At 35.0% G+C, this 71,301-nt stretch overlaps 7 protein-coding genes, 1 long non-coding RNA gene and 1 pseudogene across 15 annotated transcripts; 5 read left to right on the forward strand and 4 right to left on the reverse strand.

Moving 5' to 3' along the window:
• Positions 1-3,472: 3,472 nt before the first annotated feature.
• LOC118058344 (cytochrome P450 89A2) lies at positions 3,473-5,284 on the reverse strand. Its single transcript, XM_035071058.2, has one exon. It carries the CDS (start codon positions 5,231-5,233, stop codon positions 3,695-3,697), a length of 1,539 nt encoding a protein of 512 aa, XP_034926949.1. The 5' UTR covers positions 5,234-5,284; the 3' UTR covers positions 3,473-3,694.
• Positions 5,285-8,581: 3,297 nt separating this feature from the next.
• On the reverse strand, positions 8,582-10,230 carry LOC118058346 (fasciclin-like arabinogalactan protein 21). Its single transcript, XM_035071060.2, has one exon. The coding sequence runs from the start codon at positions 10,228-10,230 to the stop codon at positions 8,914-8,916; it is 1,317 nt and encodes a 438-aa protein (XP_034926951.1). The 3' UTR covers positions 8,582-8,913.
• A 3,694-nt stretch (positions 10,231-13,924) lies between these two features.
• LOC118058350 (L-ascorbate oxidase) lies at positions 13,925-16,213 on the reverse strand. Its single transcript, XM_035071063.2, has 4 exons — positions 15,750-16,213; positions 15,444-15,656; positions 15,153-15,338; positions 13,925-15,056 (listed from the first exon to the last, which is right to left on the reverse strand). Exons 1-4 carry the CDS (start codon positions 16,140-16,142, stop codon positions 14,100-14,102), a joined length of 1,749 nt encoding a protein of 582 aa, XP_034926954.1. The 5' UTR covers positions 16,143-16,213; the 3' UTR covers positions 13,925-14,099.
• Positions 16,214-21,119: 4,906 nt separating this feature from the next.
• On the forward strand, positions 21,120-27,541 carry LOC118058335 (uncharacterized). 7 transcript variants are annotated; one of them, XR_004689161.2, is made up of 4 exons: positions 21,120-22,316; positions 22,822-22,856; positions 24,973-25,040; positions 25,332-25,772. XR_004689161.2 is itself a non-coding variant. In XM_035071044.2 (3 exons), exon 1 carries the CDS (start codon positions 21,222-21,224, stop codon positions 22,311-22,313), a length of 1,092 nt encoding a protein of 363 aa, XP_034926935.1. In that variant the 5' UTR covers positions 21,120-21,221; the 3' UTR covers positions 22,314-22,316; positions 22,822-22,856; positions 24,973-25,330. The 7 variants fall into 7 exon arrangements, 1 of the variants encoding a protein (XP_034926935.1); XR_004689162.2 differs by having other exon boundaries at positions 25,428-25,772; XR_012171252.1 differs by lacking the exons at positions 22,822-22,856; positions 25,332-25,772 and adding an exon at positions 27,526-27,541.
• On the forward strand, positions 27,222-30,582 carry LOC118058337 (bifunctional aspartate aminotransferase and glutamate/aspartate-prephenate aminotransferase-like). The gene is given in 11 exon segments (XM_073412250.1): positions 27,222-27,267; positions 27,526-27,763; positions 27,878-27,971; positions 28,074-28,177; positions 28,762-29,010; positions 29,092-29,205; positions 29,375-29,419; positions 29,421-29,459; positions 30,345-30,396; positions 30,399-30,514; positions 30,547-30,582. Coding segments are annotated over 10 exon segments (1,011 nt in total). The 5' UTR covers positions 27,222-27,267; positions 27,526-27,601.
• Positions 30,583-30,605: 23 nt separating this feature from the next.
• LOC140954212 (uncharacterized) lies at positions 30,606-31,325 on the forward strand. The gene is made up of 2 exons (XR_012171253.1): positions 30,606-30,717; positions 30,925-31,325. It is a non-coding gene; the product is annotated as an uncharacterized lncRNA (long non-coding RNA).
• A 36-nt stretch (positions 31,326-31,361) lies between these two features.
• LOC118058330 (protein NEN4-like) lies at positions 31,362-33,621 on the forward strand (annotated as a pseudogene).
• An 8,010-nt stretch (positions 33,622-41,631) lies between these two features.
• LOC118058353 (sulfate transporter 2.1) lies at positions 41,632-50,048 on the reverse strand. Of its 2 annotated transcripts, XM_073412495.1 has the most exons (14): positions 49,619-50,048; positions 47,933-49,281; positions 45,702-46,090; positions 45,554-45,602; positions 45,242-45,449; positions 44,988-45,162; positions 44,804-44,869; positions 44,055-44,285; positions 43,829-43,955; positions 43,449-43,735; positions 42,657-42,850; positions 42,485-42,567; positions 42,087-42,163; positions 41,632-41,974 (listed from the first exon to the last, which is right to left on the reverse strand). In XM_073412495.1, exons 3-14 carry the CDS (start codon positions 46,023-46,025, stop codon positions 41,834-41,836), a joined length of 1,962 nt encoding a protein of 653 aa, XP_073268596.1. In that variant the 5' UTR covers positions 46,026-46,090; positions 47,933-49,281; positions 49,619-50,048; the 3' UTR covers positions 41,632-41,833. The 2 variants fall into 2 exon arrangements, with proteins under 2 accessions (XP_073268596.1, XP_034926956.1); XM_035071065.2 differs by lacking the exons at positions 47,933-49,281; positions 49,619-50,048 and having other exon boundaries at positions 45,702-46,242.
• A 16,747-nt stretch (positions 50,049-66,795) lies between these two features.
• Positions 66,796-70,115, forward strand: LOC118058354 (inositol-3-phosphate synthase 1). Its single transcript, XM_035071067.2, has 10 exons — positions 66,796-67,126; positions 67,267-67,335; positions 67,512-67,647; positions 67,803-68,050; positions 68,168-68,394; positions 68,501-68,616; positions 68,721-68,897; positions 69,012-69,200; positions 69,299-69,361; positions 69,672-70,115. Exons 1-10 carry the CDS (start codon positions 66,939-66,941, stop codon positions 69,789-69,791), a joined length of 1,533 nt encoding a protein of 510 aa, XP_034926958.1. The 5' UTR covers positions 66,796-66,938; the 3' UTR covers positions 69,792-70,115.
• The last annotated feature ends 1,186 nt before the right edge of the window (positions 70,116-71,301 follow it).

Genomic DNA, 71,301 nt, shown 5'->3' on the forward strand with positions numbered 1-71,301 from the left:
TTTTGTCTTTTTCTTAATAACTAATTGAAAGGTTATACGAGGCTGACCCTCTGAAATTTACATCAAATCTGGACCTTGAGTCATTTGAAAAGACTCTTTTGGATACCATGGCACGTCTTCAAGACAGAATGCTAGTGCTTTTTTTCTCTTGAAATTACATGATTGATTGAGTGTTATGTTCCAAAATGCCATGTACTAGTATGATAATTATATATCCATTTTGACTCGAATCTTTGCTGCGGAAATACATCTCGAGTAATCCAGTATCTACTTATGACCCGTCAAATGTGCAGGTAATCAATTGTACTTCGGTGGATAATTGGCATCAATCTTGAATTACTTGAATAACTAATTAATTAATTAATTAGGACCAAGAAAATGAAGCTCTTGCCACTTCATCTCTTATTAATTTGCTGGTGTTCTTAGATGCAGAAGTGGGGATGCCAGACTTTGGAAATGAGATTGCGAGTCTCATCAGTAGCATAAATATACAGAGACATTTTTGTGCCTGAAAATGGAAACCACCTCAGTTCTGTTCGTGTAGGATCTGATCAATCTTCTCGTGTTCCTGTGAGGTGAATAAAGGCTGAAAGTTTTGTACGAGGATGATGGGAAATCTGTGTATATTTATGCTACTGATGAAACTGGTTTTTGTTTTTCTCAGCAACCAATCCTCCACAGCAAATTTTGAGGCATTGTCTCATGGGACTAATAACGTAAACGCAAATCCTTGCAACAACATGGAAGGAAACAATATGAACAACTCGGACAGTGAGGTCTTCCCAACTTGGTATCAAGCTTTCTCATCATTGTCATCTACTGATCTCCTCTCTGCCTTCAGCCTCTAGCCTCATTCCCAGCAGGATGCAGTAAAGGTTCTCCCTCTCTTTAGGCATCTTTGAAATTCTATGTGATACTGCTAAAAATGTATTGCTAAATTTAAGACCTATTTTTAGTGGCTATTTCATAACAAGAACATATAAACTTCTCTTGTCAGCAAGAAAATGTTGCTGGTCCAGGCTTTACTTCAATGTTGCAACAGCCACGGGCAGAGACCACATCAAACTGCCATCAAATGCATTCTAGTACTGCTGACCAATGTTCAGAATATGAGAATAATGATATAACACAACCTCAGAATATGAGAATAATTTTTCTTCTTCCTGTTTCTTCATGTAGGAAAGGAATATTAATGATGTGTGTATATTATGAGCTCATGGATTTGTATGATAAAGAAGGTAAAAAAAACAAGGATTTTTTCTATATCATATGCCCTAGTTAGACGTCGGCAAAAGAAGAAGAAGAAGAAGAAGATAAAAACTTGTTACAGATCGAGGATAATTACTCGTAGAAATCTGCTTGAAGTGGATCATGAAGAGGGTCTGCGTGTTTCAATTATTTTCTGGACAGTATTTTTTAAAGGGTCAACCATGTAAAGAATTTTTAGGCCAACATCATTAGACATCCCGCCAAAACTCTGTGACACAGCACCATCTCACGCCTCTGTTTTTATGTCCGGCGATCTGTCATTGCTGGTGTTCACTTAGGAAGATGAAGGAGATGACTAAAGCAACTGGACAACTTGAAACAGTTTTATATATCCAAATAACTTTTGAAAAGACTCACTTTTATTATGATTATTATCAATAACAAATAAACTAAAACACTTGAGAAAAATATTGTTAATATATTGCTTATCGCATTGTTCATGGAACTTTATTTATTTTTAATTATATCCTCATAATTTATGTTGACATGGTTCTTTTTGTTGTTTTCTACTTTGATTTGTATCCGACGAATCTTTGAATATTCCGATGTTGAATCAGAGACCACTTTTACGAAACTTAATTTCATGTTGTTTTTAAACTAAAATTAGAAGATTAATAATTAAAATTAAAATTTTAAAAAAATACCTAGTAACTTATAATTTAGTTAAAATTATATGTTTTTATCGAGTTTTAAAAAATAATAGTTTATATTCTAAATTTTAACAAGTGCATAACAATTTATATATTGTACATGGCGCGTCCAAAAAAATAAAAATTATTTGATTATTTAGATGTTTGCTATTATTTTTTATTTAATTAATAAATAAAAATACTTTAGTTAAAATATCTAAAACACTTCTGCCCCATACATCACCTCCATCCCAAGACTACGTTCTCCATCCGTCTAGATTCACAATTAACACATCACAATATTTGAATTTTTAAAAAGAAATAAACAAGAAAATATCATCATCCTCGCTCTCTTTCTCACACACAGTTCAAGCTCCTGATTTTGTTCTTCTCTCACACACAGTAGAGCTACACATTCTCGAGAAGATAAGATTTTTGTGAAAACCCAATTTGCTCTTGAAGCCTAGGAAGATGATAATAACAATAACAGTAGAAAGGGAAGAGGATTCCTCGTTTTGATACTGCAGATATGGATTCGACACAAACATGAAAATAACTCCTTTTAACACAAACCCAACCAAAACCCTAGAATTAGCATAAAAAATTCAATAATCCATTTTTTAACACTTCACAACGCTTTGTCATCCATTTTCAAAGTCAAGGTTTGAGTTTTTTTTTCCTCGAATAAATAACCTGCTATATGCTGTTTTGAGGAAGTGAGGAATTTCATCACCCAGTACAAACAACCATGTTCAAACATGAATTCGTGCAAGAAATTGATTCGAGTAGTGATTTTGTCGTCGTTTGATCATTCGGGAGAAACCACAAGTTCTTTATTGTTTGTCAATTAAATAGAAAGGGGGAGAGATGATATGTCATTTGGTGTCATTGATTGTTATAATATATATATTTGGGGTCTCGTGCTTACTTTGTAGAGATGATGAAAGCTAATGAATAAATAACGAAGCTTTTATTAAATATGCTATTATAAAGTCATATTCTATTTGTAATCAAAATCAAGTTATACTAGTGTTCTTTTTTTTATTCAACAAGAGGCCAATATATGGAACTTGCCACAGGGTAGGGACGACTGTCATCCAATTCTTAAATCCACATCTCTGTTCTTTTTGGATGGCATCTTTTCAAACCCTCACTGTCACGGGTTCAGTTTTTCGCACAGATCTTCAACCTGTGCTTTTGTTGGCGTGACAGCGTTTCTGAACTCTAACACTCACTTAGTATGATCCGAATCAAGTTACACAAGTCTTTTTAAGAAATTCAACAAGAGGCCATTTTATGGACCTTGCGGCAGGTTAGGGATGACCCTCTTCCAATTCTTAGATCCCCATCTTTGTTTTTTCATGGATGTAATCTCTTAATTCCTTATCTAATATGATCCCTCGGTTTTGAATTCAATATATTCTAGAGAAATCTTATTGGAAGTTAGATGTCTTCTGTTTTTTCCCCTTTTTTCTTGGGAAAAAGACGCTTAAAAGCCCCCCAAAAAAACCCGCAGCAACCCGGCCCGAATAAACATGCATCCAGACACACAGCAAGCATAACACGAACAAAAAAGCATTAAGGTAATTAATTAATTAATAGGATAGAGACACTATTGGTCAAATAAAACTTAAACAATAGGAAGATCATCCCTCAACGGAGGGGCATTTGACTTGGAGCCATGCTTAGCAATTCCTTATCTCTAGGGAAGTTACATGCAATATTATTGTCCAAGCAAATAAAATCAACCTTAACGTTTTTATCAAAAAGATGGAGAAAGAAATCAAGCTGATAATTTACTTCAACCTTGGGCATATTTGGGCCTGCAATGGATTCTTCATCACTACCGTGAATTCCTCCTTCTCAGACAGATCAACATCATCTCCATCCACAGCCTTCCACTCAAATTTCCAAATCAAATTAGCTACAAAATACTCCAAATGAAGCATAGCTAAACCATAACCAGGACAGATTCTCCTCCCAGCCCCAAACGGCATCATCTTGATCTCTCTACTTCCTGTTATATCAAACGTTTCCCCTCCTCCATTAAGAAACCTTTCGGGCTTGAATGCCATAGGATCTTCCCACACCTTTGGATCCCGTCCCATTTCAGCCACCATGAAATTTATAGTTCCTTCTTTTGGTATCACATATTGATCCAACACTACATCTTCAGTCACCGCATGTGGCAACACAAAATGGCCGGGCGGGTGCCTCCTCAGCCCTTCTAGAATTACTGCTTTTAGATATGGCATCTTTTGCAATTCATCTTCTTCTATATTCTCCTCCCCATCTCGTACAACCCCTTTAATCTCCATGAATAGCTTCTCTTGAATCTGTGGGCACTTAACCAGATTTGCCATGATCCATTGCAGTGCTGTTGAAGTAGTATCTGTTCCTCCGTTAAGAAACTCCGAGCACAAACTGACCATTTCCCCTTCCTCGAGCTTTCTTTTCTCTTCCGGAAGTTCCAAAGACAATAAGGTGTCAACATAGGACAGAACATACTCATCTTCATGCCCCTTCTTGTTCTCTTTACCTCTTCTTATCCTCTCTTCCTTTGCCTTCTTTCTCGCTCTTATCAATGGAATCAAAACATCTTCTTGCCATTTTCGGAGGCGAAACAACTCATTCCAACGCTTGCGCAACACAATCTTCGTCACTCTTGGCCAGAAATTGAGTATATTGAACTTACCGAAATTCACAAGCACATGTCGCAGTACTTCCTCGATCCTTTCTATCTGGCTTTCATCAAGCTTGTCACCAAAACACATCAGTACTAACAGGCAAAACATGGCATATTGAAAATGCTCCATCACACGAACAGGACGACCGGATTTCGCTTCGGACTCGAAGCGATTCTGGAGGATTTGCAGCACCCAGTTGCGTGCATGAGAGTATGATTTCACGCGCGAAGGGTGGAGGATTTCGGCCATGAGGTTACGCCGCAGGAGTCGCCAAGTTGGGCCATAAGAGGAAGAACTGATATTAAGCTGATTACCAGTTGTAATCTTGGCAGTAGCAAGAGCTGGTGGACGGTCCGCGTAAACTGCACCATTATGTATCAAAGCCCTATGAGCAAGGGCGCGATCCGCAATGAAGATAACAGGGCGAGTGCCAATACGGAGGGTAACCATTGGGCCAAACTTGGCATGCAGGGACCGGAGGATGGGCTCCAGGTTGTGGAAGGACAAGCGGAGCCATAGTAAGTTGCCGATGATAGGAAATGTTACAGGACCTGGAGGGAGTTTCTTGGCTGTTAGGAAATTGTTGAAGATAAATTTCAAGAAGAGAGAGATGGAGATGGAGACAAGGATAAGGCACCAAGTTTCCATGCTGAAAATGAAAGAGATAAGTCTCAGCTTGTTAGCGGTGAATAAGCGTCTATATAAGGCGAAACGCCCCTTTGTTAGAGGATGCTGAAGTCAGTCGAGTTTTTTTTTTTTTAAAAAAAAAAAAAAAATGGATACAATTTTTATTTAATTAGTGAATTGCGTTGAAACTTGGTTAGCGTTGAAAGAGTCCCTAACGGTGACACGCCTCTGGATGATTTTCAAATTAAATATAGAAGATGTCATTTTAGGTTTTTTTTCTAATTATTTTTTAAATATTTTTTTTAATAAATTTAAGAATTATATTTAATTTAAATTTTATTTATTATGTAAGTTTAGCTACTACTTAACATTCAAAGTTTATCAAATCATAGAAATCTCAATGGTTTAAATAGAAATTTTAGAATTTATGAAACCTAATTTTTATTTATTTTTGCTATAAGCCGGTCATGATAAAAGCTTTCAACTGTACTGAATTAATGACTTTCGTGTTGATATGGTCATGCCCTTTATTTTTTATATTGCCTTATCTTTGGAGGTTAAAATTCAGTTTTTTTTATATAATTATTATTTTTAAAAAAAGGTTTAATATGTTGATGTTAAAAATAAATTTTAAAAAATAAAAAATATATTATTTTAATATATTTATAAAAAAAATTGTGATGTTTTATTAAAAGATTGGAAAATACAATAACCAATGGTTGATAAATATAAATAAGAAAAAAAAGAAAAAATCTAGGCTTATAGGTGAGGTGTCCTTTCGACAACGTGCCAAAAAAATATTTTAAAAAATAACTATTACTATATAAAAAAAAAAAGAGTAAAATCATCCTTTGCAAACCTGCATTCCACTTGATCTCCTCACCCCTTCCCCCTCCCCTCTAGTTCAAGATGCAGATTTGCAAGTGATAATTTTACACAAGTGGTGGAAGCATGATGTGTTTTAGAGTATTTAAGACTAATAAAGATTAATGTTTAAAGTTTTTTTAGAAATATATTTAAAAAATTATTTTTTAAAAGTTATTATTGGTATCAAAACAATTTAAAAATATTAAAATAAATAAATTTTAACAAAAAGAGAAAGAGAAAAAGAAAAAGAAAGACGTTAAACATCAATATCAAACAGTCAGTAACTAGTTGGTGGCTGGTCCCGCGTAAGAACTCGATATGCTTAATAGGGCATGGAATCTTTGAAGTTTCAGATTTCAACACTGATTATTTCCTTCCTGAGACAGCATAAGACGTCCCAATCTCCTGTGGTAACTTTTAGAATAGTTTACTTGTTCTTAATTAGCAACATATAATCGTGTTTGTCTTTTGTCATTAAGGAAAAGAAGATTATAAAATCAAAAGTTAACATCACTTGACAATTAGATTTTGACACGAACGTGCTGTTCACGACAAGCAATTTAATTTCTTAATTGGAAATTAAAGAGTAAAAATGGAGTCCAATTTACAGCACAAGGCATTTCAGAGATCATTTAATTTCTTAGGAATTCGACCTTCATGGATCAAGGGTGTGCTTGGAGCGAGGTATAAATTGTGTTTTTAAAAAATTTAAAAATTTTATTTTTTTATTTAAAATAATTATTTTTATATTTTTAGATTTATTTTGAATGTATTAATATCAAAAATAATTTTTAAAAATTAAAAATAATATTTTAATATATTTTTAAATAAAAAAATATCTTAAATTATTATTATTATCATAATCTCAAATAACAATAGCTTATAACTTTGAAAGTCATATGAATTTATATACATATAAAATTATGATGATTTGACTACTAATTTTTTCCCCTTGGTTTCAAAAGGTACGTGCATGCTGAGCATTTCGTCTTTTATTTTACATGTGAAAATGAAGATTCGGTACGTATATCGAAGTATTCTAATAAAAATTATATGAGAAATAATTAAAATATATTTTGTTGACTTGAAGGTATTTTTTTTCTTTTTTGTAAATGTTAATGTGAAAATAACAAAATAGTTGATACGATGACATTTATCGATGGAGAAAATGAGATTTTGTAATTCAAGATAAATTATAACAATTCACCCATGATGTTATTTATATTTTTTTTCAAGTGAAATTATGATGCTATTTATTTTTTTATTAACGTATATGTTCGGAGGCTAACTTGCGCACATCTCGACTAATTCTTCAGGTTCTGAAGTTAACAACAATGTAGACCTCTAGTGGCCCTAAAAATATTCAAACTTGTGATAAATGAGAAACAAAATCAAAACCTGACCGGACTTATAATGTATTTTTTAAAAGTACTTGTGGAATTGCTACTGTCGAAAGCGGATGATGGTGCTTAATGAATCATATGGCTAGTATAAGTTGGAAATCTATTTAATTAATATAATTTAAATAAATTATTAGTAGGAAATTAATCTCAAAGAAGTCTTGGTTTTTCTACTTAAAGAACTATTAGTTTTATATATTTAATCATTGATATATGATAGCTAATCAAAGTTTAATAATTAATTTTTATTAATTTTTTGACATTTTAGTTTTTAAAATTCTTTGGAAAAAAAAGGGTGAAATAAGAGTTTCTAACCTTAATTTTTCATATTTGTTCAAGCTTTTTATCGTTTTACTTTTAGTGTTTTCATTATCTTTTATACTTTGGTTTTTTCTTACAAATTTAAAGCTTAAATTCATATTTTATTAAGAGATATTTGAATTATTTTATTTTGGTTCAAAGGTTTTGTTTTGAAGTGCTAAGATGGTGTTTTTGAAATCTTAAAAGATATATTACAAATATCTTAGTTACACAAGAGAGGAGCAATAAAATCTTAAGGATAAATAATTTATTATTTACAACAATAAAATTTAAAATTAAAATTAAAATTATTATCCAGATTGATTGATGTTGCACCTTGATATGCGAAATTTGCTTGTTCTTGTTGAGAGACTTTGATCTCATGATGGAAAACAGAGCTCTATGATTTCTGTATTAACCCCCCCTCTTTTTTTATTGAACAAACTTAATTGGCTATATATAGCCTTACAGTAATAACAGAAAACTAAGAATATATCACGTAAGTATCATGAATAACCTTTTCTACCCTTCTAAACACCGTAAGAACGACTTTGAATTGCATTACTTATGATCACATCTATCTCTGCAAAGACTTTTATTTACATGCTCCCAAAATTACTACTACACGTATGCCACCATGCTGGACATAAAATAAAAAAAAAAATAGAAAAAAAAAAAAAAGTTCTCATAACCGATCTTGTTCTCTCTCTAGAAGTCTTTTCCTCAATTTTCATTATATGTACATAGATTAAGCACAAAATGGAACCATAGTTAACAGCCACGACAAGATGAATAAATCTACAAAGACAATTAGCAGGCAATTGAGCCAAGCACGAAAATAGATTGAGATTCATCGGCGACTACTAGATAACAGGCCCATAAAGAAGGGTGGACATACTCATACAGTAGGCCCGAACAAGTCCTCTTTCGTAGCAACGCTCACCAAATTTCATAATACTACTCGTGAGACTGTCTCGCCTGCCACTGTCCATTTAACTACAACGCATAGCTAAGAGAACACAAACAAACAAACAGATCTTTCAGCTAAAAAACAGACACTGACTGACTATTGACAAACAGGGAGCAACAAAAACTACCAATCCAAATAGGACACGTCACCATCATAACAAACATCTACAGGCCATGGTGATCTTCATCACCCCGCACCACCACAGATGGCTTGACCTGAGCTGGCATAGGAGGCACCATCCCACAGCTACCGTCCTCAAAAACCGCAGAACAAGCACCAGCTTCCGCTGCCACTATATTCTGTCCTTCACCACCAATGCCCATCATCTCATCAAAAGCAGCAGCAGAAGTGGGATGAATCCTTGGGAAAGGCAAGTAAACAGCATGAACAACTATCTTCAAGTTCCTCATCACATCAGGCACCTTAACTCTCACATAGTTGATCCTCATCGGCACCGCGGTATTGAATCCACCAGCAGAAGTAACCACCAAAGCCTGACCTCTCTCCAGCGTAGGCAAAGTAGCCCCCACAGGAAGCCTCTCTAAATCAGCAGTGCTCAAGTAATGATTAGGCACAATATGGAACCTCACGCTGCTAATATACGAATGCGATCCAGAGAAGATCGACACATCATCGAGAGCAAACACAGTCATATTAACCAGATTTGCTAGCTCAGGGTACTTCACCCTCATTGCAAGAGAGAGAATCGTGAATCCATTACTACGCAACCTAAGCATTGCATCACGTAACATCAGACGCATTATAGCAGGCTGCACCAGAGTGCCGATACCCTGTTGATGAGTAGTTGAGGTCACGTGAGGAGTCACGCCCTCTTGAAACGGAAAAGAAAGAGAGGTCAATCTCTCAAAATCGCAAGAGAATGGAGAGAGTGGTGCAATATAGCCTTGGATGCCATGAATGATTAAGACACCGTTGTTGAAGAGATCAGGATGCGTGATCTCTACGCCTCCTATGAAGACCTTGACGGTGGAAGGAGTGGCGGAGTCGTTTTTTAGTGAAGTGGAAGTGACGGTTATACAACGGCCAGGACTTAGCGTTTCGATTTTGGTACCGAAAGCGAGTTTACGGAGGTAATCGATGGAGAAGAGACCGGGTACGATGTGTTCGTGGAGGAGGTCAGGCATAGAGCAAGAGAAGCAGGTACGGAGAGAGGAATCGGAAGGAGCGAAAAGAGTGGAAGGACCTGACCAGGCCGTGGTGGTGGAATCAGCGGGGAGAGATGGAACCGCCATGGCGAGTTGAGTGAATCCTAGGTGAGAGAGGATTGGCGCGAGGAGATTTGTGTGTGAGGAGAACGAATGGTCGTGGAAGTGATCGGAGGTGGAGATTTGTGGTTGTGCTGATAGCGGAGAGAGATTTGAGCTGAAAGTGGTGGTTTCTGCGCCGTCAATGGCAGTGGAGGAGATGATTATGGAGAGCGAGAGAATTAGGAGAATAGAGAGTTTCGGAGAAGACTCCATTTTGACGACAGAGGGAGAGCGATGAATAGTGGATGTAAAGGAGTGTGAGAAGGTAGGGGATGTTTATATTGGGAATCTAGAAACGGTTATGGTAGCGCGTGACGGGAGCGTGGCGATGGGGATTGGGAGAGGGCGAGCGAATGAGTGTTGCGTGGAGTTGCTTGTTAGTTAGAGAGAATGTTTGGGTATGGTTAGGTTTGGCGGGAAAGTTGAAAATGGGGATCTCGTCCTGGCGTTGATCAAGCTTTCTTGCATGATCAATTTCATCACAGGCTATAAGCTGCTGGTGTTAGTATCTATGTCAATCTGGCATAATGCCTCTTTTTTGTTTTTTTCACTTGCAATCATTGAATAATGATTAAGGTATATTTATTTTTGTATTTTAAAATTATATTTTTTAATAAAAAAATTATGTTAGTGTTTTTTTTATCGTTTGCATGTGTTGCTATAATGATTTTTAAAAAATTAAAATAAATATTATTTTGATTTATTTTTAAGTAAAAAATACTTTTAAAAAATAATTGTTATAACATTTTCAAACATCCCCTAATGTTATGTATTTTTTTTTTTTACTTGAGCTATTCAACTAAAAAACTCCAAAACCTACAAGTCCGTACAATTATAAATTACAGTTAAAAAAAACCTATTTCTAAAAAGAAAATCATTGTGGATTTTCTTTTTAGAAATTATTTTGATCTGATTGTTGTGAGACTCTAAGAAATAAATAAAAAAATGTCTATTTGATTGATATTCAATTTTTCAAACACAAATTCAGTTTTGCTGCTTGAAGAAATTTTAAAATATAGGGACCAAGTTTGATATTATGTCTGAAACAAAGAGTTTATTGAATGTTTATCACATGTTTTTTTATATATATTTTTTACCTTCAAGATTTTTTCACTTTTCAATTTGGTTTCTTTAACTCATAACTTTTACCTTTTACTTTGTGATCTAAAACTTTATTTTATTTACATTTCAGTCTTTGAATTTGAAAAATAAAAAAGAAAAAGTTATCATTTAACCATATTCTGATTATAAAATAAATTGATTTTGGTATAAACATGTTTTATTTGACGAGAGGACTTCTATTGAAGTTTTTTTTTTACCAATAAATCCGTTAAGTCAATCAGATCATATTAATTTAACCCCATATAATTTTATTTAAAACTTGAGTCAAATAAAAAAACTGGGTTGTGAGGTCTCTAGATTAACTTATTGGCCAATTTAATAACATTACCAAAGATTTTTTCATGATAATGCATTGACATTGTTTTTTTTTTTTTTATATATATACACACCAATATTTAAATTATCAAAATGTTATGTTTTTACATGTCAGACTGTCTTTTAGAAATTTTATAAGATTTTATCTAAAAATAAATATTATAGTGAAAACATCTAAAAAAAATGAGCATGCTAATTAGATAAAAGGATTCTAATTAGTAATATAATATTTTTATTTTAAATCATGCAATTTTTGAGTATGTATTTTGATTGCTTTTGATTTTTAATAAATAAACGACGGTTAGGAAAAGTTTAGATTTTTAATAAACTAGAAAAAAAAAAAAAAAAAAAAACCTAATAGAAAGAGCAGGAGAGAACACTATCGGCAGGGAGAGCCACAAACCGATTCCTAAGAATTCAAATTATTTGGCCATTTCTAAGTTTAAAATAAGTTTTTGTAGCTTCAAATTATCTTTTTTTTTATTATTATTTATATGGATGTCTAAATTAATTTGTGTGTATATTAACTAATTTCATGAGTTTTGAAGTTAATAACCATATAAGGATACAATAATTATTATATTAATAATTATAGAGCTCGAATTTAAAATTATATATAAAAAATTAATTTTAAATTTTTATTATTAATCAGCTGTTGCTTCAAATTATCTTGCTACAGGCACGTGTGGTTCTGGATAATTTTTCTGATCATTGAGGGAAGAGGTGATCATTCCATCGACTTCAAAAAAAAAAAAAAAAAAAGGAAAAACTAAAATTAATCTGTATTACACGTCAGTGTTAAATACTTCCCCATCATTCATTGAACTGCTATACAATGACTTTATTCTCATGCTAACAAAGACAACCATGTACTACTATCTGCCACAGTGACATCAAATCCAAAACCATGTTTCTGCATTAATAAGTTCGACAACTGCTTCTTTTTTCTTTTCTTTTTTTTTAACATAGATAAATTTCTATATTAATTTGGGTGTATTTTAATTAATTTTATAGGTTTAGTTTGTATATATCTCAATTAATTTTATATGTTTTAAAATTAATAATTATGTAAATTTTTAATGATTTTAAAATTTATAAAATTTAAACTAATAAATTATAAAAACTAAATCTAGAATCTGATCAATTATTCTATACTTTTTATAATTACAATTTCATTTTAATTATTAGTAACTCACCCAAAACAAAAAGTCATTTGTTTTTAACTTTAAGACATGATCTTTCTTTTAAAAATTCCAATCTTTCCTCTAAAAAATAAAAAACATATAATATCAAAAAATTAATGATTTGTTTATAAAAAGATGATCTGCCATGTATAAAAAAAAAACATGTAACAGACAACAACGTAATAAAAGGTCTAGAAGTTAGGGGGCTTAGTGATTACTAGCTACTTACAAGGCTTTAGCTTGGTTAAGCCCATGCTTGTTATTTTCTTCTGAAATGGAGCTCGTAGCCGATTCATCTGGGCCATCAAGAGTTCTTATGAGAAATTCTTCTCCTCAGGCCTTATTTTGGACTCAGATCCTTAGCATATTATGCCTTATTAACGAAGATTGTCCTTAATTGGGGCTGACAACCTTAAAAGAATTAAAAGTGTGTTTGATATTGCGGTAATTATTATAATTATGCTTTGAAAAAAATTATTTTGTAAAAAGTATTTTTAGTTGAGATTAGTTTAAAAAAATTGGTGTTTGGTTCAAAATGTGGTTGAAATTGAGATTGAAAAAAAAGTAGTTTAATGTGTTTGGTTAATAATGATTTTAAAATTAAGGTTATAAAATAATTTTAAAAAATATATATTAATATTGATGATTTTTAATTTAAATATTGTAGGTTTAACTATTGCTATTACATCATAAAATAAATCATACTTTATATAAAATATTTTTTTATTATTCCATTAAACTATCTACAATTCCATCACGTCTGAAATACATCCGACAATTTTCTTGGTTTCTTTAACACGTAAGAACATAACTTGTAAAATATAATCAGGAATAAATTAGAATTGTGATTAAATTCTGCAAATACTACGTCATCAAGTGAATAAAACACAATTAAAAAATAATTTTTTTTTACTTTACTAGGTCGGACCTAGTTCAATGCGTTTTGCGTGTTGGACCTGACCCAGTCCGGCTAGAATAGTGGACACTTGCCTTCACTATATTGTTCAGTAAACAGTGTAGCATGAATGCATTCCTAGCTGCGCAAGAAAGCAGCAATTTGCTGCTTTTCATTTCCCTACATCATGCATGCAATTTATTGGGGGACCCATACACAATAAACAACTTTCTTTTCTTAACCAGATATTTGGTCAGTGTGTTTTTTAAGAAACGTAAATTCTAACGAGCAGCCAAACATGCTCTAATTAAGTTATAAATCTAATAATTATAAAAGGTCGATAGAAGAGTCAAGCACATCTCAATACTGAAGGGAACAAATAAGGGGAAAAGAAGAAGAAAATGGTGTCTATTTTATTGCAACACAAAAATTGTGTAAATCTTTCTTCTGCTGGAGTCACAGAAAAAGAAAATAAAACCAAGCCATTCTCCACGGCAGGATTTATCCAGTAAATTTCCTGAAGCCTCCAAAAGAATTGTAGTACAATAGTTTTCCTCCTGAACTATTTATGGCTCGCGGAAGTGTTTGGTTTCACCACAGCCCATGATAGATGACGGCAATTTTCCTACTCTCTCTATACCTTCTTCAAATGTCACTCTCATGCCCATAAGGAAATGTGACTCGATGTGGCAATGGAATGCCCAAACTCCAGGGTTATCAGCTTTAAATCTTAAAGCTGTCCATCCATAAGGATGAACTGGTACCGTGTTCTTCATAATCGGATCGACCAAATTGTACTTCTTTGGATCATTAATTCGATCGAACTTGCCCCTTCCATAGCCTAGGACCCAAAAGTCATGTCCATGAAGATGCCATGGATGTGTCTCACTAACTTCGGCTACCATAGAGTTTGCATTTTGCAAAATAATATCCACTGTTGAGTCGAACTGAAGCCTATAGATGGCATCACTAGTAGTGCCATTGTTGTCTTCTTGGTCAATAGAAATGTTATAATTGGCAAAATCATATCCTTCAGGAGGTGGGGTTTGGCTAAAGGTGTGAAGCAAATTCTCCTTGAGTGCAATCAGGTAAGGTGTATGAGGTAAATTGAAAGAGACATCATTGACTGACCAACGTCGAGTACCATTTACCTCATTTTGCGTGTTCAACAATACTATGACCCTGTCAGATGTGGCCGGAGGGGAATGTATGTGGCCTTTGCGAGCCTTAATGGCGAGACTTTGATTAAACCGAGAATCAACATCGTTCCAAAGAGGCCCAGGTGGAGAAAGCGTTGGAGGAGATCTCCGGGGATGGTTTGGATAGTAGTTGAAAATGGCTAAGCCTGGCGGAGTTGTGGAATTTCTGCTCACAACATTTGTAGTAGCCCAATAATTTCTTGAAGGGTCTTTGTCAGTTTTCACTAGGACTGAATATGTCTCGCCAGAGTATATGAATAAATTCTTTACCACAAATGGCTCAACATAGTGACCATCAGCTTCAACAACAGTCATGTTGTGACCCTGCAAAGGAATTATAGAAATGTTGAGCAATGGCTACTTTTATTATTTCCCTGTAATAAGCTGTAGAACATAAACCGGCAGGGACATGGAAAATACCTCTATCTGGAAACTAAGAGCTGATAAAGCAGTCAAACTACTAATCCTTAGCCGATATGTTTTTCCAGGGACTACAGTCATGGAATAAAGAGAGCATTCGGGATTTGTATTATTGCAAACATCAGCTTTCAGGGGTGAATTGGCAGTGGAGCAGTTCAACCTTCCCTTTCCCTGTATCAAAAGTGACTGCAATTTTTGTTGCAAGTAACAAGCTTAGTCACACGAAAGTGATGATCAAGACCATAAAGAACAGTAAGGATATCAAACAAGGCATTTAAGATAATTAAGTACCTGAGGCTCCCCAACCCACTGGAAATCAGTTGAGGACAATCCAGCAGCTTGTTCATATGTGCTTTTGTGATACCAATCATTGAGGATGATGCTTCGATCATAATCATACGCAAAGGGTTCGGATTGTCCATCGGGAAGCGCTACGCGAATCGAACCATATAGCCCAGCTTCTCTTTGCATTCCATAATGGGCATGGTACAGATATGTACCAGGCTGCATGGAGGAAACAAGAGGTTTTTATTATATGTGTAAAGCTGACATTAACAGAAGTCTAGCTATTATAAGTGCTAAGACTAGAGAACTCACCCTGTCAACAACAAACTTGTATACGAAAGTGTCTCCAGGCAAAACTGGACACTGAGTCACTCCTTCAGTTCCATCAAACCAAGGTGTTCCAATCTGACGAATTCCATGCCAATGAATGGCTGTGTTCTCAGTTAACAAATTGTTCTTGACCTCAACAATAACTGTATCATTCTGCTGTGCAAAAATTGTGGGTCCAGGAGTTCTTCCATTAATTGTAATGACCAGCTTCTTATAGCAATCAGGGGATCTGTACTCGTACTTGATCTCCCATTTGTAATGACGAATTCTAGCCTCAGCAATTGGTATGTTTATCAAAGAAATAATGAAGAGGCAGAAAGCCAACAATTTCATCATGGCAATGCATTTGGATGGTGGAAGATGATAATCTCTCATGCTTTTTCAAATTGTGTTCCTGTGGCAAGTCACCCCTATCTATATGAAATGAATATGTAATGGTCTCACTTTGGATCTCTGAGGCGCCCTTTTATAGTGCTGGCTGTACAAGGGCCTTTTCTTTTTGTAAGAATTAGTTTGAAAAGTCGAGTCAAAATATATCACGAACTGTTACAGGTCCTGATCCGTAGATGAATTTCACAAGGACCTGGTGAAAAAAACGCGTAAAATCAAGAATGCCATCCATTGAAGTATCTTTCATGGAGGGAAAATACAAGTTTATCAAGGGGTTCAATTAAAACCATAAAGGTGCAGATATATTCTAGTTTTAAGAACTTTATAGCTCAAAGGTTCATTTCATGGGCATCACAGGAAATTAAAACTCGATTCGTAGTTGCACGTGTTCTCCATGTTTAATTTTAGACAGTTCGAATTCTAAGGAAACCCATAAAAAAAATATATCAGTTGAGAAGAAATGATCTGCTTAAGACTCGTCAAAAAAGGATTAGTCTCCACATACAAACATCAGCATCAAGATACTCACGATTAAGAAATTACCGAGCCTTTTGTTATGAAAGAAACAGGTAAGATTTTCTTTTTATTAAGGTTTCAATATCTTATGATCATCATTACACCCTCATAATGTATTGTAATTATGGAATAAAAAGTGGGAAAAGGAACTAAGCAATAGGACAGACAACTTGGCGTGGATAAATCGATGTCACTAACTCGCAAAGGTAAATTCTTAGTAACGAAATTGTCATAGTTGGCAGCTTACCCAGTGTTTCCGTTTTGGAATTCTTCTGATTGACAGGCAAGCTATTTCTTAATTGTTGACTGTATAAACAAGGACCTTTCCCTTTATCTATGGTTTTTTCAAACTTCAAACATGGAAATTTATTGCCTATATCAACACGCAATTTCTATGTGAATGAAATAAGCTCCAGGACCTGACCGTACCATGTAAGAGCGCAGAAGAAACACCAAGCTAGAAGCATGCTGCAGTTTCCAGGAAAAAAAAAGAGAGTTGAAAACACGAAAAGTTGACCAAGATTAAATGATTTCCAAGACTTGGTCAGCTTCGACAGATGATTGCTTGCTATAGTTCTTGAAGTGTTATAAAAGTAGTGAATTTGAATTGTCAATTATTTCCATCGATCTCAGGCTCTCGTGTTGTTCATACGGGGTGTCCGCTCAGGTATGATGAATATGAATAAACCGGAAATTATAATTTTTTTTTTTAAAGTTGTTTGATGTATGTTTTGGACAATATAAAAATACATATTTATTTTGTACAAGACTATTTTAGAGGAGAATTTTTTGTTCCATTAAAATACATTAAAATAGGTGGAGCAAGCTTGTCTAATACCTTACACAAGTATTGTTATTTATGAAAGGATAATACTCTTTATATAAAATACATCACTATATAAATCTGGCTATCTTGTCTCTCTATAAGAGAAGATCTATATGTATTCACAGGCCTTTTGCTTTTGTCTTACGCGCATTTCCGATGGTGACTCCTTTGTCCTTGTCTTTGGAGGAGAAGTAAGAGACGGATTAAGTTTTTTGTTATCTTTGGACAATATAAAAATACATATTTATTTTGTACAAGACTATTTATTTTTAAAAATTATTTTTAATATATTCAAACACTGAGGAAATATCTCTGCAGTTACTGTCTTATTCTTGTCAGTAAAATTTGAATTCAATATTCAAAGATGCTGGAAGCATGACCAAAATACTGATGCTAACGGAAACGTTGATTCTTCTGCATGGGGGAATTATCCTTGCAACTTCTCTTGATCTGTCTCATTCACTATGATAATTACAACGCAAGAGAGTATACGAGTTCGCCGAAAGTTACATGGCGAAGGCGGACTGGCGGCTGTTTCAATTTGCAACACGACTCTCCGGTCCCTAAACTCTTGAGATGATAACAATTTAGTCCTTGTAGGAAAAGAAATTTGACTAAATCCTACGAGTTTCAATGATTTTATGACACCCTTTTGACTAGTCATTTCGAGTTTTATATGGAATAAACTGTTAAATCTCAAATTATTTCTGATATGCACCGTGAAAATCAGAGCAATTGCTTACGTGGCATTACTGAGTAATAAAGAAATTAAGTTACAATAATGGAAAGAATTACAATAAGTTTATATGAATTATGGATGACAATATACTCTGTTTTTATGTCACATGACTATAGCAAAACTTGATTATTCTTATTTATTTATTTATTAAGATCCAACCACACAATAAGGGGTATTTTCTAGATAACCAAAGAATCTTTACTTAAATGAAGTAGCCATCGACCATACAATCATTAAAATATATTATCAATAATATTTTTATTAGCTCCAAATATCTTGTACTCAAGACTAGTCCAAATATCAAAACCATACAACTCATTGGAAATGTCATATGTTTTCCTAAGTATACATACATAGAATAATAGATAAACAGTGCCCCTGTGCGTATGCAATCCACGTTGTAGGAATTAGGATAGAATTTGATTAATAATGATGCATCAGAATTCAATACGCTAGGAAACTCGAGTTTTCAAGCTACTTGTTTGTGTAGCTTAGCTCGTTGTACATGCAATTCTCCAAGTAGAAGAAAAATCCACAGAGAGGAATCCTGCTGTGGACACCATTGTAGAAGAGCTAGATAGGTCCATTACAATTTCAACTTGGTGAAACAGAGTTGCTATGCTGCGATGACAAATCTTGCAAGTGCTCTCGTTGTGTTGCAATAGAAAAAATCTCACAGCTAAAATGATTCCACACCTGAACTTACCAATTTCAGCAACAGCGTTGCAGTGAGAGCTCCGATTTTCGAATGCTGTTCAAGGCATTCATGTCGTGTCAACGGTATTTCCGTTGTCTCCATGTAATAATCAGGAGGGATGGCGACAAAGCTGCTCATCCCATCAGAGGAGTAGCTTCGGTTGCTTGAAGTTACTGGACAAATTACGCTCATTAAGTATTTGCTTGCGCTTTTTGTTGGGAATTCAGACAGGTAATATTCTTATCATTATTTATTGAAGGCTTAATATATTAGTATATAATATTTAACATGGCTTAATAAATTATTTATATCTACAAGAAAGATCTATATTATTAGAGATAAAAAAATAATACAATACAAATAAATAAATAAATAAAAAAGATTATATTTATCCCAACTCAACTCCCAACAGTGTTGTCATTGCAGCTCTACTCTTTTTCTCTCTTCTCACACATTCATACTCTTTTTTTTTTTTCTCATTTTACTCTCTAAATGATGTTTTTATTTATAGGCTTTAATGACAATATCTCTTGCTTCTTTGTCAACAATGATAGCTGCAAACTTTAACATTTGGGATGGGTTGCTGTATTTATCAATGAAAGATGTCATTTGGGATGACATCACCAAGCTTTAAAGACAACACCTCTTGCTTCTTTGTCAATAATGATGGCTGTAAACTTTGATTTTTGGAATGAATTGTTGTATTTGTCAATGAAAGATATCATTTATTAATAGTTGCTACATATTTATGGCAACAATCCTAAAACTCTTTATCCAAAATTAATGAATTTTGTGGATAAATTGTACATCAACTAACTTTAATATTCCTTTTTTAAAGAGAACTTAAGTTTGAATCTCCTTTTTCGTTGAGGAAAAAAAACTCCAAAAGTTTATTGGATTTATAAACTAAAACTCAATATAATTGAGATACTCAAAAACAAAGGAATAATTACGATACAGGTATGGAAACGTTACATAAATTATTTTTTTACTTTCATACGGTTCACAATTTTACAAATGAATTTACCTACAAACTTTAATTCACTAGCCTAATTAAGTCAACCCATTTTTACTTTCACAAGTCAAGTTTAGCTTATGCTTGGTCCTTTTATAAAAAGCTTATAAAAATAGTTTTGCATAAACTTATCATACCTCAATAAATTTTTATTATCGCGCCCCAAGTATGACCAAATTTATTGTACCCATGAATTCAAAAATAATATCTGAATCTAGTGCCATCAATTATATAGATTTGTATATAAAATCTTAAAGAATTTATTTCTCAATAAATATACTTAATTAAACAAGTATAAACTTCACTAACACTATCAGGTGTATTAAAATCTCTTATACCCTACAATATCTCTATCATTTTACTAGATAAAATGAGTGAAATACAACTTACAATACAACTAAAAATATTATAAAAATAGAATTACACTTCAGCTCTTCCTCTCCACAAATTGACAAGACTTAAAAAATATAAATACACTATGAATCCTTTAAAATAATGGCTCACAATTTTCATTTTTCATTGCATATATATATTTGAGAGCATTTTTCTCTAGAATATTATTGTACTTCTTCTTTGTAAAATATACTTATTTAAATATCTAAGAGTTCTCACATCCATTAAAATAGATATTTTGCAACTGCTAGCCACAAACCACCTGGGTCAATCAAATACCAAGTATAAACTATCAACCACTTTAATTAAGGAGAATAATTAAGATTGTTAGGACTAATTAATTAACCAATTATTCAATCCGGAAATTCTATTTCTAATTGTTTTGGATTTTTGGAATTTTATTAGAAAAAATATAAAAAATTAAAATAAATAATATATTACACAAAACAAAACAAAACAAAATGAGAAAATAAACTTTTTAATTAAATAACTTGTAACTGGTTTGGTATGGTTGTCGTTTTCTTGTTTCTGAACTTCCTAAAACAACATTAAAAAAAGAGAGAATAAAGATAAATGAATAACGATAAACAATAAGTGACTTAAATTACTGTTATATATATATATATAAAAAAATCTGCAACCATACCACACGGACCCCTAAACACGGAGAATTGAAACTATTGATATCAATGGGCTTTTGATATCTATTTTTCTAGCCCGAATCCATTTGGTGTGAAAGATCTCTAGGCCTGATATCCTTTCCTGTCCTGTCCAAAAAAAAAAAAAAAAAAGACACCACCCCAAGGCTCCCGCGACAAATCTCCGGTGGCTTAACAATCCCATTTCCCATAACATCCATCCACCACCAGGCAGCAGCAATGGACTCCGACTCACCACAACCCGAACCCACACCAGTCCCACCCTCCACCGATCCACTAACCAACCAATTCACCTCCCTCAACGACCTAGCCCACGAACTGACCTCTCTCCAAGACCTAGCCAACCGCGGCTCCTGGCTATCAATCCTCGACAAAGTCAATCGAGCCCGATCTCTCTCTCTGTTAAATACCCCACACGATCACCTCACTTACCTCGCTTACATCGTTCTCTCTTTCACTAAACTGCGCCGTTTCCAAGAAGCCCAGACAGAACTCGATTCCCTCGACGATTTTAACAGTCACCATTACCGCTACGAAACTTACCCTAAAATTTACCCTAACCGGTTCGGTTCGATGGTCCCTTTCTCTCTCCGGTGGCTGCATGCGCTGCTCCCTATTAAATTAGGCAACCGTCAAGAAGGTTTAGATCGGTTTTATTTGTTACTTGATTTTGTACGTGAAAGACTGAATCGCAACGGAAACGACGAGTCAGTCAAAGTTTGGAGGAAGAGAGAGGTTTTTGTTGTTAATCATATAATTAATCAGCATTTGAGTAATAAGGAGTTAAGTGTTTGTTTAGATTTGATTAATGCTTTAATCTCTCGAGGGAATTTAGATCCTGCTTTGTTGTCGAAATTAGGGTATGTGCAGATGCAAATTGGGGATTTGGATGGGGCAAATGTGTCATTTGGTAAGGTAGAGAAAATGGCTAGTGAGAGTGAAGAGAATGAGTCTGGGTTAAGGAATTTGGTTAGTAGGAATAAGGCATTGGTGTATTTGGTGGGGAAGGATTATTTGTCGGCGGTGAGGGAATATGATGAATGTATTGAGAGGGATCGAATGGATGTTGTGGCGATTAATAATAAGGCGATCTGTTTGATGTATTTGAGGGATTTGTCGGATTCGATTAAGGTTTTGGAGAATTCTCTGGAAAGAGTGCCCACCGTTGCATTGAATGAGACGCTTGTTGTTAATCTGTGTAGCATGTATGAGTTGGCTTATGTTAATCATTCGGATACTAAGCGGACACTCAGTAATTGGATTGCTCGAGTTGCTCCAGATGATTTTGATTCTTCTTGTACCCGGGTTTGAGAGGTAGTTTACATGAACTTCTTTACTTGTGTAGTTGTTTTGGGTTGATTTGGATGTATGATTTTTACTTGCATTGTTGAGCATGTTCAGTTGGAGATGTTAGCTATTTCAAGAGACTTGCTCTTTTATAATGTAACATGGATCTAGTACATTCAATAATATTGTTGATTTGAATCTTTTACTTGCTCATTTTGCTTTCTCATATCTGGATGTCATTTTACTGGCGTGTTCAATTTACAAAAATAAAAATAAAAATGATGACGTGTCTCTACTCTTTAAGCATTTGGATGGTTGATTAAAATTAACGTCAGTGATGTGGTGTTTAGAGGGGAAAAAAAAACTTGAATTACTTCAAATCTTATCTTCTAATTTGAACTGGTTGTCGTAATTCATCTCATAAAGTTGGCAGATTCTTGTTTAAACCAAGTGAAGAAAGCATCAAGGCATTCTTTTTAGTTGATTAAATATCGGAGCCTGTATTTATGCTGTTCATTACAATGTGTTGCAGTTTTGGACCACGTCAGCTTAAATTTCTGTTATAAGGTATCGAGCATAATGTTTTAGCTCTGGTTTTGAGTTTATGTTTGTTGTCTAAATGTGATAAGGAAATTTCAGAGGATTATAGTTGATTAGATGGTTGGAGTTGTAGCTTGTTGTCAACAAAAATATAAACTTTTATGTGCTTTTGTTTGAATTACCTAGTTAGTTTTGATTCTGTAACATCAATTTCACAGGGGTATTTCTATAATTTTCATATTTTCTGGAAGTTTATAGGTCTCAATATATATTTGATGAGTCTTTCAAGCATTAACTTTCTTGTTTAGGGTTTTCTTACTCTAAATATGAAGATCGTTGTATTTTCTTGTTTAAGATTCTAAATTTTGTTAAATTAGAAGTTCAACTACATAAAACTTTAGGAGACTGCTGAGTCTATAAATATTGATGCTTGTAATGCCTTATTTCAGGATCAGAGTTCATGAATAAATTATTTAGCAATTATGCTTAAACATTGTGTGATACAATCTTAGGTGTGACTCCTACAAACATCTTGTGATCTTAGGATCTTCTTCTTGGAGTAATCCCTAGAAACCTACAGCTATGATGTGGGTAGCGCCTTGCATCCATCCTCTATTAAATTTCAAACCTTTTAATTTCTTTTCTTTTGTATCTAAGCCTACTATTAAACTATTGCAAGTAGGAAATCAAAATTTGTCATGCATCATGTAGTTTTTAGTTAGTGAACCATAAGAACAAACAAAATATATATTTTTTTAATTTCTAGCATGAAATGTATTCAAGACTTTGCTTTGCATGCGCGGGTTCTGGTTATGCCTCGTCATTAACGCCTTTGTATATTTCCAAGCTGCACTTTAGAACTATTTTATTTGTCAATTTCAAAGAAAGCTACTAAAAGTATTTTTTTTTTCTCTTACTTGAGGCAAAGTAGACCTCACTCAGATGAAGAATTTCTTATGAACAAAACTTGTTTATAATTTAGATTAGTGCATTAAAGAGGATGGTTAAAAGCATATTAAACAAAATTTGTTTTTAGTTGAATGTAGTGCATTAATGTAGCATTTGGTAGATGAGACTAAACAATTAGACAAGACAATTCTAGCTGTTTTGGTGTTTGGTATGCATATGAGTCAAAAGAAAATGTAACTTGTCATGTTCCACACCGAGATTTTTGTCTCAACTTCCATATAGGACAACCTTCACCTTTATAATTTTGTTCTGTCCATTTGTTCATCAAAACAAACACACTCTTAAGGTGTGTTTGGTGAGCAAATGTGATTGATAATATGTGTCAAGATTGTTTAAGGGGAGGTGGGATAGAAATTTGGGTATGGGATGGAACAATTTTTTTTCTTAATGTGTGTTCCAAAAGCCAATACAAGTAGGGTTTAGTGTTATATTCAGTCTTGTTTAGAGCTTATTTGACAGTGTGGTTGCAGTTGCTTTTTAAATAACTTTTCGTGCTAAAATACATGTCAATGATTTTTTTTATTTTATAAAAATCATTTTTAACATCAGCACATCAAAATGATTTGAAAATACTAAAAAACATATTAATTTGAAGTTAATAAAAAAAAAATTCAAATTTTTTAAAATTCTTTTGAAATGCAGAAACAAACAAGCCCTCACCTATGCGCCAAACATTGTTTGGAGGCATCATGTCAAACTAAATCCAACTTGTATAAAAAAAATCTAGACTTATTGTTGGTATTACGAGACATAAATATGCAAAGATGCTTATATGGCAGAACAAAAAATCGAAGTATATCAAGCAAATGTTTGTAAATGTTTTTAGCTAGCAATAATATTTCTTTTTCTGTAATTTTTTGTCTCGTCTTGGTTGACCTTTACAAACTACAAGTATTTTAACCAACCGATCAACGAGACCCCTAGAACCTTTCCTTCTGATACTTTGCTAACTCTACCCCATAAACCAAGAACTAGCACAAAGTTTTTTCTTGGAGACAGTTGTATTTTGCCTATTTTTATTCTTCCTGTTCTTATATATGACATCAAATGCTTGAGTGCAACTTTTTATATTTTTCAGATTGAACATAAACCCGGCTTGAATTGTCATATTGTGTAAACTTAGAACTTTGGCTTATGATCTACTTTTGTATGCCTGGCATTTTACTCCACACAGTGGGAAACTCAGAGGACAAGCTGTCAAAGTGCTTCAAGCTTGCGAGGAATGAAGTTGGAGCCATGCTGGTGAGTCATTTTTAGGCTGGTGTACTTGCTAAGAACAAATAAAAAATAATGAGAATGAGGTTTTACACATCAATGGTTTTGATGCTTTTCTATGTGAGATGCAACACCACTTTAAGATTGTATAATCTTGATCTTCCTCATCCTGATGCATGATTGACAAAGTAATACTCCTGTAAGGAGACAGTGGGATTTGCAGAACCTCAGTACATAATAAGTCAACAAGAGAGCACCAAAATTATATTTTGGTTGAAAATCATTAGTTTCATTGAGGTGTTTGTATTTTCTCTTTAGGTAGTGTCACTTCCCTGTGCATCTTCTTTACATATTGGAAAAAAGAAAAGCAAGTACAACTGTTTGTGATTGGATATTAACTTGCTTGCAAAGTAGGGAGTATGGTGTGTTAGAAGTTACTTGGCTACGGTGGAGGTGGAGGTGGAAGTTTTGTTGGCAGGGGAACAATCAAAGGCAGTATAATCCCAGATGAGCCCAGAAGAAAATCCAGAAAGCCCCTAACATATTCTGTGATGGAGGTGAACATCTTTGCTAGAGTGAGGCTGTGCTTGTGTTACCAATATAAACCTCAAATAGTTTACAGTAGCAATTTACTAAGTGTGGCTTCTATATTAGCTGTTTTGAAGAAGGAAGCAGGGTATTATTGAGTGTTAATTTTGTGAGGATACTCTTTGACTTGATTGCATAATTGTGTGGGTATCGACTTTGGAATTTTTATCTGCATAGTGTCTTGGCACGATGCTTATGCTCAAGAGGGGATCGATTCCAAGAACTTCTGTCTAGTTGGGAGAGAAACAAAAAACAAAAGGGCAATTCGCACATAATTTTTTGTCGATGCAATCTCAAGTTAGAATTTCTGACCTTCTTTTCCTTTTGCCTTAACATTGGAGAAATCTCGATCTGTCGAACTGATAATTTAATCTCTATGATTTTTTTTTTTATAGAAATTGAGCTTCTCACCAATGAACATTGCCATCATTTGTAACTAGCAAATAGTAATGCACTTCATGAGAACGGCAGCGTACCAAAGATGTATTCATATTCCTCAACAACCATCTCAACTACAAGTAGTAAGTTGGTAGGTGGCTAGAGCAGGCCCAAACCTAAATTTCATAAAAGAGTATTTTTGCATGCTCACCACTGGCCCCATCATTGCTTTTCGGGATTAAAAAAACATGGAATTTAGATGGTTTTTTAAATATTTTTTTATTTAAAAATATATTAAAACAGTAATTTTTTAATTTTTAAAATTTATTTTTAATATTAGTATATTAAAATACATGAAAATATAAAGAAATATTAATTTAAAATAAAAAAAATATAAAAATTTTAAAGTTTTTTGAAATCATTTTGAAATGTAAAAATAAACTAAGAATCTACATTTGAAGATTTGGATAATTTGTTTCTGCCTTAAAAAGCTTTTTTAAAAAATTTTAAATTTTTTTTATTTTTTATTAACTTCAAATTAATATATTTTAATGTTTTTAAATTATTTTAATATGTTGATATTAAAAATAATTTTTAAAAAATCAAAAAATATTATTAACATATATTTTAATAAAAAAAATTATTTAAAAAATAACCATAATCATATTCCCATCACGCCTGTTCTTCACTCGAAATATATAACTCAACTGTCCACTCAGATTTCTCTCATGTTTTCTTTTTCCCTCGAATTTCTCGAATCCTTTCATGTTTCACCGAACATCTCTAACTTTGCCAACCTCCATCGATCAATCACAACCGTAGACCCACTTTTGCGTTGAAGACCACAAATAAAGAATGGCCCAGATGGTTTTACTTGTCTTCCAAATGGGAACCCCACTCATGTCGCGAACAACCCCCCAGTTGTCCATTTCCTACCAACCCACCCTTCCTCCACCTTAAAATAAATAAACAACAAAAGGAAGCATGTAGATTATAAAACGGAAGCCAAAGAGATCAGAATCCAACAACTACCACCGCCAACTAAAACGCCAACCTTCCGTCACCCATGGCTGCTTCACTTCAAGCATTTCCCGTCTTGGTTTTAGACACCACCAAACCTCTCGGAACCAATCCGGGGTTCCCACTCTCAACCCTCCGGATCTGTCTCTTTTCCATTCCGGGTCTCACTGTTTGCTACTTCAAGTGAGTCAATTCCTCTGTCTCCATTCAATTTTGCAACTAATCATCATTGTATTGATAGTTGTGTGTTACAACTTGGCGAAAATGGGTTTGTTTTGCTTTGCTTTTTAGTTCGTGTTTACTGGAGATGGTTGTTGATATTGACTAATAAAGCCAGCTTCTTTATACAAGGAAATGTGCCCATGTTCATACATTAAATTTAAGAGCTAGCTAATTTTGTTATGTGAAGTTTAGTGTACTAATATTATTGGAAGTTATTGTGGTCTTTCTGTTTTTTGTGCCTTTTGTTGTTGGTAATGTTATATCTCAATTTTTTTCTGATCACTTGTAATTTGTATCTTGATAGACCATTGGAGGCTGCTAGACAATCACAGTTGTCTAGATTAAGTGTAGTGGTGAAGGCAGAAAGTAGGTCTGAGGAGATGCAAGTCGATATTTCTTTGAGTCCAAGGGTGACTGCTGTAAAACCTTCAAAGACTGTGGCCATAACTGACCAGGCGACTGCGCTTGCACAAGCTGGAGTCCCTGTTATTCGCCTGGCTGCTGGAGAGCCTGATTTTGATACTCCAGCTGTAATAGCAGAGGTGATTCGTTTTCTTTTTCCTCGTTGGTGCTTGATTCATGTCTGTGATATGCTTTGAAGTGTATTCCGGTTGCTTAAACTGATTGCATTTTTTTTATTATTGTGCAAAAGTTAGGCTGGTATAAATGCTATTCGTGAAGGTCACACAAGGTACACTCCAAATGCTGGTACACAGGAGCTTCGAGTTGCAATTTGTCAGAAGTTGAAGGGTAAATATATATTTTAAGCAGTTTTGTGTTTGTGCACTAGTCTGTTGGGATTTCTAACATTTTATTTTTTGTTTTATGGATTTTGTTATTTGTTTTTGGCAGAGGAGAATGGTATATCTTATAAACCTGACCAAGTTTTAGTAAGTAATGGTGCCAAGCAGAGTATATATCAAGCGATACTTGCAGTTTGCTCTCCTGGCGATGAGGTGAAGTTTTTTATTTCAAAATAATCAGCATTGTGGTGTTATTCTGCATTTCTGCTACTAACTAATTGGTATTGGAATGCTGCCCTTTTACAATTGAATGTTGGGCAGTGTGTAGCATTTGCTACCTGTATCTGTAACCCCGGATCAACTTAACACTTGTTGAATATAGATCTATGGTTTTCTAAATTTTATAAGATTTTTTTTTTTTTAAAAAAACATCCAGTCAAATCTAAAATGCCTATGCAGTGTAAATTCATAGTAAAAAAAAGACGAGAGAAGGTGAAGGAAAGAAATAAGATGAGAGAATCTTGATGTGTGAAATGAAATTGCTTGTATGTGGCTTCAGGATGATTTACCATGTCTTTAATTGTCAGCCTAATAGCCTAATGGCAAGTGTGTGAAGAAAATGGGATTACTGAGCATGTGTTACACTTATTTGTTTACATATTCTGTGAAAATTGCATTTATTTTCATTTAGGCAATCAAAGTCTTGTTCTTAATTGAATACAGTAGGAGCTCATTACCATTGAAGCTGTTTAATTTCTGAAGTTAGCTCATATTTATAAAAACTGTCTTACCCTCAGGTTATAATTCCAGCACCATTTTGGGTGAGTTATCCAGAAATGGCAAGGCTGGCTGATGCAACCCCGGTGATTCTTCCAACATCAATCTCTGAGAATTTTCTCTTGGACCCAAAGCAACTTGAATCAAAACTGAATGAAAAGTCAAGGCTGCTGATTCTTTGCTCTCCATCTAACCCAACAGGATCAGTTTATCCTAAGAAATTGCTTGAAGAGATTGCAAAAATTGTAGCAAAACATCCTAGGCTTCTGGTATGATTAATGAATCCTAATTGCAAGTCCTATACTTTCCTGATATTTTAAATGCTGAAACTTCTTTGGTATTTCACTCAGGTCTTGTCTGATGAGATATATGAACACATAATATATGCACCTGCTACTCACACAAGCTTTGCATCTTTGCCCGGCATGTGGGAAAGGACTTTGACAGTGAATGGATTTTCTAAGGTAGCTTAATCTTACATTTGATTATTGGTCCTAAATATCTGCTTTTGTGTTCTTGTCATCAATAATATGATATGCTATGCATAATTTGATGTGGTTGTGATTGTAAATAAAACCTGAAGCAGTTTACCTCATTCAGTTAGGTAACATTTAAAAAGTGGGAAATTTGCAGGCCTTTGCAATGACTGGTTGGAGACTTGGGTACCTTGCTGGCCCTAAAGCACTTTGTTGCTGCATGTAATAAGATACAGAGCCAGGTATTCTATGACCCACTTTGCAGCCTTCAATCTGCAGAAATTTAAATGAATTGAGTCCATCATGCATTCGCTGAAGTTTTTGTTTATCCAAAGCATCACTTGTGATTGTTACAACCAGTTTTCCAGTATTTTATCCATTTGCATGTCATGTTTTGAAGTTAGATTCTCAAAATCGCATAGATTTTTTTACCATCCAAATACTATGCTGGTTCAAATAGGCTTCAATTGTCAATCAAATAGTAGTGATTTTTCTGCAAGGGTAGAAGTGGCCAATCTGAACTTATTTCAGATAGTTTGGACACTCAGAGGAAAGAAAGTTTGTTAATATTGGAAGGGGTAAGGTGATGTTCAGGGTTCTAAAGAAGCAGATGAGTGGCTAATTTAGATGGACAGATTTTCGCTGATTGTTTTGTGATTAAAGCCTACAAGACACAAAATGAAACTTGCACCTGGTAACCAATCCAAATTGTCAAGTCTGTATTTTTTATTATGCCATTTTATATCTTCCAAAAGCATTTGAGAGAAATCAATACTCCTGTGACCTCTACTCACAATCTGTCTTACAGATTAAGCACTCGTCAATATGTAATGACCTCACTAATCACAAAAGTGCTTGACATGAGAAAGACTTGTAAGTCAATAACAATCTATAATTCATACTTGCTTTCATAGCCCAGTTTTGGCCTGGTAAAATGTTGACGCTATACTGGCGATTGCATGGGGCTGCAGTTGAAACTCTTGATGATTATTACTTTTCATTAAGAATTTTCGTGTCTTGCCTTGTTGGTTTGCAAAATGCATTGATATGCCTATTCCTGTAATGCTTGTGATCTAAACAATGACTTTGTACAAGCTCCAGTTGATCTGTGTGCTATATTTTTCCAGTTTACCTCAGGTGCCAGCAGCATATCGCAAAAGGCAGGAGTTGCAGCATTAGGACTGGCTATGCTGGTGGGGAAGCAGTGTCCACCATGGTGAAAGCATTCAGGGAGCGGAGAGATTTCTTGATTAAAAGCTTTGGAGAAATGGAAGGTGTTGGGTTGTCGGAACCTCTGGTACTGCCTTTCAGTTATTATATACACTTAAGACCTCCCATTTTCCTAGTGATTCCATCAGCTTCTAATTCTAATTGGTTTTACATGCAGGGCATTTTATCTTTTCATTGATTTCAGCTCGTACTATGGAGCAGAGGTTGAAGGGTTTGGGTAAAATTGACGACTCTGACGCCCTTTGCCGTTACCTGCTTGATCAGGCCCAGGTATCCATTGTTAAAGAAGATTATCCTGTTTACCTTTGATTGGCACTTTTTCACTACTCGTCTCACCAATGTTGTGAAAGCTGAATATTTTTAGATAACACTATGATGCAGTTGAAACTTGAAGCTACAGTTTAAGTAATATGGCACGCAGCTGTTATTGCACTACTTAAGATCTTTATAATTTGATTGTGCTTGCATATTTTACAGGTTGCATTAGTCCCAGGGGTTGCATTTGGAGATGACAGCTGCATACGTATATCCTATGCAGCTTCTCTGACCACCCTACAGGCAGCTGTAGAGAGAATTAAGACAGCGCTTCTCCCCACTCAAGTCTGCCGTCCCTGTTTAATGTAGATGAATTGCAATTGTTGTACTCTTTTAGGGATTAAGAAAATGGGCACTTTATTATTGATTGTTACAAATAAAAATACCGTTTTCATTGAGGGTCATTTGTTTGCTATGATCATTTGTTTTGCACTAGCCTTGTTGAGGGGAAGATGTGGAAGAATTCCAGTGTCTCTGTACAGTATTTGCTTTCCACCATAAATTGTTGCATCTGTAACTGGATGATATTTGTCTCGTATTTATTCAGTGAGATTGTTTCTCAATTGTGGCAAGCTCGCTTTCATTAAGTTAGTAGGAAAATGGCAAGAACATGTCATACATGTATACAGGAATATTGCTCAACAAACAAAGAGACAATAACACTAGAAAAGCTTGGATTGAGGCTCAAAAGGAAGCCTTCTTGTTGGGTTGGTCCAATATTTGACAGGGAGGAATAAAGGTGCAACTTAGCTGGCATCATTAATATGTAAGGTATAGCTTGCTGTCTTTATCGAGGCAAAGAGAACGAGGACTATAAAATCTATGTTATTTACATGACTGGCGTCCTCTAGTTGTCTTCCTTCTTCTGGTTAGAGAAGATTCATGGCATTAGGGAACGGGGAATCAATTCTTTTCTTGGCAGGAAATTTGCTTCAAATGTTTCCACACGTTCAATTTGCATGGCCTTGTGGGTGAAAAAAAAGTGCACAACTTTTTACACTGGTCTCGTATAAAGGTTTCGGAGAAGGCAATTCTTGTCCTTCCTTACAACAAGATGCACCTGTCCAAAGGGAAATGATTTCCTCAAAACACCAATCAAGAAACAAAGACGACTTCATGGAAAGCCTAATTAAGCTCCTGACGTGAACTACAAGACAATCAATCTCACATGTGAAGAATTCTCTCCTTCATCCTGGACCTTTTGGGCCCTCTGTTATTATTACCCACTATTTATAACACAATGAAGACAATCGGAATTAACAAAAACAGATATACCAATACAAATAAACAAGAAATGGAGGCCTCCAGTCCTGTAAGCACACCAGAAGATTGTGTTCTTCGACTTAGAAACAACGGTGCCCAATAAAGCTGGACAACGGTTCTGGGTACTGGAGTTTTGGTGCCAATAATAGTTTGTCCACGGAAACTTGTTGAGCTAGATAGTTTATAGCACCACTCATAAGACCTAAGGACTTGTGTCTGGCTGTTGCATTGAAGTCTGGTCGATGTGATCGGGATACAACTCGTGAAGCTGTTGCAAAATGCGCCTGCATTCGAGCGAAGTTTGCTGACAAAATATTTACCATTTTTGAACGGTAGAATATGGGCTGGACATAACATCCAAAGATTTGACTGTGTCCGAATTAAGGAGGCATTTGCAGAGATTGGTCGGCCGAGACGTGCACCAATGCCTGTTGGAATGTTTGATTCTTTAGGAGTTCTGACGGAAAAGGATTTGCGCAGAAGAGGTGGTAATGAAGGTATGCATTCAAATTTGAGCCGTTTTTCTATTTATATCGAGCATTTGTAGTAAATTTGAGAAATCATTTGATCTGCACTTACAAGCGGCAGCTTCGTGACGTGTTTACAAATTTCATGATGTTTTTTGATATCCTGATATTGTTTGTTTACGTTTAGATGGCAACTTTGGCTGCTTATTTTGGGGTGTCTCGGCCAGCAAAAAACACAGGTATTGAATAAGTCTTGTCTAAACTAGGTGTACGTGTTGTCCTTTCACATTTTTTCTGCTGACAATAATTATTAGAAAAACTTGTAATCATAGTTTTTACAAACTGCATTAAACAGGAGTCTTGAAGAAGATGTGCGTGTATGAACCTTGGAGGTCTTGAAGCATTGCGCAGCCGTTTTATTCGTGGTAACCTTGAAATCTTAATCATCCCTATATATCCAATTAATCTACGACACGGTCCTTAAGTATTATATAAAATTATTATACAACATCATAGTTAACATTTTGGAGTTCTAAATGGATTTAGGAATCAAAGCTTCCAAGTGTAATGAATGGTAAAATGGCACAAACCCTTCGACAGTGGTAACTCGAAGCAGAAGTAATGGAAAAACTTCTCTGTAATAGGGAAGAAAATAGCCGAAAATCTCCTCCAAACTACTCTTGGATACCAAAGAGCAGGTTCCCTATACAAGGGGAAGGTTGGAGAGAGGTTTTGATTTGTTCATTGCTTTTTAATGTTCAAGGTAATTGTCCAACCTGTATACGAAGTATGAACTGATAATGAAATCGAATTGCATGAAAAACAGATGACAGAAAGGAAGTGAGAAAATTGCTGTGTAAAGCCCAGCGAGAGAAATCTCTCAACACAATACTCAGCATTCTCATTCTTTGCTCCAGATGAGCGTAAGAAACAAGGGTTTACTGCTCATTTTGCATGCACTTTTCTCTGTTTTTGGTGAAGCATGGATGCATCAAGAGACGTGCGCAAGAAGTTCACATTTGATAGCAAAGAGAACGGCAGCCTTACCAGTAACGTGGGGATATCATCACAAATGGGGAACAACTTACTAAAGCCAATGCTGGAAGGTTGTTACATATATTTGGCTTAATCTTAATTTTCCACGACACTTTTGAAATTGGGGACTTGTAAATGTCGAGTGGCTAATGGCTTTTAAGGGTTCAGCTTGGAAGAGCCATAAATCTATCTTTTTAAACTTAAGATTATCTGTCCCTTCCCTTCAATTAAATTGATTTATTTATTTCTCAATGATCCACCAGTTTATTTCTCCAAGCAACTCACTTGTGTCTGATATAAAAATATAGTTTATTGCTCATCAAAATCCTACTGGGGTAGAAGTTCTTCGCGCACACTTTTCATAAAGATATACTAATCTTCGACGTTGGAATCCATTCTAAAAATGTAAAATTTGTTGCTTTTCTTCCAAGTACCAAATGAAGTTTTTCGTTACACTTCTCATCAGCGATAAAAAATTCGAGGTAATGCCAGGCCGGCAAGATTCTATAATTTGGCTGCATTTCCTTATAAAATTCTTAAGCAATGAATATGAACTCAACGCCAAGCACCTTCTGCAATTTATTGGGGATTGGTAATTAAGTTCATCTCTCGATTGCTCCAGATTTTGGCTTCATTAGAATTAACACCGAAGGAAATTTCATTGGAAAGTCCTGAAAAGAGTTTTCACAGAAGCCATTTCAAGACCGAGGTTTGCTCCACCCCTGCTATGCTATCATGCTCTTACATGCATAGATTCATGCTCTCAAAATCCTTTGTTTTCAATTCTTTTCTTTGTGATAGATTTGTGAAATTGTTGAGTCACAAACTAATTTTTTTTAAAATTTCAACTTCCTTTTTATTTTTATTTAATTTCATACCAATTTTTGGTTTCCTTTTATATTAGACATAAGCTAATTCGGAAGGTGAAAATACTGTTTACATGAGAAGAGAAATCACCATTCGCCAGCACGGTCCAATCTAAATACTCATTTATTTATTTAATCCTAATACCATTTTCCATTCTCACCTTCTCTAACATCCCTCACCTAAATGTTTTTCTTCTCTACATCCTCACTCAAATACATTTTCACTTCATCTATCTCTCTCACTGGGAACCCAATCCTTTAGGTTGAATTTGACATATTCATGAACAGAGATGAAGCTACCTTCTTACTCCTTATGGGAATATAGGGTCCCTTAGAACTTTTTGAAAAAAAACTTCAACAAAATCCAATAATTAAATCAAAGTTATGAATATTTTTTCAAGAAAGCTGTTTGACGCATCAAAATTTCTTCTAGAGATAAGAACTTGTTACACGTTCCATGTCAATTTTCCTAACACGGTCGAAGGCGAAAAAAGAAGTGTTGAGGTATTCCATCTTCATTTTACCTTAAGGTTTTAGGATGCAATGAAAAACCAGACAAATTTTGGTAAATGACAAGCTTTTGGACTGGTCTGGAGTTCAAGGGCTAAAAATAAATAAATCAAGTGAAAAGGCCAAGTATGTGACTTCAGATAAAAAGTGAGTGGGAAATCACAATAAAGGGACATTATCGATCGAATACAAAAGAAGGTGACATAAGGGCATTCCTTTCAATTTTAACGCATTTTATGATAAACAAGCTAAATTAGTTAATAAGAAACCAGGCCAATAGAATAAGTCATATAACAAAACAGAAAAGAAATTATTATTTAAATTATTTATATTTCCTCCAAACATTTTATTGTCGGCGTTATTTTTATTTCAAGTCACAACTAGTTCAAGAGTACTTACGTTATTCGGGACAAATCTTGCATAAAAACCTATACTATTTATTCATTGATTGACAATTACATATTTACATTCTTAATTATGCCACAGTAATTCATCATCATCATCCGGCTGTAAATTGATCCCAGTAAATGTAATAACAAAAGCAGCAGAAATTTGATGTAACTTATGAAGAACCCCATCAAGAGACTGCTGACAGTTTCTTAAGCTTTTAATTATACAAACAATTGTTAAAAAGCAAGAAAGCTGTATATTTCAGATGAGAGATTAAGGCTTTATATTAGCCTTTACACAGCAGGAGCGATAATGGAAATAACGGAAATCCACTAAGACGTGGTCAGCGGTTACAGGAAAATCAAATTAAAACTGAAGTCCAAAGGATCCGGACATTATTAACTTAAATAGCAGTAACGGTTAATATTAAATCAACACAACAAACTCTCCCTTAAACTGACTTGCAATTTTGTTAGTTTAAAATTGGTGTTGTGCAAACTCCAAGTAGTTCTCTCAGTCTTGTGAATACTTCAAGCGTCAAAGGCTTAGTCATAATATCTGCCAACTGATCTTTGGAACCACAAAACTCTAACTTAACAATTCCATCCATTGTTAAGTCACGAAGAAAATGGAATCTGACATCAATGTGCTTGCTTCTTCCGTGCATAACAGGATTTTTTGATAATTTGATAGTAGAGCTGTTATCACAGAATATATCAGTGCACTTGCTTCGTTCAAAACCAAGTTCATCAAGAATTCTTCGCATCCATATACTTTGACATGCGCAAGCGGCAGCAGCTATGAACTCTGCTTCAGTAGTGGAAAGAGTAACTACTGGTTGTTTCTTTGAAGACCATGCGACAGCACCTGAACTGAGTAAGAATGCATATCCTGATGTGCTTTTCCGGTCTTCAGTATCTCCTGCATAGTTGCTGTCCGTATAGGCTGCCAACTTCTCTTCTCCTCCTTTTTTATAAGAGATTCCCAGCTCAGTTGTCCCTTTGATGTAACGAAGAACTCTCTTTACAGCTTGTTGATGTAACTCAGTTGGTCGTTCCATGAATCTGCTGACCAAACTTACCACAAATGCTAAGTCTGGTCTGGTGGCAGTCAAGTACATGAGGCTACCCACCATCTGCTTATATGTTGTGGCATCAACACTTACCCCACCTTTGTCTTTTGCAAGTTTGAAACCCGGTATAATTGGATTTTTGACAGGATTGCAGTTTCTCATGCCAAATCTTTCAAGCACCTCATTAGCATATTTTCTTTGATTGATGAAGATCCCTCCTCTATGTTGTACTACTTCCACGCCAAGAAAATATTTCATTCTCCCAAGATCAGACATGTCAAACTCTTGTTTCATAGAGTTCTTGAACCTTTCGAACATTTCTACATTATTTCCTGTAAAAAATAAGATCGTCAACGTAAACACTTACAGAAGACATTTTCCCTTCCATTTTCTTTGTAAACAAGGTATGTTCACTTGGACACCTTTCAAAACCTTCTTTAATGAAATAGGACTCCAGTTTGTTGTACCAAGCCCGAGGAGCTTGCTTGAGCCCATATAGAGCTTTCTTGAGTCTGTAAACCTTGTATTCTGCTCCTTTTACTTCATAGCCTTGTGGTTGTTCAATAAAAACGGCTTCGTTGAGCTCTCCATGCAAGAAAGCACTTTTCACATCGAGCTGATACACATCCCAACCTCTACAAGCAGCAAGAGCTAGTATCATTCGAATAGTATCCCATCGAGCTACCGGTGCAAAGACTTCAGTGTAGTCAATTCCAAATTTCTGTGAGAAACCCTTTGCGACAAGCCTTGCTTTGAATTTATCTACTTTCCCATTCTCATTGAGCTTGGTCTTGAAGACCCATTTTACTCCAATCTGTTTGGCTCCATATGGAAGTGTAGTCAGCTCCCACGTTCCATTCTTCTCAATAGAATTAATTTCCAAATCCATTGCTTCTCTCCACTTCGGGTGCTTGGCAGCTTCTTCAAAAGAGATGGGATCATTGGAGGCTGTGAGCAACATGAAGTTACTTTCTTCATCTGAGTCAGATAAGCCGTCACCAGTTACATAATCTTGCAAGTAAGCTGGTATCCGTCTGACTCTCCCTTGAGCTGGACTGGAAATGTCTTCGCTGGATGAAGAAATAATTCCAGGAGAATTTGCATCAGCAACTCCAGAACTATCACCAGTAGTATTGTTGTCATCCTGTGGGTCTTCTTCTGCATTATCATCTCCTTCAAATGCTGGTTGCACATTAATTTCATCATTGTTGTCAACCAACTGTTCTGTTTCTACATTGTCATGTTCTCGTGCTGGATGATCCTCATGCTGCCATTCTGTTTCTGCATTGTCTCCCCACGAAAGAGTTTTGATTTTTCAGTTTCTACCGTACTCCAATCCCATTGCTTATCTCTTCAAACACCCACATCTCTACTCCACAATGATTTTTGCAGACACTGATCATACATTCTATAAGCTTTAGATTCCTGACTCAACCCCAAGAAGATACACCGATGGCTTTTTATCAATCAAGTTTTTGCCGGTGCTTATCATGAATATGAACATGACCAATGCAACCGAACACTTTTGAAGTTTTTCTACTGATGGCTTGAACCCAGACCCAAGCTTCCTCTGGTGTCATGTCTTTAACTGCAAATGTAGGACAACGGTTGAGCAGATGAACTGCCCAGTTGACAGCTTCTGGCCAGAATATTTTTCGTACCAGCTTTTCTGCTAATATACAACGCACCATATTCATAATAGTTCGGTTTTTTCGCTCTGCAACCCCATTTTGCTGAGGGGTATAGGCTGCTGTGAGTTGTCTAACAATACCATTAGAGCTGCAGTATTCATTGAAATCAGACGAAGTAAACTCCCCCCCCGATCAGTTCGAAGACAGCATATAACATTTGCAGATTCTTTTTCTACTAGACACTTGAACTTTTTGAACATGGCAAGTGCTTCGGATTTAAGATTCAGAAAATAAGTCCACAATTTTCTGCTATAATCATCTGTAAATGTGAGTATATACCTCTTATGACTGCTGGACTCGGGTGTAATGGGGCCACAGATGTCAGCATGAATGAGTTGCAATTTTTGTGTAGCTCTCCACATACTCTTTCTGGGGATGAATTCTCGATGCTGCTTCCCTGTCATACATACTGTGCAGACAGTAGAGGACTCATGGAGATGAGGTAGGCCTTTCACCATTTGCTTACGGGACAAGGTACTCAAGCCTTTGAAATGTAGATGCCCATATCTACGGTGCCATAGATCAGCTGGACTTTCAGATGTAGTCTTGAAGCATGCAGGAATGAGGACTTGAGTTTGCATCTGTGTTTCTCGTTCAGCCAGAAGGATAAACATCCGATTAGCAGACATTTGGGTACTCATAATTAACCCTCGTTTATGATGATAAATTTTGCATTCACCATGTTCCATTAGAATAGCCAAGTTGCGTTCTTGAAGCTGACCAATACTAAGAAGATTATTTCTTAGCTCAGGTAAGTAAAATACATCACCAATCAGCTGACTTGTGCCATTAATCCGAAGCTTGATGTTTCCTTTCCCCATCACAGCCATTTTGGTGTCATTGCCAAGCTTCACAAATTGTCGAAAGGTTTCATCCAGATGACTGAACCACTTCTTATCTCCTGTCATATGATTGCTGCAGCCCGAATCAAGAAACCACATTGTTTCTTTTGAGTTGGTAGGCGCTGTTTGACACCAGGTGCTGTTTGAGCCATCATGTGCTGTGTAAGCCATCAGCAACATTTCTTCTTCATTTATTTCAGCATAATGAGCTCCCTTTTCCCAGCTAGGACATTCATATTGAAAGTGTCCTAACTTGTGACACTTGTAGCACTCCACAAGTGCTTTGTTAAATCCATGTCTGCCTCTACCTCTTCCACGACCCCGAAACGCATTTCGACCACCGCGACTCCTTCCTCCTTCATATGAAACATTCAGTGCTTGTTCATCATTTTGAAAATGACGATTCAATCTTTGTTCATGAACAAGTAAACTGCTTTGTAATTCATCTATAGTAAGTTGGCTTAAATCATTAGACTCCTCTACTGAACATACTACATAGTCAAATCGAAAAGTCATTGATCTTAGAATTTTCTCAATGATGGTCACCTGCTCCATTGTCTCACCATGAACCCTCATCTTATTCACAATTGTTAATGTTCGAGCAAAATATTCATCCACTTTCTCCCCTTCCTTCATCTGCAGCACCTCAAATTCTCTTCTTAAAGCTTGCAGTTGAGCCCTTTTGACTCGTGTTGATCCCTGATATTTCTGCCTCATAGAATCCCATATGCTCTTAGCACTTCTTTTATCAAGGATAGTCTCCATGATAGTGCGATCAATGGACTGAAACAGATAGTTCTTTACCTTTAAATCTTTGATTTGAAGTTGTTTTTGAGCCTCGGTTGGCACAGCTCCAGCTCCATCTTCTACTGCTGAAGAAACTCCTGTTTCTATTAGATCCCAGTACTCCTTTGAACGAAGAAGATTCTCCATACGCATAGCCCAGTGGTCATAGTGACCATCAAACTGAGGAATGGCTGCTTGAACATATTTATCTGTAGCCATCTCAGCCTTCTCGTTCTCACAAAAGAATAATTCTCACAAAGTGATCCACTCTTACTCTCGTGTTTCACTCACTCTCGTGTTTCACTCACTCTTGCTCTCGTGTTTCACTCACCAGTTGCCAAGTGATTGACTCTTGCTCTCGTGTCACTCACTCTTGTGTTTAGGAATTGCAATTCCAAACAGAACACTCAACCAAACTCTCTATATGTTGAGGCTCTGATACCAAATGACAGTTTCTTAAGCTTTTAATTATACAAACAATTGTTAAAAAGCAAGAAAGCTGTATATTTCAGATGAGAGATTAAGGCTTTATATTAGCCTTTACACAGCAGGAGTAATGGAAATAACGGAACCACTAAAGACGTGGTCAAGCGGTTACAGGAAAATCAAATTAAAACTGAAGTCCAAAGGATCCGGACATTATTAACTTAAATAGCAGTAACGGTTAATATTAAATCAACACAACAGAGACCACCACAAGCATCAAACTTTAATTTTGTCTAACATTTGTTCGGAGGCGCAAGGCGCCTAACCCTCCCTTCATAACAGCACCTCCACAATTGTTCTTCATAATTACTCTATACGGTGTTTGCCACCACTCCATACTCCATGAGACAAGCTCATTTGATCCAAATATATAAATATGTAAACACATAAGGCAACGCAGGACCACAAAGAGAACATCATAACAACACACAATATTCACTCTTTTAAGCTCTCGTTCTCTTTGGTATAGTTTGTTTCCCTCCTACAATCTATTCATTTAAGCATTTAAGAATCTACTACCCTGACAAGAGATTTGTTTTTGCAAGAAAGCATGCATGGAATAGCCCGTTCAAACACTTGACCCCAATAAATTATAATGGGGGAAATTCCAAATCTAATTTGAAGTTTTCCGAGTTCATCGCCATAAATCTAGACAATAATGAGGCAAAATGGCAACTTTTTTGGAGAGTTCAAAACTGAAATTAAAAGAATTCATTGAAAGGGCAACTGAGTGGGAATCAGAAAAAGTAGACGTCATTGATAACAAGAGAAAGGCAATATTGCTTTTCAATCTTTAGAAGAGTATTGTTACTGGTAAATAGCATCCACCAATCACCACTTAACTCTTGAGATACAATATATGTGGATACTTCTTGGAAGAAGCAAATTAAGGTGTGTTTATTCAAATTAAACATACATAATTGTTGCTTTTAACTTCTGTAAATTAAAAAAAGAGAGAGGGGGGCAGGCTAGAGAGTTACTTTAGCTTTATAAATCTATAAATCATGAAAGAAATGGAGGACAAATTCCGTTTCAGTTGGAAGCAATATTGATAAACAAGCGAAGAGTATTGTCATAGACAGAACAAATAATCTTGCAAAAAAATACCTCGTAGTTTTTATAATTGATATATATTGTCATGCAAAGAACAAATATTACGAAAAACTTTACAGATAATTATTCGTTGATCCACAGTTGCATTCTCATGCCATATTGATTCGTTAAAATGATATCATGTAGATAAGATGCGATAGTAAAATCACTACTTGGCCCAAATTAATCAAATAATTAAAGGCTGTAAAGGTGAAATGGAAAACTTGAGGCACTTCAAGAGTAAAAAAAAGAAGATCCTGACAGCCGGAGGAACCGTATGTATGATCCATGGGGCCATTTCGATCCAAACTTAGGGTTTGAAATTAGTCTTAGAAACCTATAATTCATTTCGCGTGACAAAAGGGTAGGGTTTAAATCATAGTCTAATACATAAAATCACAACTTAATGCCATCAGAAGCACAAATTGCTGCTTGCCTTTCCCTCCTGGACCTGCAAGAACTCCTAGGATTGGAGGAGAGGAAATTAAGCATCGCTTTGTTATATATCCCTGTAAGAGGGACTAGATCCTACAAGATAGACGAAAGCTAGCAGAATTATGAAAACACGTGCTTAAACAGCAGCCATTTTGGCGCCCAGACACATATCCACAGCTTCGCCGACTGTCAAGAAGACCCTTCCTCCCATTTTCGTCGCAAAGTTGGCTAGCCTTAGCTTGTGAATCACTTGCCACTTAGGGTTTGTTATGGCTAGCTGAGAGACAAAACCAAAACAGGGTCCACGATTAGAAATTTGAACAACGAATTTGCATCACGAAAAATACATACTAGCTAGGAGTGCGAGTTCGCATCAATCATTGTATGACCTCCATTCCACCTGAGGCAAGATTGTTTTGCAATTCCAACAGGGAAGCTATTCCCGACATATCAATGTTCATTAAATCTGTAACACAGAAAAAAATGAAACAAATAGCTATGTCAGATATATATAAAGAAAAAACGAAAAAAAAATACTAGCTAGCATAGTTATAAGACCCAATGTGAGGTATGATCATGGGTTAGATGGATTGACTTGCAAGTTGAAAATCAACCGGATTATGATTTTCTTTTCTTTTTTTCTTAAGAAAACTTAGATATAATATTGTTTTTGTAAAAAAAACTTGTTCAAAATAAAACCTGTTCCGGGCTGAATTCCAGGTCACCGGGTTTTATAACTATGCTAGCTAGGATGAACACATCATTGATTTATCCTGTAGTCACTTACTGGACATGTCAAGAATCACAACTTGAACTGTCCTTTTCCCTTTACTGTCGTTCTCTTCCTCTTCCGTTGCCCATTTCATGATCCTTCAACAGATTAGTAGATGAACAGGAATCAATCGTAAGTCCTTCCTTGTACAACATATATATAAATTATAGGGAGGAGTGGTCTTTACTTTTCTTTGACAAAGTTGGCATTTGCAAAACAGAGCAAACCAGACTTAACACGGATTATGAGAGCCTTGGAATTCTTAACAGCCATAGGATATTGATTGACATCACAAAAAATGTCAGTTCCAGGGAGTCTTCCAAGTTCTTCTGTGCCTGGTCTGATTGAGATTATAATGATCTTCACAAAAGATATTATAACCTGAAACGCAACAAATCAGCTCAAATTAACAAGCGAAGCTTTTCTCCTACCCTCTTCATCTGCGCACTCAAAAAAGATTCTGAGACAAGAAATGTTGTAGTGGTCTAGATCAATGTATTGCTAAATATTAATTTCGCCAGACATACAAACTATATTCGGCTACTGTTTTGCCACACCCACTGGCATGATGTATGACATTACGAAGCGTTGTATGGTATATATCTTTAATGGCAACGAGTGAATCAACTTTTCGATTTTTTTGTGTAGGGATCATTTGGTTCTTTTCACCAAATTCTCTTTTTATGATCGTTGCATCAAATCCACTTCTCTTTTAGGTGAACCACGTTCTTATTGTACGAGGAGCCACGAAACAAATTACAACCAAAAGCTACATAGTTGAGTGATAGTTCTAATTCTACAACTTGCAGCGAATAGAATCAAAAAATTAAAATATCGTTGTTTTGAAAAAAACTAAAATAACCAATGGTTTTTTAACCGGGTTTAACCCAACTTAACCAGGTGGTGGGTTAATTTGTTTTTTTTTTACTAGGTCACACTAATTAATGCATGCGAAGTTAACAGCAGAAGCAAACGTTACCGCAGCTAGAAGACCGATCTCCACAGATGCAAATAATACCCCAAAGAAGGCCCCAATACAAACAAGAAAATCTAGCTTATCAACCTTCCATATATAGTATGCTTCATGAGGGTCAACGAGCCCAGGTAAAGCAGAAAGAATGATTGCAGAAAGGACTGCGATGGGAGTAAAGTACAAAAACCTTGTGAACAATTCCAGAGATATGATCACAGTAATGGCCATCACAATATTTGACATGGCAGTTTCACATCCAGCACTGAAATTTACAGCACTGCGCGAGAATGAACCTACATCCATGGTTTTAATTGTTAATACATGTAAGAAAATATCCAAATCTAGATTAATGTCAGAAACGGCTTAAAGTATCAGAAGAATCTAACCAGTTGCTACATAGCAAGAAGTGAAAGACCCCAGAATGTTCATAAATCCAAAGGCCACCATTTCTTGGTTTCCATTGATGCGGTATCCTTTTATGGATGCAAAAGATCGGCCTACTGCAGTTGCTTCCTGCATTCGACATAGCAACAGAATATATAGAATGAAAGTGGGTAATGTTGATTTAGTGTACTTCTCATGGAGAATGGACTTGAGCTATTTGATACCCACAGTGATCGCAATGACGGCGACTATAAGTCCAGTTTTAGCAACTTCTCCGATGTGTGGGTTATTGAACTGCAACTCATGGATTGAGCCTGGGTTTAAGCCCTTTTTAATGTGTTTTATAATCATTACCCCATGTTTATCAGCTCTGGTCAGATAAACTAGAAGAGTTGAGAGAACAACAGAAATCAAAGGAGCAGTTGCAGGCAGCCAGAAGAGTTTCCTGTTCCTTTTACCCTGCAAGAATCAGCAAGTCTTTCATTCTGTAATGACTAAATAACAGCAGCAAGATATATTACTAATCAGCTATCACTGCAAAAATCAGTTTCCAATGACCAAATCATTGGTCGCCGAACACCCTGTTTTTGGTCACCAAAGGCTCTGACCACATTATTTCCAAATGACCATTTTTGTCACCTATTTGTGGTCTCTAGAACATTTGGCGACCAAAATTATGAATTCCGTCTCCAGTGATGTGGAGTCTATAGCATCGAAGTTAGTCATCTAAAACTCGTTGAACAATCTCTTGTGAGTGTAAAGATTGATCTTCGGAAACGAAATTCATCAATACAGGGCTCCTATACGGATAAAATAATTTATTCTAACGAAATTGGTTGACTCTAAGCTTGCCAATAGTGACCAAATTGGTCTCCAGTGGTGCTTTTGGCAGCTAATTCGGTTCCCATAAATGATATTGAAACAAAAAAGAAGCAAGCTTTCATGAACAAATTGAAGTTATTGCGAATAGGACTTACCACAAATCTGGTTAATATAATAAAACTTAAGAATGAGCATCCGAGTATAAAATTATGCGGATTCCACTGTGATCAAAATAGAAAAACGAAAGGATAAATTGGCATTTCTATGGAAATATATATTAGTATGAGCATTTAATAGGCTTTGAGCGAGGAAAATATTTACGGAAAATAACATACGTACATAATGATGAACTGATCTCCAAATAGCTTGCATTACAGAGATAACATCAGTCTTATTTGTGAAATGAGCAATCCCAAGTAGTCCTTTCATTTGTTGAAGACCGATGACAATGGCTGCCCCTGACACAAACCCAACAATTGCAGCATGGGAGAGAAAATCCACAAGGAAACCCAGCCTGCATATTCCCGAAAAGGAAAATTATGGCGCTAAAGTATTAACATCAACCAGCAAAACTACAACTGTTAACGAACCACCTAAATAGTCCAAATGCAGCTTGAAAAATTCCTGCAAAAAAGGTTGTGGTAAGAACAAGATTTCTGTAGGCAATTGGATTAGCCTCAGGATCTTCTAGTTTCGGAACCATCGAAGACATAAGCAGTGAAACCACAGCCACTGGTCCAATTGCTATGTCCCTTGAAGTTCCCATTACAGCATAAATGAGAGGTGGAATAACACTTGTATCTGAAAAGAGAAGCGAATTCATACGTGCATGCATATATATATATATATAGTCCGTTTATATCAAAGATTGCTAGCTAGCCAAGAAGTTCAGTAATGAAACTTACAGAGGCCATATTGAGGATCAAGCTTCGCTAGAGTTGCATATCCAATACTCTGCATGAAATTTACATGATCTTGAGATTAAGTAAAGGGATCGGTTACTAGAACTAGAAATGTTGACTGTGTAAACTTCCATCCTTGCTTGTGCTTTACCTGAGGAATGCAGAGACTAGCGAGAGTTAGACCCGCCAATAGATCGTTCCTGAGTTTTGTTGCGTTGTAGTGCCGGCACCAACTAAAGATAGGAAACATTGCCTGCAGGACTGAAATTACTGTCTTAAAAAGGCCATCCTTGTCCTTGAGATATGGAAATCTCTTGCCATGAGGCAAAACAGTTTCCCTGGCGGAATCCATGAGCTCTCGCCACAAGCTAGGTGGCTCAGGAGCATTGAGCACCCACTGAGCCTTTTCAGCCTGCCTATTTTTCTCAAGGTCAAGGATTTCTTGACCATCTGTTTCAATGGCCGAAGAAGCCATAGCTGATTGAAGTGCTCAGGGGAAATAGAAGAGTCTCTTTCTCTGTCTCCGATATGTCTCTGAACCTGTGGAGAAGACAACATTCGGACAAAAGAATGGTTCACTCAGCACCATGCTTAGAGAATGGTCAGATGCTAAAGTGTATATTTCACCTTTACAAAAAGACTATCACAGACCAATATTTGATTTGATTTTCGAATTTAGGTTGCCAAACAAGTGGAGAGATGCAAATTCCCTCCTAGCAATTACAATTTACAAATCAGGAACTAATTTCATTTTCAATAAACTAAACTTTAGAGCCAACTCTTCGGTTTTTCCAAAAACACTAGTAGTGTTTTTTCTTTTCGTTTCTTTTCTTTTCTCGATAGGAAAAAACACCATAGTTTTACATATTACGTCAGCCCCCAACTAGAGCCCATTATGATTTAGTTGAATATAAATGAGAATATGAACTTATGCGCAGCTTGCAATTCCAAATTGACTGCGCACGATTTCAAATCTATTAATCTCCACTAGGTGTAGCTAAAGAGTTTGAAATCTACACAGTAGGTTTCGAGTTCGAGTCAGGGCGTGCACCTTTTGTAAGAGCCTGGGACAACCGGAGTTTTACTCACTCACCTGAACCCATAAAATGCACTTTTCGATGAATGAGGTTTCCTCAAATCCAAAAAATAGATTTCAAATCTATTTCAACACTAAATTATGAAAACTTTAGCTCTTGTTTTGTTTTTAATTTGATCAGTGTTTATATAAATGATTTTTATTTTTTATTTTTCAAATTAAGAACCATATTGATTCAACATATTAAGTATTGGAAAATACTTTAATAATAATTATACATTATTTTCTAACATGAGCTTTTTAAATTTGAGACTTCCTATTATACACTAAAATTAAGTAAAGAATTATGAAGAGTCCGTTTGGCATTGCGGTAGCTGTTGTGGTTGTGGTTTTAAAAAAGTTGTTTTATAAAAAGTACTTTTAGTTGAGTTTGGTTTGAAAAAATAGGTGTTTGGTTAAAACTGTGGTTGAAATTGAAGTTGAAAAAAAAGTAGTTTAATGTGTTTGGTTAAAAATGCTTTTAAAATTGAGGTTATAAAATTATTTTAAAAATATATATTAGTACTTATTATTTTTAATTTAAATATTATAGATTTAATTATTGCTATTTTATCATGAAATAAATTATACTTTATATAAAAATATTTTTTATTATTCCATGAATCTATTTATAATTTCATTACGTACGAAATATATCAAACAAAAACTACAGTTTTTATAATATTTTTAGCATGTAATAAAATTAGATAAAATATTATCAGATATAAATTTTACTCTAAACTAATTTTTTTAAAAAAAAATGTTAAAAAAACAACACGCTAAAAAAAATAACACACTAAAAAAAAAAAAAAAAGAAAAGAAAAGAAAAGCACGCAGGCAAGTGAACAGTGCAGTTACCTGCACTGTTCACTTGAACAGTACACACCATATACTGTTCATGTAGTTGCACTGTTCAATGAACAGTGCAACTACATGAACAGTACACACAAAAAGCATGAAATGGCTGCTTCCCGTTTCCTGCGTTAGAAACGCAAAATTTTGTGGGGTCCAGTGAACAGTAAAGTGATTCTTTTGTTAACCAAACGGCTGCGCGCTGCGTTTTCAATAAAACGCAGCCGCAGCCGCAGAGCCAAACGGGCTCGAAGTCTGGAACACAAAAAATATGTCAAACTGGATTGCAGAATAACCTTGCATAAATGATATGTCAACTTAAACACATAATAACAGGCTAAAGAAATGGGTTCGAGTAGTTTTGGGCAAATAATAATGACGTGAGATGTGAAGGACACCACCACGCTTAAACAGTGTGTGTGCCTGTGTGGTGTCCTCAATTGTTGGAATGCTACCTTTCCTGGTGGGGATGGATGCTTCTCAGCGATCCCTTACTGGTGGTGCAGCTCGTGCATGGATTGGTGTCGCGTGGAGGTTTTTTTTTCTTTTTTTCCTTTTTCTTTTCCTCTATCTTTTCTGCACAAATTCTCTCAACATCGTTCAATATTTAAAAAGAATGTTGTCTAATATGCATATTGAATGTTTATGTTCATGATTAGTATTTTTTATTAGAGAATACGTTAGCAATATTTTTATATTTTTTATGATTTAAAAAATTTAACACAACCAGGTTGTAGCGCGGGCCAAACTCTAGTAGTGACTATAACTAAAACATGAAATATTTAAATATTACAGCTAAATTTAATGACTAAAATTTAAGCGTTTCCTGAATTATTAAACGCATTTACCACAGCACCTGAGTTTCATATAATGGGCTATTATGCATAAAGAAAAAAAGATCAATCTTTGTTTGAACATCAACCAAATACGTTGGAGTGTTCTACGGCTCATTAAAGCATTCCCAGCATTTGAATCTCCCACAGGGGCTTCATCCATATATTTTCATGGTGTTACAAATACAGTACATGTTTTTTTTTCCCAGTAGATTTGCAGTGTTTTACTTATAAATAGCAAAGTTTTTCAGGTGGATTACAATGTTATTCAATCCTTATTTCTAAGCAAAAAGCCAATACCTTGGTTTACATACTAAAACTTAATGTCTTAAAAACTACAATACGGCAACTTATCTGAGAGATGCATCTAATTGTTAAAGAAATAAGTTCTAGTTTCCCCATTTTCAATGAAATGCTTCTCTTCTGTTGACAGCAGAAATGTTTAGTGCAGTGGTGGCTAATTAATGGCATCCTGGGTCCTTGTGCGCATGTAAGGTCCATTGCTCTGTGTGGGCTACATGGTTAGATCTCTTCAGGGACTGGAGTCCTTTTCCTCAGGGAGCCCACATGCAGAACCTGCCAGACAGGAGATGCCAAGCCATGTAATTATGATATAAGCAACCTCACCACGGCCATTGTTTAATTACTTGCAGGGTTGAAGAATCCAGGACGCCTTCTATGTTCACAGTGAGAAGAAATCAGGTGGGTTTGCTATTTTTGAGAGAGTGGTTGGACTGAAGTATGAATTTCGATTGAGTGTATCGTAATTGTGATATAAACAAAGCATAATTGGTTGCAATTCAAATCTGAATCGACACTAAATTATTTGCATATATAAATGAATTTTAAAAATATATTTCCTAAATCCTTGCATGAAACTAAAGAGTCTTAGCTGGGAGCTACTGTTTGTCTTCCTCTGATGCCCCAGAATTCTATACCATATGCATGCCTGTCAATGAATAGATAAGGTTCTGCAAAAGAAGAAAACATGTATACGAGAGAAATCAGAGAAAGAGAGGGATGATCTATAATTAATATCAAGCACATAAATTAATACACACAGAATTCTTTTCTTTTCTTTGCATTCAAGAGGAGACTTCGGTATATTAGTTTCCAGATCATCCCCATATTTGTAGGGTAAGCCGATCGTTATTAGTGAAAACGAAAAAAAGACGCACAATATAAGCTTGCTTACATGAAGGGATCATATATATTGCATCTCCTTAAAGAAAATCTATAAAAATGGAGATGGAAATCAATAAATACAACACCAGAAAGAGAAATATCAAGAAGAGGATAGATGCTTGCACTTCGAGGGAGTTGTGGTGGAAGCGGATGGTGCTTCTACATGAGTACTGCTTGACCTCTCTTGTTGCTTCTTCCACCTCTCAATTTCCTTCGACAGCAAGCCCTTGCATTCCTCCTCTCTGTCATCGCGATCACTTTCCTTCGTGACTCGAACAAGCTTTCCATTCTTAAAATTGTAACCTATGTCAAAACACATCTTCTTGATTAATCTTGATCTCTCGATTTTCGATAAAGAATCCAGGAGAAACAATGGGAGCTTTATCCTGACTGTTTCCTTGAGGCTCTCTCCCCTTTTCCTTTCGAGAGGGTTTTGGGTTTGTCACCAAGAAGTGACGTACGGTGAATACAAGAAAATGAAAATGATGATCACTTTAAGAATAAGTTAAGTCACAAGCAAACGAGTGGTGGGATACGCTAATTCGAGCCTAAATATCAGAATCATCACTATATATATGTGTGTGTGCGTGAAACGTTGCTTCAATAAATTTTATCCTGCCCAACAAACTTCCACGCGTTACTCTCCATCTTTTGCCTGCTTTTTAAGGCAGCAGTTCTTACGTTAATATCAGATATTTATGACATATTTGCATGCTGTGCCTCTGCTTAACAGTAAAAACTTTAATTTTCTGCAGGAAGATCTTTCAATATGATAATGCTGCCACCATATATATATATATATATATATAATGATGTAATAAGTGCTCAATGATAGTAATATGTAATAACAGTAAATTTAAATGAAGGGATTAGTCATTATTCTATTTATTTCCCCCACAATTAGATTCAACTTAAAATTGGCTCCATATTGCGAAAAGCTAATCGTTTTTTAACATATGGTGGCATGTTAGAGACTAATTAATTTTATAGCGATAAATGATTTATTATAAACAGTTTTTTTGTATTAAATTTCTATATAAATTGATCGTATAGTAATCTATAAATAATTAAATTAAACATAGATACTATAAACTTTAGATTATGTGTCTGCGCCTGTTAATTTCAATGCTTAAAATTAAAGCTGCTTTAGCAGAATTGTACATTGCATTTGCTTATTTAAAAAAAGTTGTAGTAGTTGTTTTGAAGTCTGATAGTGATTATTTTTTAAAATATTTTTTATTTAAAAATTTATTAAAAAAATATATTTTTTTTAAAAATTATTTTTAATATTATTATAACTAAATAATTAAAAAAATATATATGAGTTATATTTTTCAGAGAAAGAAAACAAGAGAGCATTGTAAAATATATGAGTCCAATATATTTATAAGGGCATGTAACTCAAGCCGGGCCCAATAAACGACCCATTTAAGAATAGCCTATCCACCAATAAAAGATTGAGGAATGAGAGATCATTTGAAATCATTTTAATTTATTTTTTTTTAAAGAATACCCAAAAAATACCATCCCCATTTTCTGGAAACCATTTTTTTTTGTCCTTGTGCATTTATACTAAGTGAATTGTGGATCATGTAGATATTATATAGACGAATTAAATATACAAAATTATCATGCAATGTATTTGATGTGAAAATTATATATACTTTTTATGCTTAATAACAATATTTAATATCTACATGATCCACAATTCACTACTTGCAAAAATATATGTTTTTGTGAAGTGTTGATAAATTTTCTAAACCTATAGCTTATGGTTCATCAATAATATCTCAATTATTATAAATAAATAAAAGTTTCTAAACCTGTTTTGTTTTTCTTTTACATAGAACACATGATTGCTCGAACCTAAAATCTTTTATGCATGCACATTATTATGTATAACTTATTACATTATATGCATAGTGATTTCATACATCAATACACTTACTATGTGGTAATATTTCCCATAAATCAATCCACTTGATTAATATAAGTTGTCATAATTCTTAAAGAAATTGATTTTCCAATCCGACATGAGTGAAGGAGCTATAGAAACCCCTTTTTTTGGATAACAAGCTGCTATAAATATTGAAAAGGTGAATAGAGTCTGGAAAAAGAATTGAAATAGCCTTAGCTTATGATATGGGTTCGGCAGCAGAGAAAATTCTGATACAAGTTCTTGTTACAGAACAATCAACAACTTACAATAAGAATATTAAAGTAATTAGCAGTAATCAAATTATCTAACTTTGCATGTATTTATTGCTCAACAAACCTCTTTGTGGACTCTTCTGATCTTGCTGATGGAGTACATGCATCTGGGTGGTATTGTAGAGCCATGCTTCTATAAGCTTTCTTGATCTCATCAAACCCTGCATTGTGTGATCCAAGAGAAAGAACTTCATAAAAGTTTATATATCTTTTTCCGAAATGCTACTTCATTCTTGCATAAGTTTGTCTTGTGCTTATAGGATTTTTGCCTTGACCTTGTTTTCTTAGCCATATTAATAGGAAACTTGCTGTATTGGGATTTACTTGCAAGAACATCTCCATATATGAATATTGGAGGCTGAGAGAGAAAGAATTCAAGATCGGGGAAAGAGTGTAAACTATGAGTGGAAGAAATAAAGTTCTTATGCATATGCTAGTTTGCATCTATGCATACTAATCAAATATATTTACATCTGTTCAAAACTAGGTAATATTTCCACGTTTTGAAATATAGTAGAAAGCCGTTGAATATAATTTTGGCATGGAGTCATTGTTCTTATTATTGGACCTGCCTACCTTCTCTCTCTCTCTCTCTCTCTATATATATATATATATATATATATATATATAATCATATTTTTTTGTCTTTACTTTTCTGAAGAAAAAAATTTGAATGATCTTAATTAACTATGTACGTGCGTTCATTTGTCCTGTAAAGCAGATTCCTTGGACGAATAATTCGACACGACCATTAACAACAGTAAACAACAAGAACGACAATATTTTGCATGAATATTATAAATGTTGATGACAGTGAAGATCCCAAGTTATACGTGAGTCCATTAATCTTTTTTTAAAAAAAAAAAAAACATAGACGCCAGGCAAGAGACAGTTAAAAGTAACAACTGGGTTCTTCCTCCAGTCTCAAGTAATTACGATCCATATATAAGAAAATTATATATGAAGCCAAAAATACTGAAACCTGTGGCTGTGTATATATCAGTATATGTAATTACTTGTTCAGAATCAGAACCCCGTACACCTTGATGTGCAATATCCCTGGCTCTTGGCTAACTTCAGAAAACTAAAGATAAATTTAGAGGTTATGAGCACGTTACTGCTTGCAATGATCCAGGGCCTCTTGCACAAAAACAAAAAGGAAAGGAAAGGAAGAAAAAAACACAGACAAGCATTGAATAATTAATTTAATATCATATGCTGGAGTACCAGGTTAAAGTGTTATTCTTTGTCTTTTTTTGTTTCATTATCGTTGCTACATGCATATAAAAAGAGAGAAAGAGAACAAAATACCTTAAAATCTGAAGTATTTGCAAGTTGCTTGAAGAGTTGAAGTGGTTTTTGTTTGTCACTTTGCTTAATAGCAGCCGATTTCGTATTCATTTGAATTTCTTACCGCATATTGGGTGGATTACAACTACTTTCTCTTTTCTGCCGGCCAAGTTCTGGTGCCATGTATTCTCCCATATAATTTAGGTAATTAACTATCTTCAATGCACCTAATTCTTGCTTTATTGAGTGTTATCATTCAATATTTTATTGATTTTGAATGAATTTTATATATTTTTTAGCTTATAATAAAACAAAATAAAAGTAAATAAATTAATTCAGTAAAATCCATAACTCGGGTCATAGATTTAAAAATTTAACTTAAATTAATTTAAGCTATTTCTTTTTTGTTCCTTGGTTTTTTTTTTCTTAGAATCTACCGAATTAACAATGACACGTTAAAAAAACTTATATATAATTTAATTTGAAACTTTAACTAAACAAGAGTCGAGTGGAGATTTTTTAAGTTTGATCTACTGAATCAAGTTTAATAACACTATTAAAAAGTTTCATGTGATTTATTGAATCGGTTCTAATAACAATTTCAAAAAGTTTTATGTGATGTAAATATTAATTTTTTAGTTTAAATTTTTCCTAATGCAATGCAATCAGGAAGTATCCTAGTTGTTACCGGCCGGATGACATTGAACTAATTCATAATCCAAGTATAAAAGACAAATCAAACGATGGTCAATCCCGCCAGCTTCTTGAAGATCGACTCATTATGCATTGGCCTTGTATATTCATACTCACCTGGAAGCATGCATAAATGAAATTAAGGACGGAAATGGAGGTCCATATATAGAATCGTTGTCTCTGTTTTTATTTATGAAAACCTTCTAATTTCTATCCTCGCCTTCATTAATTTATATAGGAGTTAATCTTCAATCCTTATACCCACTTTTATCAAAAGTAAATCTCCATTAATTAAAGGTGCACATACTTTCTATTAAGTAAACTGCATAACCAAAAAATTAAATATTTTACATTTACAAAATATGTTAATCAAGGTAATATTAAAAAAAAGTATATAAATTATTTTTCAATAAGAGAAAGAGAGGGGTCATAAGACTAGAAGATATCACCTCTACGTATTTTCATATCAAATAAGTCGGGTAATTTAACTATGAGAAGTATAATTCAATTGATCAAACTTTGAGTTTGTTCTCTAAAGATTACCAGTTCAAGTACTACAAATATCAAGACTACTGAAAAGTTACATGATCGTTAATTTTAAAGCTTATGGAATTAGTCAAGGTACACACAAGTTAACTCAAAAATTCATATTAATAAAAAAATATATAAAAAAATAAGTCTGGTATTTTTTTTCTACTTTCATCTCGACCTCTATTGAAATAAAAGCTTCTCCATATCCACCTCCATTCGAGCAAATGAAGGAGGAAGTCTATGAAGTCAAGCATCCCTGAATGAAAGCAATATTGGCATAACGCTATCTTTATATTTATGAAACCAAAGTTTATGAGATGGATTAATGTGGTTAAGACAAAGTATGGTTTTTGAAATGGTCACGTCCTCACAGAGAAGAGGTTGTGGTTAAGACAAAGCATACATAATAATGTATATTTTACATTCTGTCACTTTTTTTTACTTTTTTATAACAGGAGGAGCCGAGGAGGGTTCAGGGCTAGACATCCCTGAGCCCAACTCACCAAACTGGTGTCTAGATTTGGTGTCAGAGTTCCCACCATCCATGTGCTCGGACTAAGAGACATGACCCACAAGCTTTATTGCCCATGGGCTCATGGCCGTACACCACGATCTGTCTTCTACGCTCGGACAAGACTTGTCTCATTGGGTCTGGGCATAGTCTTGGGCCAATGGGTTCAGAATGTCCATGCCCTAACCCAACTACTTGGGTTCTTTTTCTTACCTACCAGCCCTCCCTCTGTGTGATTAGTATTTTGTATTTAATGTTAACGTGACCTACAAGATACACAGGATGGTGAAAAACATGTTTATGGCTTTATGCCTTGGAACCCGACCCAGCTGACCATGTTATTTTACAATTAACAATGTAATTACTCATCATTAAAGGTTATTATCCAACATAATTTTCTCTAAAACAATTAGTTAATTTCACTCTTTCACTCTGGGCCATACAAGCTGGCATACTTCATGATTACACACAAACACCAATAAATCATAAAGTAAAGTAAAGGTATATTTATTTTTATATTTTTAAAAAATTTTAATTTTTTTATTTTGAATTAATATTTTTTTAATGTGTTTAAATCATTTTAATATCTTAATATCAAAAATAATTTATAAAAAAATTATTTTAATATATTTCTAAATAAAAATATTTTAAACCATAATTACTATATCACAGATACTCTTAGAACACATCCTTCACCAAAATTGGACCATTCATTTCACGAGCTAATCTCAGAGCTTTTAGACTTAATTGCTATGTTATTTACAGAGAGAGAGAGTTAAAGGTTATGTTTCAGAAAAGCTTAATTTGTCTCGAAGTTTTTCTGGTTTTCAAAACCATAAAGTTCTATTATATTAGATACAAATTTCATTAATTCAATACATAATATCATTTTTATATATAATTTTAATGCAAACTGAATTTCAACAGCTCGTTTAATTGAATGCTTTCGACTTTTTTAGTAACTATTTATTTTTATCTACGTGCCAAAGCTTTTTTCCTCATCCACTCATTTTCCTACATCTTTATCACCAACGCCAACCTCTCAGCTAAATAAATCCTAAGAAATAATATATAGTTGTTTTAATTTTGGGAAAATGTTTTTTAAAAAATTTCTATCAGAATAAAAGCATAAATATAGCCTGAGATTATTTTTGAAGTCATCAATAAGATTTGCGAATAAGCAGAATATACATACGTTGGATTATATAATTAGCATTTTTTAATTAATTATATAACAAAACTAAATTTATCTTTAAATAAAGTAAACAAATCATATCTTAATTGATGTATCCATAAGTCTCCATGAGTGGGATTTGGAGCTAGGTAAAAGTTTGAGAGAGAAAAAAAAAGGGGGTAATAAACTCGGTTAGAGTTTAATTCAACCACAAATATTTATTTCATGCATTTTCTTTCCTGAAAATTCGATATAAATCCTTGTTGATAAGTATGATTTTTAAGATTAATAGATTTTATAGGCGAAATCAAATTGGTCAAAGATTATCGTATGAATGTCCAGTGACATGTACAGGAAGCTGGATGAGGAGAATTACAACTCAATCTCTTTAGCCTCCAAGTCCTCGCAGCCGCTTGGACAATTCAAGGCGATAGTAACATGGCAAATCACGTGTTAGCGACAGAACGGTACACGTGAAAACGTAAACAAGGTGCAATCAAAATTTCCACATAAACGTTCAATCTTTGACGTTGATATGCTTCTCTTTTTAACCCCTTTTTTTATCTTTTCTTTTCCAAGTTGAATCAAAGTCTTAAAAGCGAGCTATCTAGTCTCTTCTTTTATGGAGGGAGCCATCGATGATGGGGAACTATGTTTTATTGTGATGCTTACCAAACTCTTTTATTGCATATCACATGCTTCAATCTCCTGAAAGCTCGCTTGGCTGTCTGCTCTAACAAGGTAAGAAGGTTATGATCATGGACGAAGAACCAGAGCATTCCATACATGTGAACACAAATAAAAACATGTAGCAACTAACTAATTCATTGCAAATAAAATTAAAATTTATTGCTAAAAACATTTAGCAACGAAATCAACAAAAATATTAGATGTAAATTTATCGTTTTTAATTTTTCAACAACAGATTTATCTATTACTTATTTCTCAATAATGAAAATTTTGATATTCACAATCAATAACGGATAATTCGATGCTCACAAATCAGCAACGGAGTTTTTTGTTGCTGGTTTCGTGAATTAGTAGTGAATTTTTCATAACTAATTGATAAATTATTTATAATCAGCAACGGAAAATTGATTTCTAACTATATTATTTTTATTATATTAATTTATTTTTAATGACTAATGTTCAAAATTAGTAGATAGTTTGAAGGGAATTTAAGAACTGGAAGATTGATCCTAAAAGTGAAAGGGCCTTGCTAGATATCAAATATTGATGAAATGGATTTACTTGATGGGCAAGAACAGTCAAATAATAGCGTTGCTCGAATTCTTGAGAGAATATACTCATAGCATAGAGAGAGTGAATCTTGAGTTTATGTTCTACATGACCATAACAAAAAACCATTCTTAAAATAAATGGAGGATAATAGAGTTTTGCCCATCATGTAGGGCCGTCGGAAAATGGAACCACAGAATATAAAATAATTGAGATCAAAATGTGTTTCATGCAACTAAACCTTGACAGGCACTGTATATATCCTATCATTGCCACAAAACATTATCAAAATTCGAATTCACACGGTAGCACTTGCAGTTGTTCCCTATTTCCATGCAAACACAATCTTCCAAACATTTTATGTATAGTGGAAACACTATTCATATGAACAATAAACCACCTCAAGTGTTTTGTTTTTTATTTTTTTATCACTTGACTTTTGTTTTTTCAATTTGAGCCTTTTATATATTAGGATAATTTAGAGTTGCACTTGGTAATTTATTTTGATTGGCTAAGTATAGGGTCCTTGCGGTGTCGGGAAACAAATTTGATGATCTATCTATGCTTGATTTGGCAAAATCAAAGATAATTTTATTGATTTATTCTTAATCGAATCCTTCCATATTATTTTTTGTTGTTTTTTTATCAATTGATTTTTTTTTTCAATTTAATCCTTTTAAATTATGTGGATTTGATGATTTATTTTGGTATGGTCCTTGCAATGTTAAGAAACAAACACAATGCTCAGTTGATGCTTTATTTGACAAAATCAAATTTAGTTTGTTGATTTTTTTTCAATTAATTTGTTTTTTTATCAATTTAATGAGTTATTGGTGAGATTTATAATAGAAAAAGATTCAAATAAAAAGGACAAAAAAAAACACGAAATGTTATTTTAGTTGAAAAGTTTATTTCGTTGATTTTTCAATCCGTAGGTTGGAAAAAGAGAGAGAATCTCGTTGAAAAATGACATGCAAGTGGGAAAATTATTGATTGATCACATTCTAGCAACCATAATAAATGATTTTGGTGTTGATAGTCTATGTTTATTTCATTAATATTTTTTTATCAAATTAAGAACCCATGAGAAAAAAAATATATGTTTTTTGATAAAGTTAAAATTATTTTTTATTAATTAAAAACAAGTTTATTTTTGTAGAATTAAATAAAAAAAAAATATTTGAAGAGTTCCCCATAACTTGAGATCAGATACCTAACATGTATCTTTATCTTAGCTTCACTACTCAATTTTTTTGCTATAATCAATAAAATTATTATTATTTATTGTTATATATAATTTTATTTGTTAAACTTTTTAGTTTACAGTGAAATTTTTCTGTAATGGTAAAAACAACCTTAATAACGCATGTATCATTTTTTACTTTGAGGAAAGCAGAGACAGTAGCTGACGAACACTTTTCCCAGGAAAGTGAAAACAACAAAATCTCTCATGTGATCATTCACGGTCGTCTTCACACAGCCCTTTTACAGCAGGTATACCCTATAGAAAGAAAGGGACATATTACCTGCATGAACCTCAAGAAGGAAGCCGAAGCCTAATGAAATACCTCTCGTCTAAAGGAATGCAATGTGGCCATTTATTTAACCTGCAAGAATGTGGGGTCTCACTAACATGGGTTTTTCTTGGTGCTTTTTGCTGACAGGGCCCCCTCATGCTTACCGTGCTCACATCCACCACAAACCAATTCACTGGTCGTCGGTCAATAAATAATAGAGCTCTCTCTTTTTCTTTTTTTTTAAATTCGAGAAAATCCCACCCCTTCCAAAACACATTTTATAGACAAAGATAAGTGAGTAAAACCTCGGCTATCCCAAGCTCTTACAAAAAATACACGCCCTGACTCGAACTCAAGACCTGCTATACAGATTTCAAACTCTTTACCATCATGCTACGACCCTTAAGAACAATAGATCTCTCTCTCTCTCTATATATATATATATATATATATATAAACAATAGGGCTGCTGTAATATTACTTCTCTTCGTTATATTCTTCTCCATGGGAAGCAATATATATAGTTACACTTCAGAGATAAAATAGGAAAGATACAAAGGATAAGCAGGAAAGTTATTTGTTCCTATTTATATACAACTACGAATCAATTTAGGATTCCTATATGTATACAAATACAAATCAATCTAGGATTTAATACAGCTCATGCGCACAATATATAGTTTATTTTTTTGTTTTAAGCACATTTTAAAACAAAAATATTAGAGAAGTAACACAATTAAATATTTAACAAAGTAACATAGTTTTACTTGTCATTGTTTCAAACAGTAACATAATAACATCTTTTAAAATATATTAAATGAGTAGGAGAGATGATTGGAAAAAAAATTGATAAAAAAAATTATTAGAAATAAACTGAAATTTTAATTACTAATTACGATATCAATAGAAGAATCAAATTATATAAAAAATAATAATCAAAACTTTTTATCTTTTTTTCCTGTGCATTTAATATTTTTTAAAAAAATATAACTATTCTAAATAGCTGTAAAAATATTGTTTCTCAATCTCGGTATATATAAACTTTGTTATTTGACCCTCTGTTTATTTTTTCAAATGTGTTGTCCCTCTAATATTTTTAATTAACTATGCTAATTTAAAACCTTCACATCACTCGCATGGAGCATAGCAATTGATAATAATCTAGACTAACTTGATGCGTGTGATTTGGCCTTTTGTATTTTTGTGCTATTTTTTGGTAAACATATTTTTATTGTATGATGTATAGTTATCAAACCAGGTTAACTAAATGATTTGTATGTAGAACTGATTTTTTAAAATAAACATTAACTTAGTCAAATTAAGATGATTTTATAGATCGATACGTGTCATTTAACCTAACCAAATTCAGTTAAGATGCAACCTCCTTTTTATTTTTTTTAAAACTCTTATCCAAAACAGTGCTGAAAATTAAAGATACTTAATTAGTTTTAATTTTCCTAGAAAAAAACCAAGATGGAGGGGTCTTGTCTTTTGGATATCACATGATCCTAACCTTTTTTATCGTTTACTTCCATAGCCTTCAATTTGATCTTAATGATGTATATGTTTTGGCCTTTTGTGTTCTAATGAATATTTTTATTATGTTGTTTGTTCTAGTAAATATATTTTTACATTTCTGTATTTTATCCATGGTTATTGAGCTGGGCGAGACTTGATGGATAGTCTCAGCAACTTATTAACCTCAAGCCTCTTTCAGGTTAGGTTTTGTTTTTTACAACCAAAGCTTACTTAATCAAATTGAAATTATTCAACGAGTCAATTTATAATTTAATTAATCTGACTAAACCTATGTGAAACTCAACTAGATAAATTTTAAAATTTTTTAAAAAAACATACTGTCTAAAATGATATCATTTCACTTATCATAACCCATTTTTTATTTCATTTCTAATATATTGTTTTAGCATCATTTATAAAGTGGTTATTGGTCTCAAAATATTTCAATTTGGTCTTTGATTAATCCTTAAATGTTGGATTATTTTAATTTTACCCTTAATCAAGTCAATTTCACCCCTTTATGTTCAACAACTTTTACATTATGATCCTTGGAAATTAATTATTTTAATTTTCTTCAAATTGACTCTTAAACTGGATTTCTCTTTTGATTAGCCTCTTATTGAGTCAATTAAACCCCTCCAAGCCTCAATTGAATTCCTAGCTTTTTAATTTTTGCAATTTTACTTCTATCTTTAATTTTCCTCTTTTATCATGCCCTCAATTGATAAAATTGAACTTTCAAACTTTACAACCATGTCCATATTGATTCTTGAACTTCCAACATGTAATAATTTCAAAAAAATTTTGTTGTTTATATATATATATTGTGTATGTGTGTGTGTGTTTGATGACATATTATATCTTTTGTTTTAAGTGGACTTGAGCTGGGTTAACTTGACCGCACAAAGACCCAATGAGTATGAGCGATGCCCTTTGGGTTATTTTAGATGTATTCATTAGAGTATAGTCAAAGCCTAATTTTCATTATCCATATGGGTCCAACGTCTATTTTACAAATAGTTTTTTCGATGAAATCTTTTAGTTTAGGGATTAACATCAATATTTTTTTTGTAAAATCGATGAAATTTCTAATTTTAGTGATTGATATCAATATTTTTATAAAGTTTACAAATTTTCCATTTAGAGACTAACATAAACATTTGTTTTTAAATCAATAAAATCTTATATTTTGGGGACTAACGTTAAATTTTGGCAAAGACAAACATTATCTCTTATTTTAGAGATTAACATCAATAATTTTGTAAAATCAATGAAATCTTCTATTTTAGGAATTAACTTCAGTGTTTTTTTTTTTTAAATTAATGAAATCTCCTTTTAGGTATTAATGTGAATTTAAAAAAAAAAAACCGGATAAAATCTTTTATTTTTAAGAATTAACATCATAGGCATTGCAACGATGGATGAAATATCCCCTACTTTTAGGGATTAACATTAAAATAATCGATGAATCTTCTATTTGTAAAATCTATTTTTTTTTTTTAAAAAAAAAAGATAAAATAAACCAAAAATAAACTTAAAATGTAACTTAAACAATTAATATAATATGCGTACAATAAATTTAAGCAAACCGAGAGTATAATTTAGAGAATTATTGTTTTTCTTCCTCTCTTTTTTCCCCCTCAAACAAACAAATAAATGTAGGGAATGAAATTCCACTTGGAAATAGCGAAAACATTGGTGATATATGTATCTACTATAAAAGTAAAAGAATAAGTCTGCATATCTTCAGCAATAACCTTGTATACTCAGTATATTAGTTTCCTTCTCTGTGTACAATTCTTCTTTCCTATTCTGATTGTAACACTCATTGTAACCACTATATTAAGCATTGTTGCCATACAATTGAAATCATCTTTTCATAAAACCCTACATGGTATCAGAGCCGCCACGCTCCCACGAGCATTCATCACCTATTTTCTGCAATATGTAGATGGCTCTTATTAGGAACCACCCAAACGTTTGCATGATACACTTAATCCTGCTCACATGTTTTGGGTTCGCCAAGATCAGCTATTGCTGCACTCCATCATCGCCTTTGTTTCAGAACCAATCATGCCACTCATTGCTTCTGCAACAACCTCCCATATGGCATGGGAGAAACTGAACACTCTTTATGCAAACCGTTTTGAGATCACGTGTAATGAGCCTCAAGGAACGACTCACTGCTACACCCGTGGCTCAAGTTCTGTAGGTGAATTTCTTAATACTATGTGAAGCATATCTGAAGAACTATCAATCATTGTGAGCCTCCCCAGTGACATTGATTTGGCAGTTCATGTTCTCAATGGTTTTGGTCCTGTATTCAAAGAAATTGTTTTGCAGCCATTCGTGCACGCAACAACCCCATCAGCTTTGAAGATCTTCATAATAAACTTGTTGAATATGAAACTTTCTCAAACGTGAAGAGGTGCACTCTGTCTCTCCTCCAATCACACAGCTCATATCACTCAAAGATCTGGCCAATCTAGCAACTTCACTCCTAGGCACTATCAGAATACTAGAGCCTCTTCAAATAGTCGTGGATATCAATCTTTCTCTAACTCCAATCGTGGCTATCAAGGCACATATCAGCCTCCACGAAAACATCCAGGCCAAGGTTATAAAGGATTCTGTCAACTATGTGATCAACAAGGACATAGTGCCAAACGTTGTCCTCGAGTTTGTCCTATTACCTCCACAACTCCTACTGCCAATTACACCACTACTGCCTCTCCCAAGTCACCAAACTGGCTCCTTGATTCTGCAGCATCCCATCATGTCACTGATGATCTCACCAACCTCTCACTCACCTCGGCTTATGAAGGTTCGAATGTTATTGTTATAGGTGACGACACAGGTTTGCCAATTACTCATGTTGGTCATGCCACTCTCTATACTCCATCCAAAACTTTTGTCTTATCTAATCTTTTGTGTGTTCCTTCCATCAAGAAAAATTTAATTTCAGTTTCCTAATTTTGCAAATCTAATAACACCTCAATTGAATTTTTTCCTGCTCATTTTTTGGTGAAGGATCTTCGTATGGGGGCGACTCTCATTCGAGGCCGGAATAACAATGATGTGTACGTGTGGCCTGAATCTTTATCTCCTCTGACATCATTTCATGCTTTTGTTGGTGTTAAAGCTCCATTGATAGACTGACATATACGACTTGGCCACCCCTCCTCTCATATCCTGCATCATATAATACCTCCTGCACTCTTCCTCTATCTACATCCTCTAGTAATATTATCTGTGATTCCTGTTTTTGTCATAAAAGCCAACAACTTCCTTTTCATGTATCCTCTCTTAAAAGTAGTGGTCCATTAGATTTAATTTACACTAATGTTTGGGGCCTTGCTCCAATTCCTTCTCCCGAAGGTCATCGATTTTATGTCATTTTCGTTGATCATTTTACCAAATATATTTGGTTCTACCCTATTTATCATAAGTCTAATGTTTCTCTCATTTTTCCCAAATTCAAAATCACTATTGAAATTTTTTTAAAAAAATCAATTGTTTCCCTCTACTCCGATAATGGGGGTGAGTACATCAAACTTAAAGACTATTTTACTTCTCACGGCATTAATCATCTCACTACTCCTCCCCACACTCCTCAACATAATGGAACTGATGAACGCCGCCATAGACATATTGTGGATACAGGTCTCACAATGCTCCATTAAGCCTCCCTCCCCTTTTCTTTCTGGCCCCATGCCTTTCAAACTGCTACATTCCTCGTTAATTGTTTACCCACTCCCATTCTTCAACTTAAATCCCCGTTTGAATCCTTTTTTGGAAATTCACCAAATTATCTTAAGCTTCGTGTCTTTGGGTGTTTGTGTTACCCATGGCTAAGACCATATGCCAAACACAAACTTGACCCTCGCTCGTTCCTTGTGTTTTTTCTGGGATATTCTCTCTCAAAGTGCCTACAAGTGTTTTGATCCCACTACTTAATGATTATTTATCTCCCGTCATGTCCGCTTTGTTGAAACTGCATTCCCATTTGCTGCCTCCCCTCTTGCATGTCCACCCTCTCCTTTTCTTCCCACCCGGGCAACATCATTTGATATTCCTTCCCCGCCTCCAGTTCCTCCCTCTTTCTCCACTCCTCCTATCCTCCAGTCGGCCATGCTAGTCTCCTCCCCTGCTGCACTCTCACCTCGTCAACAGCAGGCCACTGTGCACTCATGCCAGCCTTCGCCCCCTTGTGCTGATCTCTCTTCAAACCTTGCACACCAGCCTTTGCCATCACCACCACCATTTCCCACCCTAACACCTCCCTCTATACCACAACACCCCATGATCACCCGTTCCAAAAACCATATCTTTAAACCACGCCAGCTCAACCTCACCACCAAACATCCCTTACCTGTTACTCTTGAACTATTATGTGTGTCTCAAGCCCTTCAACACCCAGAATGGAGAGCTGTCATGTCAGCTGAGTTTACTGCTTTAACTAGTAATGGTACCTGGGAACTGGTCCCTCCTTCTCTGCATCAGAATCTGGTAGGCTGCAAGTGGGTTTTTCGGCTCAAAAGAAAACCAGATGGCTCCATTGACAGGTACAAAGCTCGCCTTGTAGCTAAAGGTTTTCATCAACATCCTGGTCTTGATTACACTGAAACGTTCAGCCCTGCTGTCAAGCCTACTACCATCCACATTGTTCTCTGTCTAGCTCTTCAGTATGGTTGGCCTATTACACAACTTGATGTTAACAACGCCTTCCTCCAAGGCTCTTTTTTTGAAGAAGCGTACATGGCTCAACCCCGGGGTTTCATTGATGACCAGCTGCCACACCATGTTTGTCGTCTCCGCAAGGAAATCTATGGCCTTAAACAAACTCCTAGAGCTTGGTATAATGAGCTGGCCACGTTTCTCATCTCACAGAGCTTTGTTAACTCTAAAGCTGATACATCTCTATTCGTATACAATCATGATGGGATAATTGCTTACTTCTTGGTCTATGTTGATGACCTCCTTATCACTGGCAACAATGGCAGGTTCTTGTCTTCCTTTATTACTGCATTGTCCTCCCGGTTCTCTGTCAAAGATATGGGTTCTCTCCATTACTTCCTTAGGGTTGAAGTGTTGCCTATGTCTACTGGCCTCATTCTATCCCAACACAAATACATCTATGATCTGCTTGTCTGCACCAACATGACTGGTGCAAAAGAGGCAACTACTCCACTTTCAACAACTACCAGCCTTTATATATCTGATGGTTCTGCCTCCATGGATGCTAGTGAATTTCGTAGTGTTGTTGGGTCTCTCCAGTATCTCTCTCTTACTCGTCTAGACATAGCTTTCACAGTGAATAAGCTTTCTCGGTTCATGCATAAACCTACCCAGCTTCATTGGCAAGCAGTTAAGCGTCTGTTACGCTACCTCAAGGGCACAATTCATCATGGTCTCTCCCTTACCCGCAGCACCACAACTACATTATCTGCTTTCTCTTACTCCGATTGGGCAGGCGATCCTGATGATCGCACGTCCACCACTGCCTACATTTTGCTTTTGGGAGGTAATGTTGTCTCTTAGGCTTCTCGTAAACAGCGTTCTGTTGCACGCTTTTCTACAGAAGCTGAATATCGGGCAGTTGCTACTACTGCTGCTGAGTTATCCTGGGTTCAGCAGCTCTTACGTGAACTGCATGCATCTCCTCCTGCTCCACCAACTGCTTACTGTGATAATGTGGGCGCGACTTATCTTTATGCCAATCCTGTCTTCCACTCTCGCATGAAACACATAGCTATTGACTTTCACTTTGTACGTGATCATGTCAACAAAGGTCTCCTTCGGGTCTCTCATGTTTCTACTACATATCAGCTAGCCGATGCTTTAACCAAGCCCCTACCTCACCAACGGTTCACTCTTCTTCGATCCAAGATTGGTGTCTCTGATGGAGGCACCATCTTGCGGGGGCGTATAAGAGTAAAAGAATAAGTCTGCATATCTTCAGCAATAACTCCCAGTATGCTCAGGATATTTGTTTCTTTCTCTATGTACAATTCCTAAGAATATTAGTTTCCTTCTCTGTGTACAATTCTTCTTTCCTATTCTGATTGTAACTCTCATTGTAACCGCTATATTAAGTATTGCTGCAATACAATTGAAATCATCTTTTCATAAAACCCTACATCTACATGGAAGCTGCTAAGGATCTATCTATCCTCATGTGTTGATAAGCACGTCTTCTACACTACCGTTGCTTGGTATAATTAATAATGATACAGGACCTTCCCTGTCTATCACCTCGCTTACCCCGAGAATTTCACGAGTCACCTTCTCATTTTTCTTCGAGGACCTTCCTTTTTTTATCTATTTATTTCGGGACCCACAAAAAAGTAAAAAAGAAACTCTGGCACTCATGGGACGACGCCACGTTGAAGCCCAGCCACCTGTCTCTCTCTCCCGGCACGTGCCACCCTCATACGTGCGGTCTAATCCCTGCCTCTCTTCTCAGTTCTCACATTTTTGCATGGCCTAGCTTCACTCGAGAGTTGAGACCAAGGGGCAAATGAAAACGAAGGTAAGGTGGGGTCCGCCTATGATCACATCCATTAACGTGGAGACACGTGCCTCTCGTTTCTTGTATTTATACACAGCTCAGGGTGGCTCTTCACAGAGCACGCAAGGAAGGAAGGAAGGAAGGGTGGGAAGCTGAGAAAAGAGAGTAGTTGTTTTTGCAGTCTCGGTCTTGGGTTCCATTTTTGATCCCACATTGTTTTGTTTAGCTAGCAAGCAAAGAAAGCAAAAATGTTTATTGAGAAGTTTAAGGTTGAGAGTCCTAACGTTAAGTACACTGAAGATGAGATTCACTCCGTGTACAACTACGATACCACTGAACTTGTTCATGAGAACAAGAACGGTTCTTATCAGTGGACTGTCAAGCCCAAAACTGTCCAATATGAATTCAAGACTGATATTCATGTCCCTAAACTAGGGTTTGCACCCATATTCCATTCCTTTCTATTCTTTTCTTCTTTCTTTTTGTGTTCATCTTCTTTAATTGGAGGCTCGTCCTTTGTGGGTTAATCTTAAAATCTTTAGATGATGTTTTGATTTTTTTCTTTTTTTCTGACAGTGTTATGCTTGTGGGGTGGGGTGGAAACAATGGTTCAACTCTCACTGGTGGTGTTATTGCCAACAGAGAGTGAGTTTCCCTTCTTTCTTTCTTTTATAGTATTTTATTTGTGTTTTGCTTTAAATCAGGGATGTAAAATTGGTTCCTTTTGGTTGGTAAAATTATGTGATTGATGTTTAGTTGGTTTCTTTGCTATTGGAAATTTTTAATTAATTTTATGACGTGAGGTGTTGAATATTTTCCAGAGGAATCTCCTGGGCAACTAAGGACAAGGTGCAACAAGCCAATTACTTTGGCTCACTTACCCAGGCATCAAGTATCAGAGTTGGGTCCTTCAATGGAGAGGAGATTTATGCTCCATTCAAGAGCCTGCTCCCCATGGTATACATGTGTCTAACATTACGTACTGCCTTTAATTACTTCCCATTTTTGTATTATATTTTGAGTTAATTCATAAATTGTTCTCAACTAAGATGTTAATCAACGCTAACTTTTCCAAAAGAATTCTGATGTTGAAATGTTAAAAAACAATACAGGTGAACCCAGATGATATTGTATTTGGGGGATGGGACATAAGTGACATGAACTTAGCAGATGCCATGGCGAGGGCCAAGGTTTTCGACATTGACTTGCAAAAGCAATTGAGGCCCTACATGGAATCCATGGTACCACTCCCTGGAATTTACGACCCTGATTTCATTGCTGCCAATCAAGGCTCACGTGCTAACAATGTTATCAAAGGCACAAAGAAAGAACAAGTCCAGCAAATTATCGAAGACATTAGGTAGCATTTTAATTTTAATTTGCTTTTAACTTTTCCGGTTCTGTAACTGGAAAAAGGTTTTTTGTTCCTCGGATGGACAAGTAATCAATGTGGTCGTGTCTTTTCATAATTAACTAGGGAGTTCAAGGAGAAAAACAAGGTGGACAAGGTGGTTGTGTTGTGGACTGCCAACACAGAGAGGTACAGTAATATTGTTGTAGGGCTGAATGACACCATGGAGAACCTCTTGGCTGCTGTGGAGAAGGATGAATCAGAGATATCCCCATCAACCTTGTATGCTCTGGCTTGCATTTATGAAAATATTCCTTTCATAAATGGAAGCCCTCAGAACACTTTTGTTCCAGGTTTTTAACCTTAAAATCCTACTATTTGTTTCAGAGGTCAAATATTGCTGGTTAATAAGAAGTGCCGAAGTTCATTTTTTTTTTTTTTGGTTTTTGATAACTACAGGACTTGTTGATTTGGCTATTAAGAGGAACAGTTTGATTGGTGGAGATGACTTTAAGAGTGGTCAGACCAAGATGAAATCTGTTCTGGTTGATTTCCTTGTTGGGGCCGGTATTAAGGTATATAACACATTAAGAAAGCGGAATCATGGACATTTTGTCCTAATTGTCTTTTCAATAATTGAGGTGACATTGACGCGGTGTTTGTGATTGTGATGATTCAGCCAACGTCAATAGTGAGTTACAACCATCTGGGAAACAATGATGGCATGAATCTATCAGCACCTCAAACTTTTCGGTCCAAGGAAATCTCCAAGAGCAATGTTGTTGATGACATGGTCTCTAGCAATGGCATCCTCTATGAGCCTGGTGAACATCCTGACCATGTTGTAGTAATCAAGGTGATTGATCTCACTTTTGTTACACTCTCAACTCCTTTTCCAATTCTTACTCTTGAAGTGCTTTATCTTCTTTTTGTTCTTTTTTAATTTCTGTTTTGTATTTCACTTGTATAGTATGTGCCATATGTTGGAGATAGCAAGAGAGCTATGGATGAGTACACCTCGGAGATATTCATGGGTGGGAAAAACACCATAGTGCTGCACAACACCTGTGAAGACTCCCTCTTGGCTGCACCAATCATCCTCGACTTGGTTCTTCTTGCAGAACTTAGCACAAGGATCCAGCTCAAAGGCGAAGCAGAGGTGTGTTTTCTTGCACTGAACTTTTGATCCTCTTTGATTTTGTTAAGCAATCTAATGTACTTCTTTGTGGATTGACCTTGTACCGATTCTATATGCAGGGCAAGTTTCACTCTTTCCACCCAGTTGCTACTATTCTCAGTTACCTCACAAAGGCTCCTCTTGTAAGTTCTACTCTTTTATACCAATGATTGTTCTTTGAAATAAAGGGAAATGGGAACTTGGGGTTAATGTATTTTTACCTGGCCAAAAACCTAGCACTTCATTTATGCTGTTCATGCCAATGTACTCAGTTTGACACGAGTAGTTGAATTACTTTAGTGACAAGATGTAAATCAAATCATAGTAATCTTGACTTGATCCTTAATACTCACTTTGGCTTTGTCAGATTATCTTAATATCATCAGACTTGTTGTCTTCATCACTGAGAGCTTATGACTAACTTGTATTAACTGTCTAATGGGGAAAAAACAGGTTCCACCAGGCACACCAGTGGTGAATGCACTGTCAAAGCAACGTGCAATGCTTGAGAACATACTGAGAGCTTGTGTTGGGTTAGCTCCTGAGAACAACATGATTTTGGAATACAAGTGAGCTAGTAGAAGACAACAGTGGAAGAAGATTGGTCTAGGAACTAAAACAGCCAACCATTTTTCCTTTCTCTTTCACTAATCCTGTGGTTAAGAGATGCTTTTTCCATATATATAAATGTAATAGTTGTGTGATATTAATGGTGTTATGTATGGAGTTTGTTGTTTATTTCTTGTAGCCCGTTTGCTCTGGCTCTCTGATGACCGAGCACCTCTTTCTATTGGAAAAGGAAAATATGCATGTAAATTGTTCGTAAACTGTGTTTATCGCAGCGAAGTCGTGTAGTTATTTCAGTTTATACCATTAAACTATAGTTTTCTTCCCTTCTGAACCCTTCTTCTTCAAATTAAAACTACTAACGAGTATGAACTCATGATTTGTTTAGTTTATAATCATGGTAATTTTGAAATCATTAGTAAATACATAAACTTCCATACCCAGTTTTTTCTCGAATACCCCTAATAATTGATTACTTGATATTGATATTCGCATTGATTGAAGCACAGTGCCAAGGAAAGGGGGAAGAAAATTTCAATGGTCCCCAGCAATCTGTCCTCTCTCCAGTGCCATACATGTGGAGTGCTCATTATTTGAACCATCCATAAGGTCCACAATTTTGTTACATCAATCAATCTATACGAGGAGGACAATTCATTCTTTGTGGGGAAAAAACTGGTCCCGTGGGGCTAATTATCATCACAGGCTGACAAGTTTTGGATTGTGTGATTATTTTAATGTCTCAAGAGAGCAGGTGGGTGGTCTAGACTGTTGGGGATAATGCCGTGGGCCTGTATAAATTTCCTGCACCAGATCATGACTCTTACAGAACAGAGGAACGATTCAACTCTCTCTGTTTCTTTCTCTCTCAATTTCTTGATTCGTTATCCATGGAGTAATGCCTAACAATATCTTTGAAAGAATTGGTCTTACGATATCTTCTTGAAACAGAAGTGATATCTTCCGATCAAGGGAAATGATTCTCCTCGTTGGATACGAGGATTTGGGATAATCTATGCCCAAAGATAGCCGTTTAAATCTATCCAATCTGATTTCTTTAGGTTAATCATAGATATTGATTCCTGTAGCCATCTCTACTCTATAGTCTATACCGGTTTGAGTTGCGATTGAATCTGATATCAATTGATGAATTTTAAAAAAGAAAAAACACATTTTCAAGAACAACAACTACTATATCTTCACACCCTCTTTATAGACATAAGCCACGCGACACTTGTGTAATGTTGTCCCAGATAACAGGAGCTTCGTGTAATCTCATACAGTATCTAACAAGATCATGAACGGGCTCCGGTGCCAGCACTGAACATCATCCAACTCATATAACTGTTACGATATGTCCAATATGTTTTTGAATATCCATCACATTTTATATGGGCTTACAATTCAAAGAGGGCCTAAAGGATAATCGTAATCTTAGCCCTAAGCCTCTCTTTATAACGGCGCAACAACAAACAATTCTCGAGTTTTGAAGAGGAAACTGAGGCTTCTCCCTCAA

The sequence above is a fragment of the Populus alba genome, chromosome 11 (assembly GCF_005239225.2).
Source record: "Populus alba chromosome 11, ASM523922v2, whole genome shotgun sequence".
In the NCBI taxonomy this organism is placed as follows: Eukaryota; Viridiplantae; Streptophyta; class Magnoliopsida; order Malpighiales; family Salicaceae; genus Populus; species Populus alba.

Excerpts from the sequence above, each read along its gene's own strand:
- LOC118058344 (XM_035071058.2), bottom strand. The coding sequence starts at position 5,233 with ATGGAAACTTGGTGCCTTATCCTTGTCTCCATCTCCATCTCTCTCTTC.
- LOC118058346 (XM_035071060.2), bottom strand. The coding sequence starts at position 10,230 with ATGGAGTCTTCTCCGAAACTCTCTATTCTCCTAATTCTCTCGCTCTCC.
- LOC118058350 (XM_035071063.2), bottom strand. The coding sequence starts at position 16,142 with ATGAGAGATTATCATCTTCCACCATCCAAATGCATTGCCATGATGAAA. Across the intron at positions 15,339-15,443 it reads AGTGGGTTGGGGAGCCTCAG|TCACTTTTGATACAGGGAAA; the intron begins GTACTTAATTAT and ends CAAAAATTGCAG. Across the intron at positions 15,057-15,152 it reads CTCTTAGTTTCCAGATAGAG|GGTCACAACATGACTGTTGT; the intron begins GTATTTTCCATG and ends ATTCCTTTGCAG.
- LOC118058335 (XM_035071044.2), top strand. The coding sequence starts at position 21,222 with ATGGACTCCGACTCACCACAACCCGAACCCACACCAGTCCCACCCTCC.
- LOC118058353 (XM_073412495.1), bottom strand. The coding sequence starts at position 46,025 with ATGGCTTCTTCGGCCATTGAAACAGATGGTCAAGAAATCCTTGACCTT. Across the intron at positions 45,450-45,553 it reads TGATCCTCAATATGGCCTCT|ATACAAGTGTTATTCCACCT; the intron begins GTAAGTTTCATT and ends TTCTCTTTTCAG. Across the intron at positions 41,975-42,086 it reads TTGCCTCAGGTGGAATGGAG|CTAGCCATAACAAACCCTAA; the intron begins GTCATACAATGA and ends TTTGTCTCTCAG.
- LOC118058354 (XM_035071067.2), top strand. The coding sequence starts at position 66,939 with ATGTTTATTGAGAAGTTTAAGGTTGAGAGTCCTAACGTTAAGTACACT. Across the intron at positions 67,127-67,266 it reads ATTCATGTCCCTAAACTAGG|TGTTATGCTTGTGGGGTGGG; the intron begins GTTTGCACCCAT and ends TTTTTCTGACAG. Across the intron at positions 69,362-69,671 it reads ACCTCACAAAGGCTCCTCTT|GTTCCACCAGGCACACCAGT; the intron begins GTAAGTTCTACT and ends GGGAAAAAACAG.